This window comes from Coffea eugenioides, chromosome 1, assembly GCF_003713205.1.
Source record: "Coffea eugenioides isolate CCC68of chromosome 1, Ceug_1.0, whole genome shotgun sequence".
NCBI lineage: Eukaryota > Viridiplantae > Streptophyta > Magnoliopsida > Gentianales > Rubiaceae > Coffea > Coffea eugenioides.
Window position 1 is genome coordinate 19,832,735 of NC_040035.1, and position 72,089 is coordinate 19,904,823.

Sequence of the window (72,089 nt, forward strand, 5' to 3'; positions counted from 1 at the left end):
AACGAACCACGGTAGTCTGTTCGGGGATTTTGGGTATTGAGACCCTTGATTCCGGGTATACTCGAGTATTACCATTTCTGTTCGTTTGCGGTGAGCGGGCCCGGTAAAGGGGTGTTTGGTGAACGGGATTCGGTGTAAAGAGGGGTCTACGGACGTTGGTTCTATATACGTTGGCGGAGTGTCAACTTCGATCAAGCTTCGGTGACGCAAATGGGAATTTGGCTCCTGAGAGCCACCTGTATCCTTCCTATGTGAATCATTAGTTACTGTACTTTACATCTAGCATGGGTATCTGATTTGTTAAATGTGAAATGCCATGATTTTTCTGCTATATGTCTGGTACCTCATTGAGCGCAAGCTCACCCCTTTCTGTTCCTTTTGATTTCCTTACAGGAACCTCTTTTGGAAATCATGATTTTGAAAAGCGAGTTGAGCTAGTTAGATAATCTTTTGTTCTTTTGTATAGCTCCTCGAGGGGAAGCAAACTCTAAATGTACTTCGTTTCACTGGTTTCATCTGAATTGTAAATCTAGCGACATGTATATATGAAAATGTTTTTTTTCCATGTGATTTTGGTAAGTTACTGTTAAGCTTGGCGTTATTCAATCATTCAATTCTTTTGGGTCCTATCTCGCATAATATCGGATTTGTGTGTTTCGACTCCGTAGTCCTGGCGAGAGCTGGGCAGGCGGTCCGCCGAACCCTTTGGTTCGCCTTAGGGTAAGGTGGGGCTGTCACAACAATCAACACCAAAACTTATAGCAGTTCTACCTCAATAGCAACCACAATTTATAAGCTATTACATGCACTTAATTAGGGCCACAATACCCTTCAAATACAACCAATTGGTAGCTCCAAAACTAACCCAAATCATGCTCAAATTAGAAACCCTAAAGCAGAAATTTAGGCATACAAGCTGAAATTTTCTTTAGGCAAGTCCATCTAGCACATAATACTCTAATTTTTCACATAACAAAACTATCAAACCATGGCCAATCACTAATCATCACATGAGGGCAGAAAATTCACCATAAAAACTGAAATTTACCATAACCCTACCCCAAACCATGAACTTTCTCACAAAACCACAAATTTACCAACTCTAATCCACAAATTTGCAATTATTAAGAGCAAAGAGGAATTTCTAGGTAAGTTACCTTGGAACCTTAAGAAGGATGGTAGCTTAGGGTTTCTTCTTCCAAAATCACTCCACCAAAACCTCTAAACCTTCTTAGTGAGTAACTTCTATGGAGTAGTTTGCAATTTAATCGGTTGGAACTCAAGATTTGGACAAGAAATTGAAGAACAAGATGAAGTTTCTCTCTTGGTTTTTCTCTCACAAGGGCCGGCCAAGCTAGAAGAAAAATGAAGGAAATTTTAGTCAAAATTTGATTTTTAGTAAAGGTAAAGAAAGGTTAGTCAAAGTCCATGTCCATTGATTTCATGACACTTGGCTTTCCTATGTTTATTGTAACAGCCCCACTTTCCCCTAAGGCGAACCAAAGGGGTTAGCGGACTGCCTGCCCAGCTCTCGCCAGGACTAACGGATCAGTTTACGTCGATCTATTACATTCCGGAACATACCAATGTGCGTGTAGACACCAAATTTTTGGTGTTTTATTATTTATTTATTTATTTACTATTCGTTTTTATTTGTTCTATTTTTATTTGTATTTACTTTTAGTTTTAGTTATTTTATCCATTTTAGCTAGAATTTCTCAAAGGAAAAAGAAAAGTGTTCCAAAAAATATGTTTTAGTTGTTTAGGATTTAATTTCATTATTTAAAGGAAAAAAAGGAAAAATAAAAAATGAAAAATGGGAAAAAGAAAAATTGCAACTTCGTTCGTTTGTTTTTGTTTGATATTTTTGTTTTACTTAATCATCTTGTTGTTTATATTTTTGTTTTACTTAATTATCTTTTGTTTATTGCTTAATTTTATTACTTAAATTTTAAGTGTTAAAAAAAAAAAAAAAAAAGAGAAAAGTGATACGCGGCAGCAAGCTGCGTTTTTCGCAGCTTGCAAAGAAATGTTCGTGCAGCCCTTGGCTGCAAATATAGGAAAGATGTTTGAGGGTTTTAGGGTTGATAGCTGGATATAAATAGCAAAGGTAAGAGCAGCCGCAAAGGGGAGAGAGGTTTAAAAGGCAAAACAAAACAGAGGGTTGACGGCTGGAGAGGTTGAAGTTCTGAGAGAGGGGCTGAGCGAGGGAGAAAACCAGAGAGTGAGAGGGGAGGAGACGGCTAAAAAACAATAAGGGCTGAGAAAGACCGAAAGAGAGAGAGCCGAGAAAGAATAGAAAGGTTTCTTTTAGGAGGTCGGCTAGAGGAGACTGGGGATAGAGGACCTTCAGCGGAGGAGAGGGGGGTTAACGGGAAGAAAAAACGAAGGAGAGAACGAGAGAGAGAGTTGTGAGGAGGGCTTCGGCTGCAAATCAGAGAAGGAAAAGGAAGGTATCGCCTGCATCAGCGCTGGAGTTTCTCGCAACCCAATTCGTGGATTTCGATTGCCAAAGTTGTGCAATTTCCAGGAGTCTCTACTGTTGCGTTTAGTAGCTTAGGTGCTTTCAAACCTGCGGCTTTGGAGACCTTATTCGCTTCAGTTGCTGTTTGGTTTTCCTTCGTCTGACCGCAAGTCGCGATCTGCTGCACAGCTTCGCCGAAAGGCACCTTTACAGTTCATCTCAACTTCATGGAGTGTTCAAGGTGATGCAATCCATTTTACTCTTGCCATTTAAGTTTTGGTTTTGACCAAACTTGTTCGAATCTGGCTCGCCGTAATTCATTTCCTTCGCTGTATTGTTCCTACTCATCTTCGCCGTAATTCAGCTTTATGACATGAATCTAATTTTACATGTGCCAAGATAGAATCTTGATGCTTGGACCCTATGCTCTCGTTATTTTGGTAGAAAGACTTGATGTTTTGCTGTGATTTGGTTGTTTGAGCTTAGATGATGTCTGACTGAGATTCATAAAAATAAACTGCTGCAACAAGATGATAGGTTTGGTTTATTGCTGTCCGCATACTCAATCTTGTGTTAATGATGGTTGTAGAAGAATTAACTGTTGTAATCTTGCTGGGTTGCTAAGGAAAATCACAGCTAGCTTGATTGTTAAAAGGTTTCAGTTGTTGAAATTCTGCTGTTGCATGGAACTTCCATTTAACTTGACATGAAAAGCTGCCTCTCGGTCTACACGTTTTGCTGTTTTTTCCTTGTCCCATAACAACCCACGAAGCTGGTTTCCTCACTTTGCTTGCATGATCACCTTGAGCTTTGTTTGTAACTTTGGCCATTTTTCTAGGTAGCTAACAAGCTGCGAATTTGCAGCAGAAAAATGCAGCCGTCTTGTTGATTTTATTGCAGAAATGTTTTCCCTATCCTCTCGTTGTTTTCGTTTCTTTCTTTGCACATTTTGCTCCAGAATTTCTGTTTAACAAATACCAGTTGACTGAGTTGATGTTGGCAAGTTATGCTAGAAGATTGGAATAATTTGGCTTGTTAGAGTCATAAATTATGAGGAAGTGCAGCTGGTTTGGCATTGCAGAAATTGTTTGTTGCAGAAATTCTTCTTCTACGTAGGTTGCATGCATGAAAACCTTTCAAATTTTACATTTGGCCCCCCAAGTCTTTCCTTGTTCCACTAGGACCCCATTAATTAAATAATTTCATCAATTTGGTCCTTGGTAATTTTTATTTGTGCAATTTCATTGTTTGGTTGCTTTAATTAACTACCATGCTTTGTCTCAAGTACACTCAAGTCATGACTTTAGGGGCTTTATGATCAAGTGAGCTTGTGTTTGCCATTTCTTTTAATTTTTTCTGAATAAAATGGTACCTTGACCTTTTTATTGTTTTGAAGCTAATATCTCATTTACTCGATTCCCAATTGCAAGGGAGGTACACTCTATCCCTCGTTTGCATTTCATTTGACCCTACGTGCTCCTACGTGTTATGTGAATATGCATGTCTATTTCGCTTTCCTTGCCTTTCTTTAATTCCTTTCATTTATTTCATTTACTTTAGCCTTTTATTTAAGTTATTCATTATGGGGTATGTGTACACCTCTTGGCTTGTAATAGATAGGGCTTGGCGAGCAATTTGGTCCATTTCCCCTTCCCCTTTTGTTGCCTTTCTTTAATTCCTTGCATCTATTTCATTTACTTTTGATTTATTTAAGTTATTCATTATGGGGTATGTGTACACCTCTTGGCTTGTAATAGATAGGGCTTGGCGAGCTTTCTTGTCCATTTTCCCTTCCCCCCTTTGTTTAAGGTATTCATTATGGGGTATGTGTACACCTCTTGGCTTGTAATAGATAGGGCTTGGAGGAGCATTCAATGAAGACCTATCGAAGACGTGTGCCTAGCTAGCAAATGTAATAGTTAGGGCTTTAATTGCCTTATGTGTCTTGCATGCTTAGTTGCTACGTGTTAATTTGCTTTGTTAGGGCCTTGCATCTAGTCGAGCATGCTAAATGGTATGTGCTATGTGTTTACGAGTGTTTGGCATGTCTACTCGCTTTCCATAACCATGAATGAATGTGATGGATGAATGTACGTTTCCGCTAGTCCAACGCTAGTCGGAATTCATATATGGGCTAGTCCAACGCTAGACCCTTAGGATTTCCCTTTCGATAGTGCATACTTGCATGATCACTGCATGTCATGCATTTTTCTTAGTTTTATCATTTGGCATGCTCCTCGATTCCCCTTTCCCCTCACCTTAGGTCTTGCATCTCATGCTAGTTAGGGTACATTTGCCTGAAGAGTCCCCTTCTGATAAGGGAAACGAGCGAGTGTGGCTACTCGATAGCCTTAGCACGCTAGTTTTGCTTTCTAATCAAAGGGAAAATCGAAGTCGAAAAGTTAGGAGTCATTCCCATACCCGACCTGATGCATTCCCTTAGGTTCATTCATTCTCATTTACCACTTACTCATTCTTTTCAATTCACATTTTCCTTTCCTTATTGTTCATTTTGATTTCTACTTCACAAAATTGCACTGAATTACACCTATATGCACTTATCACTATATTTCATACACTTGCACACAAACACTTGGATTTTTCATACAATTTCACACGTGCACTTTTTCATACACTTGCACACAAACACTTGGATTTTTCATACAATTTCACACATGCACCTTTTTATACAATCGCACACTTGCACTTTAGCCATCATTTGCATTAATCGACCTCTATAAGGTTTTCCTTTATTGGCCGCCACAACTCATGTGGTTGGGACCAAAAACCTTACAAGAGACATTTTAGAATTTAGGTTCGCATTTTTGCATTCATCTAGTCAAATCCAACATGCGATACATACCTTGGGTAGAAAAATTAGGAAAATTGGTTTAAGTCACGCAACTAGCCTTGGCTAGGTCGAAGGGGTGCCTTGGATTTTTATCCTTGCCTTCCCCTTCGTCAAATGTGACCCCCGATCCCTCTTTTGGTTACGTAGACCAAAAAGTTCTCTAAAAGGGTTTATTTACTTTTTTCATTCAAAAACAAAAATCATTTTTGGGTGACTTGGTACACCCTAACTCTATACCAAGTGGCGACTCCATTTTTTATACAAAAACCCTTTTCAACTTTATATGGCCAAACCGTCGCATTATCAAGTCCCATGGCCTTTATTTTCATTTTGCACACGTTCACACACACACTACACACTCACATCTCACACCACACTACACACACATCACTCATCATTCAAAAAGTGGGGCGCGACAGTTGGCGACTCCACTGGGGACTTCCTAAGTGGGTCCAAGCATTTGATTTGGCCATTCTTTTCCCTTTTCTACCCTTTTTATGCATTGCATTTGGATATTAGGGTTGCATTTTCTATTTTAGGACTTTTCGCCTCGCGCGCGTATCAAACTATTCCCTCACTCACGTATGTATGATTGGTTATTTGGATGTATGTTTTATTCCGCGCTTTGCATTGCATTTGGGTGGGGGATGTACCCTAGAGCCTCGCGTTGGTTCTTGATCCTTCCCCTCCAAACGAGCACTAGCATACGAGCATATGCTTTACTTCTTTTATCCCTTTTATTTTTCTTTAGTGGCTTGTCACGCCACTCCACCCTATTAGGATTAGGTGACTCACTTGGACATGTGATCACGACACGATGTGTGTGTAGCATGTTCCAATGGGTCACTCAATCTTCCGCTTAAAGCTATTGGTTGATAGCCTTTAGCTTTTGGTCGAAGATTGAGGTTTTGATAGATTCACTCAAACACGTAGCCGCGACACGATGTGTGCGTAGCGGTGTTTGGGGAATCGCTCGAGCCACCGACAAAGAATCTTGGGATTGCCGACAAAGAATCTTGGGATTGATGACCCTTGATTTCTAAGTCTGAAGGCTCGGGGACCTGAGCTTATCGAGTCTAGATGCATTAGCGAATCCCAACCTCATGCATCCATATTAGATTTGCCTAGGGTAGAGTCGACCTTATCCTGAGCTAGGGACACTATTCACGAGGGGAGGGGTCCAACCCCTTTTTCCTTTTTATTGTTTTGTTTCTTTGATTGCTTTATCTTGTTGTTACAATGTGTTATGTGTACTATCAATTGCACTAACCATTTTTTTTGTTTTCTTGGCCTGCATTCATATGCCATAGCAATAAGGGGCCTCTTTGGCACTCTTTTAGTGACTTGCCCACTAGATAACTTACATGTTTAAATTTCAGTCATTATGCTTAATTTTTAATAAGTACATTTCATTTTAGACCTCTTCCCTCCGATGCATTATTTATGCCCTTTCGGCCATATTTTTGCATATTTACATTGCTTTAATAAATGGCATCATGCATAAACCATGGAAAGGGAATGCCACATAGGGAATCCCGTGGTTAGGAATAAGCCACCTTGTGTCTCGGATACTTAATCCAGTGAGACTTGCACGTTTACATTTTTGTACCGTCCAAAGGGGTAGTGCACAAGGTAAGGTAGGATCCGATCATTTTCATAGTGATCTTTGGAATATGAGCATCTAATAATCACTTTTTGGCCATTTTATCAAAAATTGGTAAAAATCCCTTGCGTGAAGGACATTAATTTGAAGAAATTCACAAATGATTCCTCCTATTGAGATGATAAATAAATTGAGGCCAAAATTTGATTTTTAGAAGGTCATAGACTAATGCACCTCAATAATTTTGAAATGACCAATGGCCGGACAATTCAACCAATCCATTTTGCCAATTCATTCAATAAATCGTCAATTCATTAGACCAATTTACCCTTTTTAGGGTCACCTGGTCGATTTTTGAATAAATCGTCAATTCATTTGACCAATTTTCCCCTTTTTATGGTCACCTGGTCGATTCTGAATAAGTCGTCAATTCATTTGACCGATTTACCCTTTTTAGGGTCATTCGGCCGATTTTTGAATAAATCACTAAATCAATCTCATTCATTTGGCCAATTTACCCATTTTTAGGGCAACCGAGTCGATTTTGAATAAATCAAGTTTCGTTCAATCTATTTGATCGATTTTTTAGGGTGATCTGATTAATTTTGGATAAATTAAATTTCATTCAATTCATTTGACCTGTTTCCCTTTTTAGGGTCATCCGGTCGATTTTTAATAAGTTGTCAATTTCATTTGACCAATTAGGGTTTCAATGTCAATTTCAAAATGGAAAACCTAGTCGATTTTGAGAAAAATATCCATTGCATCCAGCCATTTGATCAGTTGGAGTTTTGCCCGTGCTTCACTGAGAAAAGTTGTCAAAACGAATTCCAGTCTCTTCGATAGGGAGTTCGTCAAGGTCAAACCCGTGCGTTGTTGCAAATTCTTGTATCGATCAAAAGCGATCAATCCCTTCGGACGAGGTTCTCATTTTGACAAACGTCTCTTCTCATTCCAATGGGCCAAATTTTTCAAATCATTTTTCACTCAATCAACTGATCGGATTCATCAGGTAGGGTATAGTGCCTACCCTAGAGGATTGCATTTTCATGCTAGGCCTACCCTTGGCACAAAAAGGGTTCCCCCATAGGACATGCATCCGAATTTTCTGGATATCTACTAACTCTTGCCTTTTTCTTTTCCTTTTCTTTATTTTCTTTGAAATAAATTAAGCGAGGGTTGAATCTAAAGGCAATTCCTTTTAAAATTCTCAGGTAATATTTAAACAAAGCTTCTCGTCGAAGCCCCATCATAACGCGATCCCGTAGTCAAGTCCAGAGGAGTCGTGTAAACATGAGTTCACAACCGGAACAATCGGATAGGTCTGCTACTACTGCCCAACCTGAGACTGCAAGTTTGGGGGTCCAACTGACCGAGATGCTTACGAAGTTTGGTGCGATGGCAACTGAAATGGCCGCCCAAAAGAAATTAATCGATGAGCTTATCAGTAGCGGAGTTCAACCCGAGCCTGTACTCGTCAGTCAATCGGGGCCAGAATCATTGGTCATGCCCACGACCCAAACCACTTTTACTCCACCCTTCATCATTCCACCCGAAGGAACTTTCACCTATCCTACCATACATTTGCCATACACTTACCCTCCTAACCCTTCGTTCTTTCCTACTCACATGCAAGGTCCCCAACCGCAAATCACCTCAAACATACCACCCGAGCCACATACCTTTTATCACACTACTGCTGAGCCATTCCTACCAGACCATACTGTTCAAACCAAGCCAGAAATGGGGGAATCTTCTGCTCCCATTGATATAAAGTTGCTCAAACGCCTTGACCGTTTTGACGAGTTTATGAGAAAGAGTCAGGGGTTGAACAAGCAAGGAGTTCTGGATTATGATGAGCTTTGTCTCTTTCCAAATGTGCATTTGCCTGAGGGGTTCAAGACTCCTAAGTTTAACAAATACGATGGAACTGGCAATCCCAAGACGCACCTCCGTCTGTTTGCTAACAAATTGGGAAGGCCCATAGATCACGAGAATCTACCTTTACGGTTGTTCCCAGAAAGTCTGGAGGGGGACGCACTCGACTGGTATTCCAACCTAAAGCTCGAGGAAGTGAAAACCTGGATTGATTTGTCCAAGGCTTTTGTGAGGCAATACGAGTATAACTGCGAGCTGGCTCCGACACGAACCACGTTGGAAGGAACAAAAAGAAAACCTTCTGAGGACCATAAGACTTATGCTAAGAGATGGAGGAAAATAGCTGCAAAAGTCGAGCCACCAATGACTGAGGACGAAATCATACGCACCTTCATTAAGGCACATGATCCGCCATATTTTGAAGAAATCTTCCGCATGACTGGATGCTCATTTGCTGCTATTGTCAATAAGCTCGAAGAATATGATGATTTTGTGAAGGTTGGAAAGATTATTAATGTCTCTGCTCTCAAATCGCAGTTGGATGCTTTGCAAGACCAAGGTAGTAATGGGAAGAAGCAACAATTCAAAAAGCAAGAGGGGGAAACTGCTTTTGTCTGGAATCGAAACTCTATCCCAAAATTCGAATTTCGACAATACCCTACCTATTCCAACCCTTACCCTTACTATTCAAACCATCATCCTATTTATCACACCAATACCATTCATCCTCGACCTCGCCCTAATTACACCAACCCGCCTATAGCCCCTTTCCAAATATCTCAACCCAATTTCCAACAAGTTCGACCTCGGCCTCCCTACAATCAACAATTTCCTCCACCAAATAGACCCACCTATAATCATCCCCAACCCATTGAACCCCAAAATCAAAATCGTTATCGCACTTTTACTAATCTTGGCAGGCCTTTGGACCAATTGTACGAACAATTAAAAGCCGCCGGTAAAATCGGCGAAATTCCCCCTCCAACTTATCCTCATGGCGTCCGTACCGGATACAATCCACAGTACACTTGTGCCTATCATTCAGGAGCACCTGGCCACCCAACTACTAGTTGCAGAGCACTTAAACAGAAAGTCCAAGAAATGATCGAGGCGGGGGAAATAGTGATTAGAAGAAATGCAGAACAAGGACCGAGCATAAATACAAACCCCTTTCCCGAACACAAAGGCGCCTTTGAGGCATTCACCTCCAAAGACGAAATTTGAAAATTCTGAAGGAGCTTTGCACAATTTGGATGACCGAGTGTTTTCCCTCTTGAAGGGAATTTCGGTAAATTTGGGGATTGTCATTTGCTAAAAATTCATGAAAGTTTTCACTGTTTTTGTGTAAATAGTTTTGTCAGGTTCAAGTTTTGCTAAAACAGTTTTTATCAAGCTCCTGTGTTGTAAATAGCATGCATAATTACATCTTTTCATCGTTTTGTTTGTTCAATACCATTTTGTTTATATTGGTTGATTATCATTTTCAATTTCATTCTAACTTCTTTCGATGGCCAAAATAAAATTATTTGACCCTTTGAATATCATTGTTCTGGAATCCGATAAAGCCTTCATTAAGAAATCCCTTCATTAAAAATTCCTTCATCGAGAAAGCTCTTCATTAAAAATCCCTTCATTGAAAATCCCTTCATTGAGAAAAGCCTTCACTAAGAAATTTCTTCATTGAGAAAATCCCTTTCCTGCCAGTTTGGAAGCTGATTGGTTAAAGCAATGTCATTAATGTTTGAGTTTGATTAATGAAAAGCAGTTGAATGCTATGTGCCATGGCCGATGTTGCCAAGACACGTGGCTTTTATTCATCACAAAAAGGTCCACCGGCGATCCTTTGAAGAAGGGAGTAAAGTGCTAAAGTGTTTTTGCTGATGGAAGATGAAGTCAAAGGCGAATTTGTTTCAAATTGACAAGGGCCATCCATTTGTTCAAAAGGTATTACCTGGCGGAGCACTTATTTTGGCAGAAATGGATAGGCGAACATTCCCTCAACCTGTCAACTCAGACGTGTGTAAGAAGTTCTTTATTTGATTATGCAAATTTCTTTTAGGAAATCATGCAAGAGACGAGGCAAAAGTCAGGCCATCTTCCTTTCCAATCAAAATATTTCATCCCTAGTCATCCCCTTTGAGCTATCAGAACAATAATTTTCGTTTGGCAACCCCTGAGAATTGCAAACCCCACACTGGGGCAAATTCATTTTGAAAATGATCAGAAAGGAAAGAAAAACCCCACACTGGGGCAAATTTATCTTTGAAAGAAATCTGAGGAAAAGAAAGAACCCCACACTGGGGCAAATTTATTTTGAAAGAGAGATGAAAAGGAAGAAAAAAGAACCCCACACTGGGGCAAATCTAGTTTTTGAAGAAAAATGCAAAAGTAAGAAGAATGCAATGAAGAAAATGCAAAGAAAGAAAATCCAATCAAACTGGGGCAAAATTTTCCTCAGTTTCGTTCAAAATTGGAAATAATTTCAAAATGATGCAATCTCAGGCTATTTCACACCCCTCTCATCAAAATTTGCTTTCAAGCCTCAACTTTTCTTGAAAAACACCCCACCTGACTTCATTTCAAAAGCCCAAAGTCCTGGTTTTCGTCATTTGCCGTATTTTCTATTGGGAAATTTGCTAATCAACTGGCAAGTGATGTCCATAATGCCTTCGCCTAATCTTACAAGGGAAGCGCATTTTACTGATGTCAGCAATCTTCAGTTCATACTCCTGAGTCGATTATGGTTGAGTTTTTCCATTGTTCCTTAGGTGAAAACCCGAAAGGGCACCTCAAAAGAAAAGGAGAAAAAGAAAAGAAAAAGAGAAAAACAAAAACAAAACAAAAGAAAAGGAGTGGGGGCAACCTTGGTGAAAACCCGAAAGGGCGCCAAGGTAGGATTTCTGCAATGAGCAAGCACAAGGAGGAACAACTGGTGGTTTGGTCCATTTGGATTTCTCCTCATTTTTGTCATACCCCTGCCAATATTGAATTCCAGAACAAGGATATTCAGAGATTCGAATACGCATCCTTTGGCCAAAGCTGTGTCATTTTGTAAAACATTCTTTGGCAAATACATTCTTAGGAAACTCATTTTTTACCAAATTTCTTGCATTCATGGCATTATTGTAGAATTTAAGCACAAATAGTTGTGAGTGCATTCTTGTGCATATTCATTTTTACATGACATGTGAATTTTTCTTGCATACCTCATTCTTTATCATTGAATTGTGGTAAATGACAACCCCCGTGGTTTACTCGAAGCATACTTGGGTTCAGTCATCTCTTAAAAAGGGCTAAGGTGCAGCCAAGCCAATTACGAAGGCTTTGCAATATGGCAAAATGCTTATCCGGTCAGTCTGGAAAAGCAGAGACATTTGAAGTGATAAATCCAACCAAGTCAGATGCCGCGGCCAACTTTGACGAAGGCATCAAAAGGGCTTATGTTTACACGATTCTCAAAAGGCAAACGGATCAAATGATGGTGGCAATTCTTTTGTTTTTTCTCTTTTGCAGAAAAATTCCATGCATGGACGGAAACAATCACACCTCGCACTGGAATCGGTGTTGGAAGGAGTCCTCTGGTGAACAAAGGCAAATCGAAAATATTGCAAGCAAATTTGATCAAAAGGTGCAACAACATGGCGATACAGAATCAACTATGGACTCAAGTTGCAAAAATCCATCATACTGGGGCAAATTAATTTTTTGGAAAGATTCTCAAAAGTCGAAAAGAAAAGCGGAAAGAAAAATCACCAAACAAAAATCAAAAATCAAATCAAGTTCATCACGGCAGGCTCGGGTTTGATCCCACTGTCCGATTGTCAAGAGCATTTCATTTACTTAGCCGCTAGCCGTGGGTTAGTCCCACTAGTGTGCCTTGCATTTTTCATCGCCACTAGCCGTGGGTCAGTCCCACTAGTGAGCATTTTCATTTAGCTTAGCCACTAGCCGCCGTGGGTCAGTCCCACTAGTGTGCATTTCATTTTACATTGCCGCTAGCCGTGGGTCAGTCCCACTAGTGTGCATTTCCTTTTCATCGCCGCTAGCCGTGGGTCAGTCCCACTAGCGTGCATTGCATTTTCATTGCCGCTAGCCGTGGGTTAGTCCCACTAGTGTGCATTTCATTTTCATAGCCACTAGCCGTGGGTCAGTCCCACTAGTGTGCATTTCATTTTACATTGCCGCTAGCCGTGGGTCAGTCCCACTAGTGTGCATTGCATTTTCATTGCCGCTAGCCGTGGGTTAGTCCCACTAGTGTGCATTGCATTTTCATTGCCGCTAGCCGTGGGTCAGTCCCACTAGTGTGCATTTCATTTTACATTGCCGCTAGCCGTGGGTCAGTCCCACTAGTGTGCATTTCATTTTCATTGCCGCTAGCCGTGGGTTAGTCCCACTAGTGTGCATTTCATTTTCATGCCGCTAGCCGTGGGTCAGTCCCACTAGTGTGCATTTCATTTTCATAGCCGCTAGCCGTGGGTTAGTCCCACTAGTGTGCATTGCATTTTTCATCGCCACTAGCCGTGGGTCAGTCCCACTAGTGAGCATTTTCATTTACTTAGCCACTAGCCGTGGGTTAGTCCCACTAGTGTGCATTTCATTTGCATCGCCACTAGCCGTGGGTCAGTCCCACTAGTGAGCATTTTCGTTTACTTAGCCACTAGCCGTGGGTTAGTCCCACTAGTGTGCATTGCATTTTCATCGCCACTAGCCGTGGGTCAGTCCCACTAGTGAGCATTTGCATTTACCCTGCCGCTAGCCGTGGGTCAGTCCCACTAGCGCGATTCCATGATTTTCATTTTATTCAGGTCAGTCCCATTTACATTTCAGTCCGGGTCTATCCCGTGGGTCTATCCCATTTACTTTTCAGTCCGGGTCTATCCCGTGGGTCTATCCCATTACATTCCCATTCGGGTCAGTCCCGTTTAAATTCTGTTCGGGTCAGTCCCGTTTAAACTCCGTTCGGGTCAGTCCCGTTTAATTCCTGCTCGGGTCAGTCCCGTTCAAATTCTGTTCGGGTCAGTCCCGTTTAAATTTCTATCTCGGGTCAGTCCCGATTTTAAAATTTCCTGTCAGGGGTCAGTCCCCATCGTTTGAGTAATTCGCAGCCGAATAACACAGGTAAGTATTTGGTGTCTACTTCTTTGTCTCAAGTTTTTTCAAAACTCAGACAAAGAGGGGCAAACTGTAGACACCAAATTTTTGGTGTTTTATTATTTATTCATTTATTTACTATTCATTTTTATTTGTTCTATTTTTATTTGTATTTACTTTTAGTTTTAGTTATTTTATCCATTTTAGCTAGAATTTCTCAAAGGAAAAAGAAAAGTGTTCCAAAAAATATGTTTTAGTTGTTTAGGATTTAATTTCATTATTTAAAGGAAAAAAAGGAAAAATAAAAAATGAAAAATGGGAAAAAGAAAAATTGCAACTTCGTTCGTTTGTTTTTGTTTGATATTTTTGTTTTACTTAATCATCTTGTTGTTTATATTTTTGTTTTACTTAATTATCTTTTGTTTATTGCTTAATTTTATTACTTAAATTTTAAGTGTTAAAAAAAAAAAAAAAAAAAAAAAAAAAAAAAAAAGAGAAAAGTGATACGCGGCAGCAAGCTGCGTTTTTCGCAGCTTGCAAAGAAATGTTCGTGCAGCCCTTGGCTGCAAATATAGGAAAGATGTTTGAGGGTTTTAGGGTTGATAGCTGGATATAAATAGCAAAGGTAAGAGCAGCCGCAAAGGGGAGAGAGGTTTAAAAGGCAAAACAAAACAGAGGGTTGACGGCTGGAGAGGTTGAAGTTCTGAGAGAGGGGCTGAGCGAGGGAGAAAACCAGAGAGTGAGAGGGGAGGAGACGGCTAAAAAACAATAAGGGCTGAGAAAGACCGAAAGAGAGAGAGCCGAGAAAGAATAGAAAGGTTTCTTTTAGGAGGTCGGCTAGAGGAGACTGGGGATAGAGGACCTTCAGCGGAGGAGAGGGGGGTTAACGGGAAGAAAAAACGAAGGAGAGAACGAGAGAGAGAGTTGTGAGGAGGGCTTCGGCTGCAAATCAGAGAAGGAAAAGGAAGGTATCGCCTGCATCAGCGCTGGAGTTTCTCGCAACCCAATTCGTGGATTTCGATTGCCAAAGTTGTGCAATTTCCAGGAGTCTCTACTGTTGCGTTTAGTAGCTTAGGTGCTTTCAAACCTGCGGCTTTGGAGACCTTATTCGCTTCAGTTGCTGTTTGGTTTTCCTTCGTCTGACCGCAAGTCGCGATCTGCTGCACAGCTTCGCCGAAAGGCACCTTTACAGTTCATCTCAACTTCATGGAGTGTTCAAGGTGATGCAATCCATTTTACTCTTGCCATTTAAGTTTTGGTTTTGACCAAACTTGTTCGAATCTGGCTCGCCGTAATTCATTTCCTTCGCTGTATTGTTCCTACTCATCTTCGCCGTAATTCAGCTTTATGACATGAATCTAATTTTACATGTGCCAAGATAGAATCTTGATGCTTGGATCCTATGCTCTCGTTATTTTGGTAGAAAGACTTGATGTTTTGCTGTGATTTGGTTGTTTGAGCTTAGATGATGTCTTACTGAGATTCATAAAAATAAACTGCTGCAACAAGATGATAGGTTTGGTTTATTGCTGTCCGCATACTCAATCTTGTGTTAATGATGGTTGTAGAAGAATTAACTGTTGTAATCTTGCTGGGTTGCTAAGGAAAATCACAGCTAGCTTGATTGTTAAAAGGTTTCAGTTGTTGAAATTCTGCTGTTGCATGGAACTTCCATTTAACTTGACATGAAAAGCTGCCTCTCGGTCTACACGTTTTGCTGTTTTTTCCTTGTCCCATAACAACCCACGAAGCTGGTTTCCTCACTTTGCTTGCATGATCACCTTGAGCTTTGTTTGTAACTTTGGCCATTTTTCTAGGTAGCTAACAAGCTGCGAATTTGCAGCAGAAAAATGCAGCCGTCTTGTTGATTTTATTGCAGAAATGTTTTCCCTATCCTCTCGTTGTTTTCGTTTCTTTCTTTGCACATTTTGCTCCAGAATTTCTGTTTAACAAATACCAGTTGACTGAGTTGATGTTGGCAAGTTATGCTAGAAGATTGGAATAATTTGGCTTGTTAGAGTCATAAATTATGAGGAAGTGCAGCTGGTTTGGCATTGCAGAAATTGTTTGTTGCAGAAATTCTTCTTCTACGTAGGTTGCATGCATGAAAACCTTTCAAATTTTACATTTGGCCCCCCAAGTCTTTCCTTGTTCCACTAGGACCCCATTAATTAAATAATTTCATCAATTTGGTCCTTGGTAATTTTTATTTGTGCAATTTCATTGTTTGGTTGCTTTAATTAACTACCATGCTTTGTCTCAAGTACACTCAAGTCATGACTTTAGGGGCTTTATGATCAAGTGAGCTTGTGTTTGCCATTTCTTTTAATTTTTTCTGAATAAAATGGTACCTTGACCTTTTTATTGTTTTGAAGCTAATATCTCATTTACTCGATTCCCAATTGCAAGGGAGGTACACTCTATCCCTCGTTTGCATTTCATTTGACCCTACGTGCTCCTACGTGTTATGTGAATATGCATGTCTATTTCGCTTTCCTTGCCTTTCTTTAATTCCTTTCATTTATTTCATTTACTTTAGCCTTTTATTTAAGTTATTCATTATGGGGTATGTGTACACCTCTTGGCTTGTAATAGATAGGGCTTGGCGAGCAATTTGGTCCATTTCCCCTTCCCCTTTTGTTGCCTTTCTTTAATTCCTTGCATCTATTTCATTTACTTTTGATTTATTTAAGTTATTCATTATGGGGTATGTGTACACCTCTTGGCTTGTAATAGATAGGGCTTGGCGAGCTTTCTTGTCCATTTTCCCTTCCCCCCTTTGTTTAAGGTATTCATTATGGGGTATGTGTACACCTCTTGGCTTGTAATAGATAGGGCTTGGAGGAGCATTCAATGAAGACCTATCGAAGACGTGTGCCTAGCTAGCAAATGTAATAGTTAGGGCTTTAATTGCCTTATGTGTCTTGCATGCTTAGTTGCTACGTGTTAATTTGCTTTGTTAGGGCCTTGCATCTAGTCGAGCATGCTAAATGCTATGTGCTATGTGTTTACGAGTGTTTGGCATGTCTACTCGCTTTCCATAACTATGAATGAATGTGATGGATGAATGTACGTTTCCGCTAGTCCAACGCTAGTCGGAATTCATAGATGGGCTAGTCCAACGCTAGACCCTTAGGATTTCCCTTTCGATAGTGCATACTTGCATGATCACTGCATGTCATGCATTTTTCTTAGTTTTATCATTTGGCATGCTCCTCGATTCCCCTTTCCCCTCACCTTAGGTCTTGCATCTCATGCTAGTTAGGGTACATTTGCCTGAAGAGTCCCCTTCTGATAAGGGAAACGAGCGAGTGTGGCTACTCGATAGCCTTAGCACGCTAGTTTTGCTTTCTAATCAAAGGGAAAATCGAAGTCGAAAAGTTAGGAGTCATTCCCATACCCGACCTGATGCATTCCCTTAGGTTCATTCATTCTCATTTACCACTTACTCATTCTTTTCAATTCACATTTTCCTTTCCTTATTGTTCATTTTGATTTCTACTTCACAAAATTGCACTGAATTACACCTATATGCACTTATCACTATATTTCATACACTTGCACACAAACACTTGGATTTTTCATACAATTTCACACGTGCACTTTTTCATACACTTGCACACAAACACTTGGATTTTTCATACAATTTCACACATGCACCTTTTTATACAATCGCACACTTGCACTTTAGCCATCATTTGCATTAATCGACCTCTATAAGGTTTTCCTTTATTGGCCGCCACAACTCATGTGGTTGGGACCAAAAACCTTACAAGAGACATTTTAGAATTTAGGTTCGCATTTTTGCATTCATCTAGTCAAATCCAACATGCGATACATACCTTGGGTAGAAAAATTAGGAAAATTGGTTTAAGTCACGCAACTAGCCTTGGCTAGGTCGAAGGGGTGCCTTGGATTTTTATCCTTGCCTTCCCCTTCGTCAAATGTGACCCCCGATCCCTCTTTTGGTTACATAGACCAAAAAGTTCTCTAAAAGGGTTTATTTACTTTTTTCATTCAAAAACAAAAATCATTTTTGGGTGACTTGGTACACCCTAACTCTATACCAAGTGGCGACTCCATTTTTGATACAAAAACCCTTTTGAACTTTATATGGCCAAACCGTCGCATTATCAAGTCCCATGGCCTTTATTTTCATTTTGCACACGTTCACACACACACTACACACTCACATCTCACACCACACTACACACACATCACTCATCATTCAAAAAGTGGGGCGCGACAGTGCGCAAATATGTCAAAATCACAAAATAAATAAAAACGAAATTCGAAGCCGAAGATGAATAGTGCTGGACACGTCAGAATCCAGATACTAGGCCGAGAGTAGCCAAAATTTTTCTTTCGCCGTTTGAAATACGAGTTGATCCAAAATTCAACCAAATATCAACCAAACATACACACATTGAAATGTAACATTTTCAAGCCAAAACGGCATATCAAAAATCATTCACTACGAATATACTTGTTCGGTTTGCCAATCAAAAGAACGTGAACCCAATACACATTAGGGTTTCATTCGAAGAGCTATCCAAAAGATGCATTTACATGAGCTCAACTTGACAACCAACAAATATAACCTTTCCAAAAGTGGTCATTTTCCTGTAAGGAAAACAAATGGAACGGAATGAGCTTAAGCCCAGTGAGTTACTACCACATAAGCACAAGGATCATATAAGCATAATCTTTCATTTCGAGTACACAATTAAGAATTAAAACAAGTCGGTAAAAGGATACGAATGGCTCTCAAGAGCCCATTTCCACGCTTACATTCTTGATCCAATCTCATTGACCCTCCGTCAATGTTTAAGAATACCCGACTGTAGACCTCACTTCACTCCATTCCTTCCACCAAACATACCCCAACCGGGCCCGCACTCCAATCAGTCATTTTGGTAATACTCGAGTTTACCGGAATCAAGAGTCTCATTACTACAAGATTCCCCAGTACAGTCCCCGTGGCATGTCAATTTTCACGACCAAGCCCTCGCCGGCTCGATTCAATTGACTACCAACGGGGTTGAGCTCAGCAGTACAGTAAGGCCGTTGGATACTCGTCCAAACGACACCAAATTAGTTTTCCATGAATGGAATTCAATATCTCATATAGCAAGTGCAGTATTTCAGTAAAACGGTAATCAGTCATTAACGGTATCACAAGGGGTGAGGGCGGTCAAGTACACCCTCACCTCAATCAATTCCAATAGCCAAATAAGCCTTCACGGCATCAAAATCACATATAGCAAAGCCACATTGTAACATTTAAGTGAGTAGTATACTCACACTCAAGTAGGTGATGTTTCAAACACCGTCGTTAAACGAACGTCGTGCACCACCGTTTCCTCCTAGAACAAGTAAACAATTACCATAAGACTCGATAACGAGTCATGAATCAACACTAATCCCAACCCAATAGGGTTTCATATACATAAACAAGCATCATAAGCAAACCAGAAATTAGAAGTAGCACTAGCCTTGGCCCCGAATAGAAAAACTGTTTTGCCCTTATTATGCGGTAATGGCGTCAAATTCACTACGGTTATCGGATGGGGGTGTAAGACCCACCGTTTCGAAGCTATGAAACAGGGCTACAACAATGAAGAAGGCCTCTCAGTCCAAATCCTAGCACAACTAGGTCAAAAATGCAGAAAACCAAGCCAGAACCGTAATTGCAGGTTCCCAAATCACACAAAACTGTAATCAGTCTATCTCAGCCTACACAGGTCCAAATGCATTGATTCCAAAGGCATATGAAAGCTAAGACATCAAGATACATTTCATCAGAAGACACCAACAACAAAATACAAAACAATTCCAGTCAAAACAGGCAATCACTATCGCAGTTCGGACATTCTGTTCACCAAAAACAGCAACAGTAAAAACGGCATAACTCACTCTATACTACTCCAAATGCCCTGAAATTTTGCAGGCACTTCATACTCATCAATACCTACAACTTTCATGTTTTGATCAAAGTCCAATTCGGCCTCTATCTATGACCTAAAATTTCGGACAGATTAGGGGTTCATGAACCCTAACTTTTCACAATTCACTTCAAATCCAAAATTGGTTGCATTTATCCACAATTCACACCTACTAGAATCATTATAGTCAATTGCCAATCATCAAAGATGGCTACAACATCCATTTCATATTAAACCAGAAAATTCATCATAAAATTAAAAACTTCACCAAATCAAGCCAAACCAAGAAATAAATCAAATAATCCATCACTTTAGCCACTTCTAAGCCAAACATAAGCATCATTAGATGTAGTAGGGTGTTCAAGCATCACTTACCAAGAAATCAAGAGAGATAGGGATTGTGGACACCTTAGCTCTTCAAATCAACTTCACTAATACACTTATTAGCACTAGAAGAAAGGTTTTTATGGAGTGAAATCTAGTCTAAGCTCTTGTTTGTGGAAGATTGAGTGAGATGGAAGCTTGAAATTTGATGAACTTTCTTCCTTCTTGCAAGAGAGAGGGCCGGCCAACACAAGGTAAGAAAATGGTGAATTTTGTGAATTTTTGGAGATATTAACTAATTTGGGTCAAAAGTCAAAAATGTGAATAGTAAACCATAAAGTCCAACCAATCATATTGTGACACTTGTCACACTCACTAATGCATTCTTATCTTTCTTTTTCCCTCTCACATCAATCACTTCACACATTCTACTTATCTCTTAACACCCGATAAATTTTACACAGTATCCGAAACTTAACCTTATTGGCCGAATTTTTCCGAACTTTTCACACTAGTGGGTCCCACGTCCACTATTTACTCTTAATTTTCTAAAAACTCTCCAATACTAGAAAAATCATCTTAAAACTATAATTACGCATAAAATCTACCAGAAAATATTTCTAAGCCCGAAAATGCAAAAATATATGCAATTAAGGGGTAATAAACCCTAGGAAAAACATTAGGGGAAATACGGGTTCTCACATTTATTATCATCCTTTTCTCTTCCAAGACTAACCTATATAGCTAACCTCTAATTATCTCCTAACACCTTGTAAAATGATATCCCTTTATGTAAAACTTCACCTAGTCGTCAAAATTTATCGCACTTTACGCACTAGCGGGTCCCACGTCCAATATGCACTACTAACGTCACATAAACTAACTTGTACTAGGAAAATGATTTTAAAACTATACTCACTTATAAAAATATCTAGGAAATTAGTTTAATAAAGGAAAAAAATAGAAAATGTATGTAAGGAAATAAAATAATGACTAGAAAATTAAAAAATTTTTGGGTCCTCACAGAAACAACTCACTTTGAACTTTAATTCTCTATAAATAAGGCCCTTGTTGAGCTTATTTGCATAACTTTAGAAGCAAGAAACTACTACAAAAATGTAGTCTTCACTAGTTTTCTTAGTTCATTAGTTTAGTAGTGTAGATTAGTATAGTTTGTTTCATTCAAGTCTTGTATGCAACTTAGCATAAATGAAGTTGAGGATGAAGATGAAGATTTTGAACCTCATGTGACAAGGGTGACATTTATCCTATCACTTTATTTCTTGTATTGATTCTAATGTTTGGTTATAATACAAGTTTGGTTCTTGTTTTCATGTCCTTCATGTTTTGCTAGTTTTTGTACCTAGGGAATGGATGAACTTCTATGATTGTTAAGTGAAGTTTTCATGGCTATTTAAACTTATTTCTTGAGCATGCTATTTAACAATTTTGGTGTTTAAATCATGATTAACTTGGATCCATTAGTATGATTATCTAAAGGTACTATTTCATTAATAATCATTAAAATCTAACACTAGTTAATGGAAGTGTTAAATCTAGGGAGTTAGCTTACTAATATAAGGGTATATCTTTGTAGTTTTGGTGGCTTGTTCCATGTAATTTCATAGAATTTAATGAATTTCACATCACCATAGTAAGTGTGAAGTACTAATAGATATGGTTGATATATCGGCGAAAACGTGTATCACGTATATTTAGAAATTATGTCATAACTAGCCAAGATGATGAACTTATATAACCAGTTATTTCATTTGCTTGAGTAGATAGGAATTCCATAACCCTAGGAACTTTTTCTTGTTGATTTTACTACTTTATTTGTATGTAGTAGTGCAGATTTATTTGCTTTATTTATGATAGTTTAAATAATAAAGGAGTTCGGAAACCACTGGTAGTTGACAATTTTCCTTGTGGGATCGGCACCAATTATCACTATAGTTATTTGACCCGTATACTTGCGAAAAAACAAGGTAATCGGGCTTAATTGACTTGATAATTAGGAATTTATAACTTGAAAATCTAAGCTACATCAAGATCAAACATCCTTAATCTGGTGGCTTTATTTCTAACTACAACAACTCAAGAACTTAACTAATAAATGACTTAACCAACATGACCAAAAGACTTGCACTGAGTTAGAAGTGGGCAGGCCCGATTTGAATCCACACTTGAAAGACCGCGAGCATCAAAACCCTAGGGATTGAATAGCTTCATTCATGCCTGAATCCTAGCAACATGATCAACTCTTGGACAGCTTTCGTGCTCACATCAAGGGATCTTTCAGGATAAAATCTAATGCATTATATAAGTAATGTTGTGACAGCCCCACCTCCCCCTAAGGCGTACCAAAGGGTTCGGCGGATCACCTGCCCAACTCTCGCCAAGACTCACTCACTCGGATCTCCCGAATACATCCGTAAACAATAAATAACATCGCAATTCAAACTTATAATATACATCGATGCACAAATCCAGATGCAAAGTTTCTACACACCAAAATACTTCCTTTCTTCGTTCACCTTCCGTACTCGTCCGAAATCCAACCAAATGCAAGTAAACTTTATCTACTCCTAAGGCACGTATATATCAAGGAATACACACCACATAGACGTGAGAAACACCCTTATAAACTCACGTTTACAAACTTTACAAATCAAAATGAACACCCGAAATCAAAATACAGTTAAGGTTTCCAACTACCGAGGAGCTATACAAAAGAACAAGGGAATGTTTCACTCGCTCAACTCGCTTCTCAAAACATGATTTCAAAAGTTACTCCTGCAAGGAAAATCAAGTAACGGGAACGGGGTGAGCTAGAAGCTCAGTGAGGCACCAGAAATACACATAGTCAAATATACATGCCAGATAAAAGAATTGAAACAAGACATCGAACAGAAAGGATACAGGTGGCTCTCAAGAGCCAATTCCGCTTTTCTTTACCAATGCTTGATCAAAGTAGTTGACACTCTGTCAACTTTCAAATAACGGAACCAATCCAGTAGAGCACCACTTTAACGCCAACTCCGTCCACCAAACTTACCCCTCACCAGGCCCGAACGCCTCACAAAAACTGAGATGGTAATACTCGAGTATACCGAAAATTCAGGGTCTCCAATACCCAAAGATTTCCTAGAAATGGATTACCGTGGTTCGTTATCTAATCGACCAGGCCCTTGCCGGCTCGACTCAAATAACTAGCCATCGGTTTTGAGCTCATAGGTCATAGAATGGTCGTTGGACGCAACCTCCAAACGACATCAACACATACAGAAAATAGGTACAGATAACAAGTATAGATTTATACCATATACAGGAACCAAGATAAACAGATTGGAGAAACGAGTGTGATAAAGTACACCCTCGTTTCATATAAAATACACAAAAGTCAAAGATAAACATGACTTAAGGGAGTGGCACACTCACCAGTTCAAACAAACACTTCAAATGTTTCCTCCCGAAGTACTTGGATCACCAGTACGTCCTAAATCATCAAGGTAAAACAATTGAGACTCGATTACGAGTCATATGTCTAACCAAGTAAATTATCAATGCACACAAAGGTATAGTTTGAAGTGAAAAGGTAGTAGTTTGTCCTAAAGACATGAACGATCCAAAACTCTTCGCTTCTACCCAAAACCATACCAAAAATCATTTACTAACTCCAAACTTAAAGTGAGAAAGGAAAGGAATAACAATTTGAGGGAAAACAGGATTTTCCAGTTTTGCGCACTATCATTTGAAAAATCATATCTCAAGATTCAAAGGTCCAAAATTGACAAATTTATACCGTTGAAAAATACATTCAAAGAGCTACAACTTTCCAGAAGACACCATTATAGGATTCAGAACACAAGTTAGTCAAATTCGAGCCTCAAGTTGCTGCTTCACCCAGCATAAGACAGAACAAATATGAAATTTTGGACAATTTAGAAAAATCACCATAAATTGTACAGACCGAACTAGGGTCTGAAATTTTACAAACAACTATAAAACATCATTTCCTACAACTTTCATGTTTTAACCTAAGGCCGATTCAGCCTCTAACATGCTCAAATAAAGCCGGACAGAACAGGGCAAATTGGAACCCTAAAACTGAAATTTCCGTACAAAAACTGAAATTTTCCAACCAATTATATCCAACATATACCAACTCCATTTTACACTATAAAAAACCATTAATCCATGACTAAACAATAATTACTATATAAAAACAGAAAAATCAATAATAAATAAAAAATCCATCAAAACTCCACTTCCAACCATCAAACCTACTACAAATCAACATATTTAGCCACTAAAGCCACTAATTTAACATTATTAAGAACAAACGATGAATTTGTACACACCATACCTTGATACCTCAAGAAAGGTAGTAGCTTAGGGTTTCTTCTACAAGAGTCACTCCACCAAGACCTTGAAACTCCCTTAACTAGCACTTCTATGGAAGGTTTTGAAATTTAATCGGTTAGAACTTGAGATTGAGGCAAATTTGAAGTTGGAATTTGAGGTTTTCTTCCTTGGTGTTCTTCTCAAGAGGGCCAGCCAAGAGCAAGGGAAAATGAAGCTAATTTTGGTCAATTTTTAGTATTTAGTAAAGGTGATGAATAGTGGTCAAAGTCCATCCTCCAATGGTTTCATGACACTTGTCCTTTCCTATGCTTACTCTTATCCTTTTATCTACCAAAGGTTAATCTATCTAGATAACCTCTAATTACCTCTTAACACCTAGTAAATTAATCCCTGTATACAAAACTTAACCTCATTGGCCGAATTTTATCGCACTTATCGCACTAGCGGGTCCCACGCCCGGTATACACTCTTAATATCTCATGAACTAACTTATACTAGAAAAATGATTTAAAAACTCTATTCAGTTATAAAATATCTGGAAAAATCGAAATAGTAGGGTATAATGAAGAAAATGCAGGCGAGGAAAATAAAATAATATAATATAAAATAAGGAAAATTTACGGGTCCTCACACTCTCTCCCCCTTAAAAGAATTTCGTCCTCGAAATTTTCCTATTAACGGGACCTATCAAAACCTAAGGTAACCAATGGCTTGTACCTTCTATGTCCTCAGAAGAAACGAGGATCTTCATTCCAATCCCTTCTCCATGTGACGGTCCAGGATTGGTCTTGGTTGATTGCTGGGTTCCTTTCTTTTCACGCAATTGAACCGGACAATTAGCAATCCGATGCTTGGTGCTCCCATAACGCAGACATCTTCCCCTCTTTTTCCAACAACCCACCTCAATATGGTTGGCTTTTCTACAATAGCCACAAAATGGGAAAGGGATTGAGGTTTGATCCCCTTGTGAGATACCTCTCAGTGGTTCTTTTCCACTTGGATTTCCTCCCGGAGTATCTTCCCTAAGTGTCTCCAAAATTTTCACACCACCAGCTCCTCGACCCATCTTAGCGAATGGCCTACCTCGCTTACCTTGTTCTGGCCTTTGACTTTCACGAGATACACCCCTTTTCTTTGCATGGAAGGTCTTCACTTGTGCCTTTGAAATTTCTATCCTTTGAGCTTTCTCCAGAGCCTCCATAGAAGTAGTACTTTGTGCCATTGCTAAGGCCTCTTCAGAAATCCCTTCGTATTTCCTTTTAGCTCTATGTTCTTGTGCAAGAGCTCAATTTTCTCCGAATATTCGTGCTTCCATCGCCCTTCCCAGTACTCGGCCAGTCTCCTTTGGACCTCTATTTCGTCTCGAAGAACCTCGATTTCCTTATACATGTCAACCCAATGTGCCATCTCACGGAGTCGCTGGAACTCAAGTGATAGCCTGCCAGGCAAATCAATGGGTCATAATAAGTTCCTAAGTACAAGTGGCACTCTAATCATTTCATTGTTAAGTCCTTCGATCCCAATCCAACCACAAAAGCTCAAACTAAAATATTCGCAAATAAACTAAACAGAAAATAGAGTATGGTTAAAGTTATAGCTTAAGATACTATGCCACGTATCACTTATATGCACGACGAAACCCTAAAGCATACTTCGTATATCAAAAGCTTCAAACTCTATACCACCTCCTTGTTTCCAAAATCTCCATAGTTACTCTTAATCTTGGCACGTCAATAATCAAGTCAAATTCACATGTTGACATTAGTGGCATCAAGGAAGTATAGACAGAGGTAGTCCATCGGGAAGCAAGCTACCGGTATCCAATGTCATAGAAAGGGTAAAAGTATCCTTATAAGTGCAACTAAACATTTATCAAGTCCACACAGTCAGAAGTGAAAGAAACAAGTCTTTGGTGTGAATTTCATAACATATGCTACAACCTAATCATTCTCTATAAAACCCTTAGCTAGACTAGTACTCGATTCATCCATGATAACACTCCTAGATCCAACCCCCTCTATCAAGTCCACTTACTACGTCAAATATAGAATCTTCCGTGCCTTCACCTTTGCCATCAAAACTCAACTCAAGTACAATCAAGATACATGCCTTTATCCTAGCATTCTCGCCATTTGGTACTCAAGTACAAGAATCCATAATAAGACAATTCACATCTCGAGCCGGCCGGTCCCAAGAGTAAATCACCCATATTAGAGATTTCCACCTGACGTACATATCTATTGTCCACAGGTGCCATGATAAGGGATTTATAATTATAACAGACACGATTCAAAATCTTACGTCCAAGAAAAGCACTTAACCCTTAAACATAATCACATAATCAAAACCATGTCAACCCTCGGCCCAAGCTCACTTCGCGCAGAGACCACGCGAAGCAGGCTCTGATACCAACTGTGATAGCCCCACCTCCCCCTAAGGCGTACCAAAGGGTTCGGCGGACCGCCTGCCCAACTCTCGCCAGGACTCACTCACTCGGATCTCCCGCATACATCCATAAACAATAAATAACATCGTAATTCAAACTTATAATATACATCGATGCACAAATCCAGATGCAAAGTTTCTACACACCAAAATACTTCCTTTCTTCGTTCACCTTCCGTACTCGTCCGAAATCCAACCAAATGCAAGTAAACTTTATCTACTCCTAAGGCATGTATATATCAAGGAATACACACCACATAGACGTGAGAAACACCCTTACAAACTCATGTTTACAAACTTTACAAATCAAAAGGAACACTCGAAATCAAAATACAGTTAGGGTTTCCAACTACCGAGGAGCTATACAAAAGAACAAGGGAATGTTTCACTCGCTCAACTCGCTTCTCAAAACATGATTTCAAAAATTGTTCCTGCAAGGAAAACAATGTAACGGGAACGGGGTGAGTTAGAAGCTCAGTGAGGCACCAGAAATACACATAGTCAAATATACATGCCAGATAAAAGAATTGAAACAAGACATCGAACAGAAAGGATACAGGTGGCTCTCAAGAGCCAACTCCCCTTTTCTTTACCAATGATTGATCAAAGTAGTTGATACTCCGTCAACTTTCAAATAACGGAACCAATCCAGTAGAGCACCACTTTAACGCCAACTCCGTCCACCAAACTTACCCCTCACCAGGCCCGAACGCCTCACAAAAACTGAGATGGTAATACTCGAGTATACCGAAAATTCAGGGTCTCCAATACCCAAAGATTTCCTAGAAATGGATTACCGTGGTTCGTTATCTAATCGACCAGGCCCTTGCCGGCTCGACTCAAATAACTAGCCATCGGTTTTGAGCTCATAGGTCATAGAATGGTCATTGGACGCAACCTCCAAACGACATCAACACATACAGAAAATAGGTACAGATAACAAGTACAGATTTATACCATATGCAGGAACCAAGATAAACAGATTGGAGAAACGAGTGTGATAAAGTACACCCTTGTTTCATATAAAACACACAAAAGTCACAGATAAACACGACTTAAGGGAGTGGCACACTCACCAGCTCAAACAAACACTTCAAATGTTTCCTCCCGAAGTACTTGGATCACCAATACGTCCTAAATCATCAAGGTAAAACAATTGAGACTCGATTACGAGTCATATGTCTAACCAAGTAAATTATCAATGCACACGAAGGTATAGTTTGGAGTGAAAAGGTAGTAGTTAGTCCTAAAGACATGAACGATCCAAAACTCTTCGCTTCTACCCAAAAATCATTTACTAACTCCAAACTTAAGGTGAGAAAGGAAAGGAATAACAATTTGAGGGAAAACAGGATTTTCCAGTTTTGCGTACTATCATTTGAAAAATCATATCTCAAGATTCATAGGTCCAAAATTGACAAAATTTATGCTGTTGGAAAATACATTCAAAGAGATACAACTTTCCAGAAGACACCATTATAGGATTCAGAACACAAGTTAGTCAAATTCAAGTCTCAATTTGCTGCTTTACCCAGCATAAGACAGAACAAATATGAAATTTTGGCCAAATTTGAAACATCACCATAAATCGCACAGACCGAACTAGGGTTTAAAATTTTACAGGCAACTGTAAAACATCATTTCCTACAACTTTTATGTTTTATCCTAAGGCCGATTCGGCCTCTAACATGCTCAAATAAAGCCGGACAGAACAGGGCAAATTGAAACCCTAAAGCTGAAATTTCCGCACAAAAACTGAAATTTTCCGCAACCAATCATATCCAACATATACCAACTCCATTTTATGCTATAACAAACCATCAATCCATGACTAAACAATAATTACTATATAAAAACAGAAAAATCAATAATAAATAAAAAAATCCATCAAAACTCCACTTCCAACCATCAAACCTACTACAAATCAACATATTTAGCCACTAAAGCCACTAATTTAACATTATTAAGAACAAACTATGAATTTGTACACACCATACCTTGATACCTCAAGAAAGGTAGTAGTTTAGGGTTTCTTCTACAAGAATCACTCCACCAAGACCTTGAAACTCCCTTAACTAGCACTTCTATGGAAGGTTTTGAAATTTAATCGGTTAGAACTTGAGATTGAGGCAAATTTGAAGTTGGAATTTGAGGTTTTCTTCCTTGGTTTTCTTCTCAAGAGGGCCGGCCAAGAGCAAGGGAAAATGAAGCTAATTTTGGTCAATTTTTGGTATTTAGTAAAGGTGATGAATAGTGGTCAAAGTCCATCCTCCATGGTTTCATGACACTTGTACTTTCCTATGCTTACTCTTATCCTTTTATCTACCAAAGGTTAATCTATCTAGATAACCTCTAATTACCTCTTAATACCTAGTAAATTAATCCCTGTATACAAAACTTAACCTCATTGGCCGAATTTTATCGCACTTATCGCACTAGCGGGTCCCACGCCCGGTATACACTTTTAATATCTCATGAACTAACTTATACTAGAAAAATAATTTAAAAACTCTATTCACTTATAAAATCTCTGAAAAAATCGAAATAGTAGGGTATAATGAAGAAAATGCAGGCGAGGAAAATAATATAAAATAAGGAAAATTTACGGGTCCTCACAAATGTCATTATAACTTTTTATGATTTCATGAACTATTTGTGAATTTTAAAAGTAGATAAACATTCAAAATCAAAATGTGAAAGATTGCCATATAACAAAATTCATAAATACAAAATGACACGAGAAAACTTGCTTTTTCGATTGATCTTTAGGGCATAACATTAATAGAATAAAAATATCTCATGGATTTTTCTAAATAATAATTGTAATGTAAATGAGTATATTTTAATTAAAAAAAATTAGAGACAGAACATTGTTACTTGAGAAAACATCCATATTCCTTAAAAAGAACAATTTTTTTTCAATTTTTCTTAACATAGAAGAAAGGTAATGTTTGGTAGGAGAATACATTTTATGTCTCCAGATGTGGACTTTCTTCCCTCTTAAACATTGGCTACTACATAATCATAGCTGCTATTCGAAGTTTTTGTTGGTCACAGTTTGGAACCGAGATAGTAATTTTAAAAATAATTGCATATGCAATACCAGGTGTAGACACCAAATTTTTGATTTTTTAACTTTATTGGTTTAATTAATTTAATTTTGCTTTCTTTGTTGCAATTCTAGGGTTTTATTTTATTTTATTTTGTTCTAGTTCATTTTATTTTATTATCTATTTATTTTTTTTCTTCATACCAAATTTCAAAAAAAAAAACAAACAAACAAACAGAAGCATGAGACGGAAAAAGGACAAAAAAAATTGCAACGGCCTCTTGGGAATATTCCAGGAAATAGAACAGAAAACGCAGGCTTTGGGGGAGGAACCGGTTGGCGGCTGAGTGAAAGAAAGGCTGAGGGAGCAAAAGAAAGAAACCAGAGAGGGGGTGACGGCGAGGTTTTAGGAAAGGCAACAAAAGAAAAAGGCTGAGGGAATAAGGAGGGCATAGAGAGGCGGCTGGAGTTTTGAGGAAGAGGGAGAGATAGAAAAGGACGGCGGCGGTGGCTAGCCGAGTGAGGATCCGAAATGAAGAGAGTTGCAGCAGAGATGGGCGGCTGAGTTGAGCGAAAAAGGCAGGAGAGTTCTTTGGCGGCGGAGGAAAGGAAAAACAGCGAGAGAGGTAGGAGCTGAGAGTTCTTCGACTGAGAGAAAATTTTGCAGCTGAACAAGGAAGAGGGAACCTGGGAAAACTTGGCAGAAAGCTTCGACAAAGAGAGGGAAGAGAAAGAGAGTGGCGGCCGAAACAAAGGCAGCAGAAGAACCCTTACACGATCTTCACCAGAAATTCGCAACTTCGAAATCTGCATCCGAACGCAATCTTGCCAACCAACTCCCTGTTCAGTAGACTCCGCAAGACGTCAAAGGTAATCTCTTTTGCCTTCTACTTCTCATACAAGCCTAGATCTCCTCTAAATATGCCAAAGATCTTGTTGTGTTCTGTTTATGAACATGCTTTGCTGTTTTGCTACCTATGGCAGCCGAATGGGTTGAGTTTCTTTCCTTTTGAAAATCTGTTGTTAAATCTTGTCCTGAGGAAATGAAACCTGATAGTCAATGTTGGGTTGGAAAAGTTTGCTCAAAAAGTTGCGCATTTGTATCTGATGTGTTGCGGGTTGGATGGAAACCCAGAAAGTTGCAGCAGAACGAAGAAGTAGAAAGCTTTTTTCGTATCAGATTGTGTGATCCTTTCGTATGAGTTTCTGGTGCTTAAATATAAAGGTTTTATGTTGAAAAATAGGAGGAATGTTTGATATTCCTGTTGCCTGCTTTCATGTTTGCATTGCGCCTAAGTTTGCGCATAAAAATCTGCTGCAACAAGCTAAGCTTGAAGCTCTCGGCTTGTTGCAGCAGCTTGGACAGATCCTTTCTCCTTCCTTGGATTACTGAGGTTTTGTTTCGTTTAAAATGTTTGATTTGTTTGCTGTTTGGTTGAGATGTCATGGGAATGTTTGAGAGCTTAGTGGTAAAGGCCATCCATACTCATTATCTTGTGTTGGGTTTGTTTCTTTTTGTTTCTTGGAAGTCTGATTCGAATCCTCAGCAAATGATCATAGCATTCTGTTCCGTTGTTATCTTTCCTCTCCCCTTCGCCCCAAGTTATTGTATTTGAGTTGAGTTATCAAATCCGTTGGGAATTTCTTGGGTTGCTTTGCATGGATGTGTCTCAGCTAAGTGAAACAAAAAAAATGCAGCAGTTTGCTTGTTTTGTTGTTGCAAAAACTCTTGCTGCATTTTTCTTTCTTTCTTTTGTTGTCGGTCAAACCAGATGTTCTACCTTAATCCTGCAATGATGGAATGGTTATATGTTTAGATGGAATGGTTTTGATCAAAGCTTGGAAATGAGAAATGCAGCAGGCTTCATTTTTTTTGGGTAGTAGAAGCTTTCTCCGTAGCCTTTTTGCATGAAGTTTGCATGCAAAATAGCTTTCAAAAATTACACTCCGGCCCTCCAAGTCTCCCCTTGTTTCGCTATGGCCCTAAAGTAATTAATTTGACCCCTCAAATTTCCTTTAATTTTTTGCAATCAAGTCACTACTTGTTTTAATTCTTACATGGGTTGTTCACCTTCCTTTAAAGGCTTTGATTATTCAATTTCGTATTTATGTGATTATTTGTGATGCCTTGACCTTTTCTTTTATTTTGGAGGGTAAATAAGTACATTCACTTCATAGGGGCCCCAACTCAAGGGAGGTACACTCTACCCCTTATTTTTTAATTTATTTGACCCTATGTGTACTTATGTGATTTATGTGTTTAATTGCATGCCTTTTGAGTGTTTCCATTCTATTTATTTATTTACTCGCTTTAGTCGTCTTAATTTCGTATATTTATTTTAGTTCATTTTGATCATTTGAAAGGCACTTGAATGCCAAATTTGTAATAATTAGGTATTTATTTTAATCATTTATTTCCCCCCGTTAGATTGTAGTAGGCCCCCCTCAAATGTAATAGCTAGGGTTTTATTCGCTTTCTTTTCGCTTGTGTGATTTGCATGCTTATGTGCTATGTGTTACCGCTTTCTTAGGACGTGCATCTAGATATCATGCCTATGTGTTATGTGCCTTATGTGATCTATGTGTTTATTTGCTTTATTATGCTTTATCTGATTTTCTTAGACTGTAATAAATGCATGTTATCACACTAGTCCAATGCTAGCTGTGATTCCTTTCCCGTCACCACACTAGTCCAACGCTAGTTGTGGCTCTTTGTTCCGATTTCCCACTAGTCCAATGCTAGTGAGGATTCATAGATATGGGCTAGTCCAATGCTAGACTCTTAGGGACCTCCCTCGTTAGATTATGTTTGTATGATTGCATTACACTTCATGCATATTTTTCCATTTTTTAGGATCTTTATCATTTTCACATAATATTTCCCCTAATAAAATATCCCTTACCCCTATGTATATATAACATTTAGATTTGCATCTCATTTAGGAAATTAGGGGGTAGATTAGTGCATTTTGCCTTATTAGACTAGATATAACCCCTTGAATATGGGATATGGACGAGTTTGGCTTTCTAGCCTTAGCACGCTCGTATTCCCTCTATTAAAGGAAAAATTGAGTCACGAACATTAGTCCCCCGTACCCGACATGATGCATTCCTTTAAGACATGTATATTTCTATAATTATTTCATCCCTTTTCTTTTCTTGGAGTCTCATACTTTTTACATTATTCGTGACCTCTCCAAAGAGTCATTATTGGGCGTCACAATTAATGTGATTGGCACCATTCGAGTTTTGAAGAGAAATTTTGCCCCCCGATGCCCCCTAGGTTTAGGGTTTGCATTCATATGGTACATTCAAATGTGATAAATCTTTAGATTAAAATAAGAAAATCTTTGACTAAATCACGCAACTAGCCTTGGTTAGGTTGAAAGGGTGCCTTGGATTCCCATCATTGCCTTCCCTTTCTTCAAATGTGACTCCCGAATCTTTTTCTCTGATTTTTGTAGACTTGGAGTCGTTTAAAAAGGGTTTTCTACTTTTTTTTTCTTTAAAATTCATTTTTAGATGACTTGGTACACCTCAACTCAATACCAAGTGGCGACTCAGATTTTTACTTCAAAACCCTTTTTAAACTATAAATTTGGGCCCAAATCGTCGCATTACGAGTCCCATTTAGGCCCATTTACTTTTTAAATCAAAAATTCATTTTTCAAATCGAAAATTCACTTTGCAAACCATCTATTTATTTTATAAAAAATGAGGCTCGACAGCTGGCGACTCCACTAGGGACTTAGAGAGTCCGAGCAAATTTGATTTAGTCAATCATTTTCTTCTTTTAACCTTTCCATATATCGCATTTGGATGTTTAGGGTTGTATTTTTTTCTTTTTAGGGTTTTTTCATTTCGCGCGTATCAACTCACTCCCTCACACATTTGCGTACGATTGATTTGATGTATGGATGGTTTATGTGATCCCGCGCTTTGCATTGCATTTGGGTGGGGGGTTTTTACCCTAGAGCCTCACGTTGGTTCTTGATCCCTCCTCTCCAAACGAGCACTTGCATACGTGCATACGCTTTTTATTATTCTTTACCCCTCATTTATTTTTCTTTTAGTGGCTTGTCACGCCACTCCACCTTATTAGGATTTTAGGCGACCCGCTTGGACATGTGACCGTGACACGACGTGTGCGTAGCATGGTCCGAGGGGTCACTCAATCTTTCGCTTTAAGCTTTGGGTTAATAGCCTTTAGCTTTTAGTCGAAGGTTGAGGATTTTTGATAGATTCGCTCAGACATGTGGCCGTGACACGACGTGTGCGTAGCAATGTCTGGGGAATCGCTCGAGCCACCGACAAAGAACCTTGGGATTGATGACCCTTGGTTTCCAAGTCTGAAAGCTCGAGGACCTAAAACCTATCGAGTCTAGATGCATTAGTGAGCCAATACCTTATGCATCCATGATAGCTTGCCTAGGGTAGAGTCTGTCTTGCCTTATTAGGGACACTATTCACAAGGGGAGGGATCCAACCCCTTTTTCCCTTTTATTGCTTTATTTCTTTGTATTGATTTTATTGCTTTATCTCGTTGCTACAATGTGTTATGTGTTATACCTGATTAAACTAACTCTCTTTGGTTTTGTCTCCACTTGCATTCATAAACCCTAGGAAATAAGAGTCCTGGCATGGTACTCTCTAGGAGCCTACCCCGTTTGATGTGACACGTTTAAATTCAATGCTTCGCACTTGTAACATGAATACATTTCATTTTAGACTCACCCCGGCATACAAAAGGGGATTCCTTTAAGTCACGTTTTCTTTGTGTACCGCATATTTACGCGCTTTGATAAAACGGCATCATGCATAAACCCTAGAAAGGGAATGTCATTTAGGGGATCCCGTGCTAGGAATAAACCACCCTGTGTCTCGAATATATAATCCAACGAGACTTGCACGTTTATATTTCCTGTACCATCCAAAGGGGTAGTGCACGAGGTAAGGTAGGATCTGATTTTTTCAAAGATGGCAAAGCGATTTTTACACATTAGAATATGGGCATCTAACAATCATCTTTTGGCCATTTTAAGCAAAATTGGTAAAAATTTCCCTTGCATAAAGGACATTAATTTGAAGAAATTCACAAATGATTCCTCATTGTTGAGACGATAAATATAGAGGCCAGATCTTGATTTTAGAAGGCTCATAGACTAATGCATCGCAATAAATTTTTGAAAACTACCAAAGGGGAGATAATTCCATCGATTTTTGAATAAACCATCAATTCCATTCAATTCATTTGATCAAATTATTTATCAATTTCATTTTGTCAATTCTTTCATTTTAGGACAATTTAGTCAATAAATCATCAATTCTATTCAATCCATTGGACCATTTTATTCATCAGTCTCATCCAGTCCATTTTATCAAGTTTTTCATTTTTAGGGCAATCTAGTCGATTTTGAATAGATCACTAATTTCATTCAATTCATTTGATTAGTTTACCCATTCTTAGGGCAGTCTTATCGATTTCGAATAAATCATCAATTTCGTCCAATCCATTTGACCAATTTGCCTAGTTTTAGGGCAATTCGGTCGATTTTGAATAAATCATCATTTCACTCGATCTGTTTGATCAATTGATTTCATTCAATTCATTTGATTAGTTTAATTCATTTTTAGGGTTATCCATTCAATTTCGAATAAATAATCAAATTTCATTCAATGCATTTGACCATTTTACCCTTTTTAAGGTAATCTAGTCAATTTTGAATAAATTATCAATTTCTTCCTATCCTTTTGATCCGCTTATTCCTTTTTAGGGTTTAAGTCTAAAATTCACTGAATAAATTAGTCGAGGCATTGCAATCCTTTCAAGAGTAAGCTCTCTTCCACATATCATGTGTGGATCAAAATAAGCAATCCATTCGGACTTTGTCCTTTTTTTATAGGACGAATGTTTCTTCTCACTCCAAATTGGCCAAATTTTTCAAATCATTTTTCACTCAATCAGTTGATCGGATTCATCAGGTATTGTATGGTGCTTACCCTAGAGGATTGCATTTTCATGCTAGGCCTACCCTTGGCATAAAAGGGTTCCCCCATAGGACATGCATACCGATTTTATAGTCTTGATTACTAACTCAGGGTATTTTTCTTTTGTTTTTTCCCCTTCCCCCTGCATTCATAAAAATGTTTCAATAAGGTGGAAATATTTTTTCTATATCTGATAACAATTTTGATCCGATAAAGTTTGAAAGGTAATACTTGATTCTTGGGCAGACCCTGCAATGAAAACATGAAGGATCCATCTGAAAGCTCTAGGCTAAAGTCTCTGAGAGACTTTATAATTGTTTTTCATAGGAAAATTCTGTTTATTTGATTTGTTAATACATTTTGTTCCAAAACAAATGGAGACAAAAGTGTATATATGTGGAGCTTTTATAGAAGTTTTTCTCTTCTCATTTGTATTATAATTGAATGAGAATTTTTGTTTTAAACTTTTTCAGCAATAAAGCTTTGGACAATTATTGTTTTGTATAGTCATGTACATTTCATTGTTTATTTTTGCTTATTCGAGATTTCATGATGAATTTTAAGAAAAAAGACTAAATTGGGATTTTTTCAACCCCCAGCCTGGAAAATTCGCAAGTATATGCTTTCTAAAATCCTTGTGTACACTAGATTGGTGATCCGAGCTACACAATAAGAGTGCTCAAAATTAAAAGAGGTTATTCAGAAGGCCCTATGAGATACCTTTTCTTCTTCACTTAACCCCAAAATAAAATCAGTTACATTGATTGATAAATTACAAATTGGGGCGATCTTTGCTTGAGAAATGTCCACTGTGTCTAATTATATTCAATTCACATCTAAGTGAAAGTAAAAATGTGCATTATTCTTGTTTGTTTTGAAAATTTGGAATGATACTTCAAGCGTTCGTTTCTCTATCTATACAGTTTTTATCATTTGCTCTCCCATTTGAGCCTTTACAAGAATAATTTCGTTTCAAATAAGTGCCTTCATGATCACTACCATACATTGGAAAATTTTCAAATATCAAAAAGGGGAATGGATTATCAATGACCATTTCGTTACTTTGGTTGTCATGAGGTGTAAGAATGATACTTTGGCCATTGTTTCTACAACCTAAACACCATTTATCCCTTGCATCCTTATTTGAGCTAAAATTGGTGGTTCTTTTCAAAAGCACTTACGATCGCAACCCCACATTGGGGAGGGAGATTGGAGAATTTTCCAAAAAGAAGAAAAGCAAAAATGCTAAAATTAAAAGAAAAGAGGGAATCACAAATTGGAGAAATTTGATTCCACTTGGGTTTCAATTTTGGGGAAAAAAAAAGAAGAAGAGAAAAGAAAAGGAAGAGTTTTGTCCGCGCGGATCGCCTATGTTTCACAGATATGGATGAACAAGGGTCTTCCTCAGTCAGTTAATTCAGATATATACAAGAAATTTCGCATTAATGAAAGTTTCCTTTCAGAGTTATTGTAAGGAACGGAATAAAAGTCAGGCCCTCTTCTTTTCCAACCAAACATTCTATCCCTAGTTATCCCTTTTGAACCTTTAGAATAAAATATTTCATTTGGCAACCCCTGAGAATCGCAAACCCCACATTAGGGTAATTGAGTTTTGAAAAAGAAGGAAAAAGAAAAACCCCAAACTGGGACAAATTTAATTTTTGAAGGAAGGCCGAAAGAAAAGAAAATGAAAGAAAAGAAAACCTCGGTGAATGAAACAACCGAAGGCCAGAAAAGAGAAGAAAGAAAAGAAAAGAAAAGGAGGAAAATGAAAGAAAAAGCCTCAATGAAGAATGAACTGGGGCAAGTTTTGATTTAACCCTAAAATAGGGTTGGCGCAACAATGCGATCTCAGATTACTTAAACCATTTTTAAAATCTGCCTTCAAGCCTTAACTTTTCTAAACACCCCACCAGACCCCATTACAAAAGCCGAAAGTCCTGACTTCTGTTCTTTGCAATGGCCCTGTCAAGAAAATTTCTGATGTCGAAAAATTTTAGCTGTATTTCTGAATTGCTTGGGTATGGGGTTGACGCTACTCATCATGCGAAAACCCACCAGGTCGAGGAAAAGAAAAAAAGAAGTAAAAGCAAAGCAAGAAAAGTAAATGCGAGAAAAAAATACAGAAAAATTCGACGCTGAAGTCCCTGGTGAATGATGAGAAAAATACAAACAAAGTCCGAGATCTTTGAGTATGAAATGAGAGCCATTTTGAAAAAACGCGATCTTCAGTGCAATGTCCTTGAAAATTATTTCTTTTAACTATCGTTTTCAAGCCACATTACAAGCTCACAAAGTCCATCGTTGACTTATCCTTCATGACGACTCAAAGTGAGGATTATGCTTATAAGAAATCCATTAATCATTTGTGATCATAAGGCCATAACCATTTCCACATGCTTAGCTATAGTTTCTATCCATTTGTTACAAGCTTATAAAACTCATATGTTGACCAAGTTTTCTTAAGAAATAAGGGTGATAAACTCTTTCCTTTCACTAAGATGTCATGTTGAAGGGATTACATACAATTTTGGGTACAAGAATAAGACAAATCCTGACCTCTCATTTTCCTTAGCCACCTCAAAATCAGAAATAAAGTCACTTGATTGGTCCTGAAAGATGAGCCAACTGGAAATGGTGACCCATTACCCAAAGCATCGGTGCTAAAATGAGGAAGAAATCTTTTATAATTTGGCATTATTTTGAGAAATTCATCATGAAATTTTCTGTATGAGTTTAAGCAAGACGTTCAATTTTCTTCACATTATATAGGAAACACAGTTTCTTACTTTGTTCAAATAAATGGAGAGGTATCCAAATCAATTTTTACAATCAAATGGGCCCACACTGGGGCAAAAAAATTTATTTGCAAGATTTCGCAAAATAAGCCCACACTGGGGCAATTTTTAATACACCTGGGAATTTCGTCAAAGAGTCAAGCAGGACTTTCAAATCAATCACACTACTCTTTCCATGAGTAGTAGTTGCAATATTTTAAAATAAAGTGCATGTTGTACTTTGGCGAGCCCCCTGTGCAGGTATCCATGGCTGAAATCGATGAAGAAGCGTAAGCCAGAATCTTACGAATCAAGGCCTCAAGGAGGAGCAACCATGCCGTAATGCAAATCAATTGAGCGGTTGCACAATAATTGGTGGAAACTGGGGGCCAATTATTTTTGAAAAAATTGTCAAAAATCAAACTTGAATTTAATTTCTTGTTCCTTGACAAATTTCAATTTCTTGTTGAGGAAATTTCAGCACCCGCCGCGCACCCTTCCATTTCCCATTCTTGACAACCACATTTAATTCACTGATTTCTCCACCGTTAGCATCGAGTCTATCTTACTAACGTGTGTGTTTCTTTTCTTCTACCACCGTTAGCATTGAGTTTATCTCATTAACGTGTGTGTTTTAATTCTCAAGGCAGGCTCGGGTTTAATCCCACTGATCCGTTATTAAGGCAGGTTCGGGTGCTATCCCACTGACCGACCAATTCTCAAAACAGGCTCGGGTGATATCCCACTGACCAAGTGAATGATCAAGCGAATGGCAGGCTCGAGTGCTATCCCATTGACCAAGTGATTGATCAAGCGAATGGTAGGCTCGGGTGTCAATCCCACTGACCAAGAAAATGATCAAGTGAGTGGCAGGCTCGGGTGCTATCCCACTGACCGATTATCAAGGCAGGCTCGGGTTCAATCCCACTGACCGATCACCATGGCAGGCTCGGGTTTAATCCCACAGACCCGTTATTAAGGCTGGCTCGGGTTTAATCCCACTGACCAATTCATCACTAGGGCAAATTTTTGGATGATTCTTCAAGTAAATCTTATATAGTTTCTTCATACATACCAGCATTTCATTTTGCATCGCCACTAGCCGTGGGTCAGTCCCACTAGTGAGCATTTTATTTTGCATCGCCACTAGCCGTTGGGTCAGTCCCACTAGTGAGCATTTCTTTTGCACCGCCACTAGCCGTTGGGTCAGTCCCACTAGTGAGTATTTTATTTACACTGCCACTAAACGTGGGTCAGTCCCACTAGTGTGGGTTTCATGATTTAAAGTTTGTTCGGGCCAGTCCCATGATTTAAGTTTTATTCGGGTCAGTCCCTTGATTTAAATTTTGTTCGAGCCAGTCCCATGATTTAAGTTTTCTTCGGGTCAGTCCCATGATTTAAAGTTTGTTCGGGTCAGTCCCATGATTTAAGTTTTGTTCGGGCCAGTCCCATGATTTAAAGCTTGTTCGGGCCAGTCCCATGATTTAAAGTTTGTTCGGGTCAGTCCATGATTTAAATTTTGTTCGGGCCAGTCCCGTTTTAAATTTTGTTCGGGCCAGTCCCATGATTTTAAATTTTGTTCGGGTCAGTCCCATAATTTAAATTTTCTTGTTGGGGTCAGTCCCCTTTTAAATTTCTTGTTCAGGTCAGTCTCGTTTTAAATTTCTCATCTGGGTCAGTCCCATTTTTAAAAACTTTTTAGGGGTCAGTCCTCATTTCAAAGACGGCAGTCGTTCGAATAGTGGCAACCGAATGACACAGGTAAGTATTTGGTGTCTATTTCTTTGTCTCAAGTTTTTCCAAAACTCAGACAAAGAGGGGCAAACTGTAGACACCAAATTTTTCATTTTTTAACTTTATTGGTTTAATTAATTTAATTTTGCTTTATTTGTTGCAATTCTAGGGTTTTATTTTATTTATTTTGTTCTAGTTCATTTTATTTTATTATCTATTTATTTTTTGTCTTCATACAAAATTAAAAAAAAAAAAAAAAACAGACAAACAGAAGCATGAGACGGAAAAAGGACAAAAAAAATTGCAGCGGCCTCTTGGGAATATTCCATAAAAAATCATCATCAGACGGCTCAAAAAGGCCATAAGAAATGCAGCTTCATCCCCCACCCTTGCTGTTGAGGGTTTGAGAGGGTGTCTTTGGTATAAATAGAACAAAAAACGCAGGCTTTGGGGGAGGAATCGGTTGGCGGCTGAGTGAAAGAAAGGCTGAGGGAGCAAAAGAAAGAAACCAGAGAGGGGGTGACGGCGAGGTTTTAGGAAAGGCAACAAAAGAAAAAGGCTGAGGGAATAAGGAGGGCATAGAGAGGCGGCTGGAGTTTTGAGAAAGAGGGAGAGAGAGAAAAGGACGGCGGCGGTGGCTGGCCGAGTGAGGATCCGAAATGAAGAGAGTTTCAGCAGAGATGGGCGGCTGAGTTGAGCGAAAAAGGCAGGAGAGTTCTTTGGCGGCGGAGGAAGGGAAAAACAGCGAGAGAGGTAGGAGCTGAGAGTTCTTCGACCGAGAGAAAATTTTGCAGCTGAACAAGGAAGAGGGAACCTGGGAAAACTTGGCAGAAAGCTTCGACAAAGAGAGGGAAGAGAAAGAGAGTGGCGGCCGAAACAAAGGCAGCAGAAGAACCCTTACACGATCTTCACCAGAAATTCGCAACTTCGAAATCTGCATCCGGACGCAATCTTGCCAACCAACTCCCTGTTCAGTAGACTCCGCAAGACGTCAAAGGTAATCTCTTTTGCCTTCTACTTCTCATACAAGCCTAGATCTCCTCTAAATATGCCAAAGATCTTGTTGTGTTCTTTTTATGAACATGCTTTGCTGTTTTGCTACCTATGGCAGCCGAATGGGTTGAGTTTCTTTCCTTTTGAAAATCTGTTGTTAAATCTTGTCCTGAGGATATGAAACCTGATAGTCAATGTTGGGTTGGAAAAGTTTGCTCAAAAAGTTACGCATTTGTATCTGATGTGTTGCGGGTTGGATGGAAACCTAGAAAGTTGCAGCAGAACGAAGAAGTAGAAAGCTTTTTTCGTATCAGATTGTGTGATCCTTTTGTATGAGTTTCTGGTGCTTAAATATAAAGGTTTTATGTTGAAAAATAGGAGGAATGTTTGATATTCCTGTTGCCTGCTTTCATGTTTGCATTACGCCTAAGTTTGCGCATAAAAATCTGCTGCAACAAGCTAAGCTTGAAGCTCTCGGCTTGTTGCAGCAGCATGGACAGATCCTTTCTCCTTCCTTGGATTGCTGAGGTTTTGTTTCGTTTAAAATGTTTGATTTGTTTGCTGTTTGGTTGAGATGTCATGGGAATGTTTGAGAGCTTAGTGGTAAAGGCCATCCATACTCATTATCTTGTGTTGGGTTTGTTTCTTTTTGTTTCTTGGAAGTCTGATTCGAATCCTCAGCAAATGATCATAGCATTCTGTTCCGTTGTTATCTTTCCTCTCCCCTTCGCCCCAAGTTATTGTATTTGAGTGAGTTATCAAATCCGTTGGGAATTTCTTGGGTTGCTTTGCAAGGATGTGTCTCAGCTAAGTGAAACAAAAAAAATGCAGCAGTTTGCTTGTTTTGTTGTTGCAAAAACTCTTGCTGCATTTTTCTTTCTTTCTTTTGTTGTCGGTCAAACCAGATGTTCTACCTTAATCCTGCAATGATGGAATGGTTATATGTTTAGATGGAATGGTTTTGATAAAAGTTTGGAAATGAGAAATGCAGCAGGCTTCATTTTTTTTGGGTAGTAGAAGCTTTCTCCGTAGCCTTTTTGCATGAAGTTTGCATGCAAAATAGCTTTCAAAAATTACACTCCGGCCCTCCAAGTCTCCCCTTGTTTCGCTATGGCCCTAAAGTAATTAATTTGACCCCTCAAATTTCCTTTAATTTTTTGCAATCAAGTCACTACTTGTTTTAATTCTTACATGGGTTGTTCACCTTCCTTTAAAGGCTTTGATTATTCAATTTCGTATTTATGTGATTATTTGTGATGCCTTGACCTTTTCTTTTATTTTGGAGGGTAAATAAGTACATTCACTTCATAGGGGCCCCAACTCAAGGGAGGTACACTCTACCCCTTATTTTTTAATTTATTTGACCCTATGTGTACTTATGTGATTTATGTGTTTAATTGCATGCCTTTTGAGTGTTTCCATTCTATTTATTTATTTACTCGCTTTAGTCGTCTTAATTTCGTATATTTATTTTAGTTCATTTTGATCATTTGAAAGGCACTTGAATGCCAAATTTGTAATAATTAGGTATTTATTTTAATCATTTATTTCCCCCCGTTAGATTGTAGTAGGCCCCCCTCAAATGTAATAGCTAGGGTTTTATTCGCTTTCTTTTCGCTTGTGTGATTTGCATGCTTACGTGCTATGTGTTACCGCTTTCTTAGGACGTGCATCTAGATATCATGCCTATGTGTTATGTGCCTTATGTGATCTATGTGTTTATTCACTTTATTATGCTTTATCTGATTTTCTTAGACTGTAATAAATGCATGTTATCACACTAGTCCAATGCTAGCTGTGATTCCTTTCCCGTCACCACACTAGTCCAACGCTAGTTGTGGCTCTTTGTTCCGATTTCCCACTAGTCCAATGCTAGTGAGGATTCATAGATATGGGCTAGTCCAATGCTAGACTCTTAGGGACCTCCCTCGTTAGATCATGTTTGTATGATTACATTACACTTCATGCATATTTTTCCATTTTTTAGGATCTTTATCATTTTCACATAATATTTTCCCTAATAAAATATCCCTTACCCCTATGTATATATAACATTTAGATTTGCATCTCATTTAGGAAATTAGGGGGTAGATTAGTGCATTTTGCCTGATTAGACTAGAGATAACCCCTTGAATATGGGATATGGACGAGTTTGGCTTTCTAGCCTTAGCACGCTCGTATTCCCTCTATTAAAGGGAAAATTGAGTCACGAACATTAGTCCCCCGTACCCGACATGATGCACTCCTTTAAGACATGTATATTTCTATAATTATTTCATCCCTTTTCTTTTCTTGGAGTCTCATACTTTTTGCATTATTTGTGACCTCTCCAAAGAGTCATTATTGGGCGTCACAATTAATGTGATTGGCACCATTCGAGCTTTGAAGAGAAATTTTGCCCCCCGATGCCCCCTAGGTTTAGGGTTTGCATTCATATGGTACATTCAAATGTGATAAATCTTTAGGTTAAAATAAGAAAATTTTTGACTAAATCACGCAACTAGCCTTGGTTAGGTTGAAAGGGTGCCTTGGATTCTCATCATTGCCTTCCCTTTCTTCAAATGTGACTTCCGAATCTTTTTCTCTGATTTTTGTAGATTTGAAGTCGTTTAAAAAGGGTTTTCTACTTTTTTTTTTCTTTAAAATTCATTTTTAGGTGACTTGATACACCTCAACTCAATACCAAGTGGCGACTCTGATTTTTACTTCAAAACCCTTTTTAAACTATAAATGTGGGCCCAAATCGTCGCATTACGAGTCCCATTTAGGCCCATTTACTTTTTAAATCAAAAATTCATTTTTCAAATCGAAAATTCACTTTGCAAACCATCTATTTATTTTATAAAAAATGGGGCGCGACACCAGGGAAAAGGGCAGAAATCTCAAGTAAATTATACTGTCCACGTAAACAATTTCTCTGGTCAACAAACCCACATCAGGGGCGGATTTAAAGTGGGGGCACTAGGGGCACGGGCTCCCACTGCCCCCTTAAATTCCTATAATACATCTGCAATTTTGACATAATTTTAAAAGTGCCCCCAGAATTGTTTTTAGAAAAAATGTGAAAAAATAGGTCACAAAATTTATATCATTTACTTTCCTCCTCTAGTTCCCATTTTCCTACCAACAGGGCCAAGTACCAATTATATCAGTCATTCCTTCTGGTCCCCACTCCCCAAGTTCCCTTTACTCCTGTGGTCTCCGATTTCCCTTCACAACCGGCTCCTCTTCTTCCACACCCAAGCCAACTACTTTTTCTTTTTATCACTTCATCCAATTATCATTTACTTCCTTTGTCCCCACTCTCCAATTTCCCTTTCCTCATCTGGCTCTCGGCTGTCCCCACTCCCCAACATACTTACGAGAGCCTTTTTTTTTTCCACAACCAAAGCTTGTTACTCTTTCTTTTGATCACTTCATCCTATTTAGAGATTGCAGCAGAATCAATTGATCTTCTAGGACTTGGGTCTGCCACATTTTGCAGCTCTTTTCACCAACTTTAGGAGACCATCAAAATCAGATTCTAAACAATTATTTCTTATTATTATTATTTTAAATTTGTTTGCAAATATATTTCTAGAGCATGAGACTATTACTGTTTTAAAGAAATTTGAAAATTGATTAGTTAATGTAATAACTAATAAACGGGTCATTTGATAAATATTTTAACTTGTGAAATGGTAATTTTATGCATGATACTTTTTTTTTTGCTTAAAAAATTAGAAAAAGAGTAGATAAAAAATTTTAGTGTTATTTTTGTCCCCACTAAGATTTTTTTCTGGCTCCGCCCCTGACCCACATCATAAACTATTCTAAAAATTGTTAGTTCCGGAAACTCAATTGTAAATTACGTGACAAATCAAAGTACCATGGCTTATAAAGGTCACTTTTCTTCGAAGTATGTGATAAAATAAATTACCATGAAACCTCCATCTAATACTCGATAAATTAATAATCTCTATTAAATAATAATTTTTTAGTCCTGACTTGGACTAGCGAGTTAAGGTAATAATTTTTGATAAAATAATAAGTTAACAATTTTTTTTGAAAATCTTATATAACCCTTTGGTCCCATTTATATCATAAATTAATAATTCACTAAAATTAAATATCACAGTTTCTTAAAATTATATCTTTCAGGAGGGAAGTCATAGTTTAACAAGGAGATATATAAGAAGACTTCCTTGTTATTTATATACATAATATTATTAATTTGACTTATTATATGTATTTAATAAAATGGAAGTGGACATCTATTATTTAGTATTCTTAAATCTTGTTGACATCTTGATAACAGAAAAATGATATTAGTTATGTATGTACATTGAAGACATTAATAAAATTAAATTACACTTGAAAATCAAGTAAATATAGATTGGTTTATATTTCTTATAGACTTTTAGCATCCTGTCATTAATAGAATAATTCATATTTTTATAAAATATACTAAAACTTTAGTTGATTAAGTGAGTGTTTCTTTGAATTGTAAGTACACTCGATAAACTAATAAATTATTAATTTATCAATTAATTAATAATTTTTTTAATTGATAGAAATTGTATGATCCCTAGGTTATTAATTTACAGAGGCTTTACTATACGTGCCAGAGGATAGGAGCAATTGCATATGTTGTTGCACAAGATAAATTGCTTTTGTTGCATACTCAGAAAAGATGTAGTATTAGTCTTCAATATTTCGCACTTGTGTGGCTTTAGTTTTGAAAGTAATGGTTAAAAGAAATTTGATTCCTAGTATTTAGCACTTGTGTAATTTTAGTCCCCAAAGTTTTGACAAGAACAAATCTTGTGCTCAATGCATCCAACTGAAAGCTGATTTAGGATATTTGAAGAATTTTTATCAAGTACTGATAGATTTGTCACATGCAGTCATTTGTATTTTAAACTAAATTTAAAAATAAAGAAGCAAAATTGCAACTAAATTTAAATAACAAGATCAAGACTAATAATTAACATTCTAACTAATTAATCCCTAAAAAATAAAATGAAAATGAAATTTGTTAAACTACAAAATTTGAAAAAACCGAAACACCCAGTTTTTGATACAAAACTCAGTTTCACTCTTAATTGCCACAGCCTCCAAGCAAAAAATCCTAACTGTCAATTTTTTCTACATAGTTTAAAAAATATTCCTTTTTCCATTTCTTAGTTAATTAGTCACTCATGTGCTATCGTGTGAGTTATTCTTAGTATTCAAAGTTAGTTGATGTTTTGCTTCTTTTTAAAAAAAATTAATTTAACGAACATCCAATTGTATGTGACTGATTCCATCAATGATTGAAAAATATGTTAATTTTCCTGAATTTGCTTCGAAATGAAAAATAATTTTCCTAAATTTGCTTCAAATTGGAAACATTAGGGAAAATATTTGGTTTTTTTTTTAACTTTAGGGACTAAAATCGCATTTGATGCCTGAAATTAGGAACCAAATTTATTTTTTTCAAAATGTTAAGGACCAAAACCATACAACTGCCAAACATTGGTGACCAAAACTGTATTTGTTGCTTGCAAAGTATTAGAAACAAACGTTAGTACATCTGAGTATTGCTAGCGGCAATAATAACTGTTGCAATAATACTGTGTGCATGATACAGGAAACTTGACTAACGTGTCTATGCTAGTTTTTTTTTCTTTTTTATAATAACATTTCTATGCTGGTTTTAAAAGTTGAACTTGCATCATTCTCACAAAATTGCTATACTCAACAATACTATAATTGCATTTGTTTGTTACAAGTTACGACTAGCAATCATTTTATACCAGACTTCAAGTATGCTATTGATGTTCATCATAATAGCAATAACAGCTTGAAAAGGAATGGAAACTCACGAAAGAGGGTAGAAGTAAAATGACAAAATTCCACAGAACTCCGTCAAGGTTTTACATCATTATACACAAACTCCTCTATTTAAAAAAAAAAACACATAAACCATCCCTGCAAATATTTATTTTTATTTTTTACAATTTTTTAAATACTAAAAATAGATTTTGATAATATAAAACTCTCAATAAGTGTAATTTTGAAATCCAAAATATATTTCCTAATGACATTACACATGAAAATTTAGATAGTATAATGTAAAACTTGAAAGTTTAATATAGTAAATTTAAAACAAGTTTTACAATGTAAGATGCAATTACATCAAAAGTTAAATTATATCTTTATTCTTTTTCTCAAAACTAAATGAATATCAGTAGTGTTTTCAATTAGAGTAGTCTCCAATCTGGACCCTTTTTTTGTTTTATCCATCATAAGATGCAAGTGTAGTGGTTTGTTGGGAATTCCCAGTCCAGGGAGCCTTCAAGTTAAATACGGATGGGTGCTCGCTTAGCAACCCGGGCGTTAGTGGCGGGGGTGGTGTGCTTAGGGACTCGTCTGGTGCTTTGTTGTTTGGCTTTTCTGTTCCGTTTGGGGAACTTACATGTCTGCAAGCGGAGATAAAGGCTTTGGTGTTTGGGGTGCTACAATGCCGTCTTCGGGGTTTCTCGCGGATTCGGGTGGAGGTGGATTCTCTTGTGTTAGTCAACCTCCTGGTACGACAAGTCAGGTGTCCGTGGTCAGTTCGGTCAGATCTGGAATCGTTACGGGCTGTCCAAGGGTTGGAGTGGACGGTGGGGCATTGTTATCGGGAAATGAATCAAGTGGCGGATGCCTTAGCCAAGGTTGGGGCACATTCTGAGGGTATTATTTTGTATACGACACAGTCTGAGTTGCCAAGGGTGGCAAGGGGGGCCTTAGGTTTAGATAGGTTGCAGATTCCTGCGATTCGTACTCGAGCTATTTCTCACTGAAGCCTGTATATTTTGATTTTCTTGATTCTAATAAAATCGTAGTTTTTTTTTTAAAAAAAAAAAAAAAAAAAAAAGTGTAGTGGGTTCTGCTTTCCTTAATGGCAGCATATGCATATAGAAATTGATGAGCACATATAGGCCGGATCTGTTGCTTTTAGAATCATGACCTGCCTCCTGCAAACGTGCAGCTTAGAGGAGCCTAAAGGTTCCATCATCACATCTACAACAATATCTGTTTAATTTCCATAAAGCATCTCCCACCCAAACCGACCACTACCAAATTGCTGTCCCTGAGATCTTCAAAAGTGGCGAGTCCTTTGAATTTCGCATTTCAAACATACATGAGACTTCCTAACGAGTTAAACTTAACTCATTGAACCTATATTATGTATTATATTCTTCTCATAAGTTCAATTTCAAGACGGAATTTAGTGGCAATCTCGTAGCAAGAGTTCAGCTGATAAAGAAAATGTTCAATCCCACGTTGGATAAATCTTTTGGGGAGCTTTTCAAAATATTACTGTGGTATATTTATTGTTAATTAATGTGATGGTGAAATTAAAGGGTGATTGATTAACATGCTTGTAAAAGTGACTATGAGATGTACAGTGATCAACGTGTTTGGGGTGTATATTTTATTTAATTTACTGGAGTAGTTTTTATTCAATAAAAGTGACTATGAGATGTAAAGGTGATTGAAAACTGTACTTGAAGTTTTTAAAAAGAATATATTTTTTAACTAAATAGATATCTATGCTATATGATATAAGCCTAATGAAACTCAAATTTTATATGGTTTAATTCCGTCCATTCACAATTATCTAAATTTTATTGCTTCCCAAATACAAAGTTCTACATCTATCACTGGCCATCTAGCTTTCAAGAATAGCATGGTGTTATTACTCATATCTATTGAGAATTATACCTTGTTAATTCTGCAAGATTTTAGAGTTAGAGACCTAATTAAATGTGTGAAATTCTATTACTCCCAAAATATGCATAATAAAGAAGATATTTACAAGATATTCGTGGGTCAACTAAATGCAACCTTCTGCTTCCAATATCTACATAATAGCTATGTTTTCAGAACCGGACCGAATAGCGACTCGGCAGAGGTCAGGGGTCAGGGGTCAATGGGTTCGACCGGGGGTCGATAGGGGTCGAACCGGATGACGTCATAAATAAAAATTATTTAAAAATTAAAATATTATATATATAATATCTAATAATATATTGATATTAATAAAGGTATATTCATATATATTTGATGTTTCAAATATATTTAACAAGAAAATACAAAGAAATTAGAACAATCAAGTAGCAATTTATATTATTTAATAAATATTAACAAGTTTAGAATTAAAATTATGAACTTAATTGAAAAATAACATCAAATTTTAGGACAATATTTATAAAGTATCAAATATTTGAGGTATATCAATAAGTTTTAACAATTTAGGGGGTCAAAACATAAATTTAAAAGTTTGAATTTTTTTTTAAAAAAAATTACTGTTGAACCGGAAAAACCGGTTTTTGCCCGGTCAAATCCGGTTTTTAACCGGCTTTGACCGGGTTTTAAATTTCCGGTTTTTAAATATGACTCGGACCGGCTACCTGACCGGTTCTCGGTTCGACCGGTTCGACCGGCCGATCCGGTCCGAGTTTCAAAACAGAGCATAATAGTACCAAGAACTCCTTTTTCCCCCGCTCAATGCATTATTGAAGGAGCCTTCAAATAAGCCAAATGAAGTATGAGGGAAGAGTCATTGCCTACGACCTATACCTGTTGTAGACGTTATTTTCTACGTTAGCACTAAAATGCATATTAATCTGGAGGCAAAAGACAAAGCATCCACTAATATCTGCGATATTCTCATCTAACTTTTGTCTGTTACCATGATCAACATTCAACATACAAATATGGTCCCTATCTTACAAGATGTAGCAATATTTTAATCCTTGTGGGACTATTTTGTATTTATATGGGAAATAATGCGCTTAATATTCAATTGCATTATATGAAAGACAATATATGCATAAATTGGCCTTGTTCTCATGAAACACCACAAGAGAAATTAAGGGTCAAGGACCATTTAATTACGATTTTAAGTTTAACAAGTAAGTTATTATTAACAAATGAACTGGAATACAATTTGGTTCTTGAAGTCCAACTCAACAAGTCCGGATATAAGGTACGTTATTGTAATGTCTAAAGTTGGACTATTAAACTTTCTGTTTTCTTCTTCTCCCCAGTAAATTTTGGAGTCTCCCTCGAGCAAGGAAAAAAAAATCAACTGCTTTCTGTATTACTGTTGGCACTCCTGATATTGTTACTTGAATTCTTATTACTTATACTTTTCCTAAAGCGACTGGGCAAATTACTCTTGTTAGTAAATTTCATGCCCGTGATCCATCTATCTCAGTAATGGTTAATGATGTCAGATTAATGGGCAAAGGTTATTTTTACCTCTAGGTGTAAAATAAAACATAGTGACGAATAAATTTAAAAGTACTAATGTATTTTTCCTTTAATCTTTGACGAGTAGCACAAAATGTTTCTAGTGCAATAGTGCTACTATTACCGGGATCTTTTTTTTTTTTTGTTAATCGAACTTATATTTATAACTTTCTATTTTTATTCTGAAGGCACCAAAAAGAAATGGGAAAGAATTTTTAATTAAATGTTTCCAGAATAATAGTACCTCTGGTTTCTGTTATCTGGACAAGTTCTTTCTCGAATGGTAACACGTGACCACCGAATACATGTTCAACGTTACTTTGGTATCAAGCAGCACTTTGTACAAAATATTTTTTTTTGCTTCAAAAGTTTAATTATTAATAGGTACAAATTCTAACAATCTGTTTGCAGCAATATGTATTTGTTTATTTATTTCACTTTTTTTTTTGCATTTTAATTATCTCAAATTTGTGTTTGAAGATGTGGAAAGAGTTTCGTAAAGCTTCGAGTCTTGTTGACAAAGTGTTCAAAGTGCCAACTCCTGATCAACAATATAATATAGTACCGTGGAAGCTAGCCTTTCTAAAAGACAATGATTATGCTTTACAGTTTTGTTTTATACCGTGCAATTCAAAAATGAGTAATTAATTCAACTATTTAACGTTAAGTCTAGAGACTCTGTGCTCCCTTTACTTATCCGTAAACAAATTATTGTGTATATTATAAAAGTTATTGAGGAGGTTTTAATCAAATAGTTAAGATTGAGATCTCAACAAATAAAGATCCTGAATTCAAATTTCCTATTCTCTCTTCACTTTTTAAATTTCACCTATTCTTTACTAAAACAATATTAAAAAGAAAGACAACTTTAAGAAAGGAAAAATTTAAGATACCTCTCTTGAGATTTTTCATAATATCACTTGACTCCTCTGAAAATTTTAAAATCTCACTTACCTCATTTAGATTGGCATTTTTTTGTGAAATTTTAGCCCCTTTAGAGGAAATACAACCAAGATAAAACTTTTATTTCAATACTATCCTTATGTTATCTTACTTATAAAGTTACAACAACAATAAAAAATAAAATAAAGTTAAATTTTTATAAGGTATAAATTTCTTGACTTGAACTATTTATTTTTGTTGTGTTTGAATAAAAGCAAAATTTGCAGCTTAAAAATTCACACGTATAAATAGATTATTTTAGCTTTTAGTACCACTTAAACTACATCATGTATTAAAATATATTCCCTAAAAAAATTTCTTGACTTCTTTATAAATGTCCACGAAATTTTTTAAGGTGTCAATTATTCACCAAATCCTTCTAAGTGATTGATTTTGACTAGATTTAATTTACCCACATTCTTTACTATTCCACCATGACTTTAATATAAGAAACATGGATCATTATTAGATATCAACCTCACCAGAGGTTTCTGAAATTATCCCTTAAAAAATTATGTATATTATAAAAGTCCTCAAGATATTGGTGAAATCATGGCCGACAAGACATCATCAAAGTGTTCATAACTTTTCTTTCCAAAAGTTGTATGAGTCTCTAACTTTGACATGAGTGGAGGAATATAAAATGACTAGTATTATTCTTGCCTTTCACTTTGAACTTAGGTGGAACTTACATTTCCTTTCAACCAAGTTATGGCCGACAAGAAAGCAATTTGTGAAACTTGAAAAGTGTATCTAGGGTTTAAAATTATTAATGGTAGGGCAATGTGTCGAACATGAGCTCAAAAGAGAGACAAAAATAAAATGCTTTTCAAGATTTTGTGCTGCTGAAAGTGAGGAAAATATAGGATTTTAAGGGAAAGGATCCTTTTTCCAAAGAAGTCCTAATATGTGGAGATGATAACTTCAGCAACACTTGGTTCTTCACCCTCAATAGTCTACAGTAGTTGAGCTTTTTCCATTTATTTTTGGGTAAGCAGTTGAACTAATTATTTTATTTAATGCCTGTCATGCGCTGAAATTGAAGGATATATGTACGAAAAAATATTTGTGTCACTTAGTTTTAAAAGAAAATTATAATATTGAAATTTGAAAGTCATGATTTAACCTACAACATGACTACCACTAAGAACTTATTATGGCTAAAGTTTAGTTACGCAAAAATAATTTTAGGGCTGTATCATTTTGTTTATAATTTTCTCCATCTATGAGCTTAAATGAACGCACAAAACTGTCAACGCATACATAAAATACGAGATGGTACATCGATCTGATTCCTTATTTTTTTTTATGGATGTATATGAATCCGATTTTTGTACATTATTATTAGTCCTCCATGAAAGATATAGCATTTGTAATTTTTTTTTTGGGAAATATATGTAAGCTGTTCCTCTATACACTGAAAATTTGACTATTCCCGTCCCCATAATCAACCTCATAAGGAGTTATTTATCAGAAAATAAATAACTGATTCTAAGATTCTACAGAAGTGGATTGATAATTTTGATTCTTTTCTTCGAACATGAGTTCTTAATTGAGGTTATTGAGGCCGTATTTTGTCTATTACCTCTTTAATAAATTTGAGTTTGTTACATTGATACAACAGAAGCAACGGTTGGCATACAATTTATTGGCTAAATGCATACATATATATTTATTGTCTCGTTTTACTTCTAATACTTTTTCGATTTGGTTTCACCTTTCCATTATATCCAAAAACTAACATTTGGGACTTCTTTTAATGAACTTCGATTCAACACCAGTTAAAACAATCATGAAATATTTTTCAATCTCAGAATTAATTGGTCTCCAATTTGAATAATATATCATTTGCATTACAATGAACAAATTAATTGTAAATTCTTTTTTGAAGAGTACACTTCTCTCTGCCTCTTTTTTTCTCCAACTTCTCTCTATTTCCTCTTCTCTTTTCAAAGACCTTTCTTTAGGGAGGGAGACCACGGTTCTTTAGGGAGGAAGATCCCACCATGGTCTCCCTCCCCTGATTTTTATTTCATTTTGTTTATTTTTCTAATAAAATCTCTTCTAATTTTTTTTTATGAGAGTTTTCTGTTTCTTCTAAGGATTTCTTGTGAGAATTTTCTATTCTCCTAGGGATTAATATGGAGATTTTTGTGTTTTTCTTTTTCTTTTGGTCATTAAATTTGAATTTATTCCAATTCCAATTGTTAGATCTGAAATATTTTTAGATCTTCGATCTATTTCGACAGATTTTATCATTACTATTGGAGTTTAAAACCGTTGATTATTAGATCTGACAATTGCAACATATACAGAAGGGAGCTGTGACGGTCTATCTATTAGAAGACAACTTGAAATATTTTGTATTTTTCAGATTTGTTCATAATTTTTCAAATTTATTGTATTTGTTAAATTACATATTTGTAATTTTTAGTGCATGTTTAACCTGCCATTATGACAGTGATGTAGATCAAATCTTGCTAGATGATTTTCAGCAATTTGTTAATGAAATTTGCTTTTTATTGAAAAAAAGATTAATCTCAACTTTTGCCTTGTTTGCCGAGTTTAGGCACTGATGATTAAAGCGCATGCAACTATTGCTACTAAAAATAATAAAAGCTTTTGTATCGGCTACAATTTGGCATTAACAAAGTTAGATTAGGAATGTGAGTACATTACTCTGAATAAATAAATGAAGAACTTGTGAAGATGGTTAGCTATCTGAAGCGTAGCTAGCGATAGTCATGGATACCTGCAAATAGGATATATATATATATATATATATATATTTGAGTAAAAGGTAAAATGAATGAGATTAAAGCCACATTAAACTAATGAAGTGAAGCAAACAAGTTGCTGCAATTTCAATGCAAATTCCTGAATTATATGCGGCAAAGATCCAATTAAGACGCGGGCCCAACCAAGACATGTTATATTGTGTATATGGATATGCCAGTCACCTTTCTTTTTATTCGATCAACAAAGCATTGTACTCCCATCTTCCCAAAACTTTTGTCCTAGTTTTGATTTTGAAATAACTCAAAATGATTTTCTATTTAGAAAATCAAAACTCTTTTTGATCTATTTCTTTAATATTGTCCCTATTTTTAATCAAATGCATGTTACACTCAAATTCAAAATTTGAATTTAGATGGGTAAGATTGGAAAGAAAAATCCAAACATTACAGTCAAATCGCTATTAATAAAACGATCTGTAAATATATTTCAAGTGTTATATTTTTTAAAATATAAAATTAATTAGAAAAAGTGAATAAATACAAAGGAGAGTAGGCAAGATTAAATAGGAAAAGTATATAAATGTCTGGGAGGATAACATGTGATAGGTTAGGTAAATGTTAGGTGTGTTAAAGTGTGTCCTAAAGGCACCTGTTAGAAAATCATTTAATAAAAAGTTGGATTCCCAAGTGTGATGAAAATTTTGGAATGGAGGGAGTACATATTTTTCAGTTGTATTAGATGGAAGCGTAAACTTGGATTACCGTACGTACATACGTACATAGACGTACACATATACGTACATACATGCGCACACATATATACATGCATGTGTGTGTGTGCGTATATAGACATGTAATTCATTTATAAGAAGCGATTTAAAATCACGATATTCCTAAACGATAGACACAAATATGAAATTCCTAAAATTAAAGAGGTGGACCATCTCTTAGTTCATGAGCATTGCTTAAGTTGTATTGTTGCTTACTATTGGATTTCCCATATATATATATATATGTGTGTGTGTGTGTGTGTGTGTGTGTGTGTGTGTTTAAAACCTTATCCTATGAACTATTTACTCTTTTTTTTTTTGTAAGTTAAAGGTTTTGAACTCGGGCCTTCTACTTAAAATCTTTTTTGCCTTACCACTCAACCAGCCCTCTCCTATGAACTGTTTACTTGTTAACTTTATAAGATAAAAATATGTTTAGCACAGTAGGTTTACGAAGGTGACAAGATATGTATTTTTCATGAGAGTTCATCAAATATAAAGTGGGAAAGTGTAAAATGTCATCCTGATAGGCTTATTAATTTCTGATGATCTGTGGTAACGTGCATTTTACTTTTTTACCTGCCAATCAAGTAGCTACTTTGAAAATTCTGAAGAATCTACATACTTAACCAACATCATTAGCCAATCAGTAACAATTTTTAAATAGAATTGAGCATAAAGCATAATATTCACTGGCATCATTTTTCTTTTCTTTCATTTTTTTTTGGTTAGGGTAAGTCTACCATGCTAGACTTCACGAAAATAGTATATAATTTTCAAAATCTGCAGCTGCAAATTTTCACCATTTTCATTGTGTGGGGTACCTAAGTTAGAATCAAGTAAGGTGCTTTAATTCTTACTTTCTCACTATTTTGGAGGTCAAGGGTAGTTGTATGTACTAATTCACATGCACTTAGTTTCTTACACCATGTCATCCTTCTAAGAAAATTCAAAAGAATAGAAATTAAGCATCTGTCAAAGCATTATGAGATGACTCATGAGAAAATTTTTGAAATTTTTTCATGATTGAAGAATCAAATGGGATAGTCTCTCACTATGAGAGCCCCTTTCTCTCTATTCTAGAGAGAGAAATCTCCCTCCTATGGGAGTCGTGCTTCCTCTAACAACTTTTCAAAAATTTCGAATCCCAAAATAACAGATCCTCTTCATCAAATCTTCTTTCCTATTTTAGCATTCTTTCCAAATTAGTCGTTTCAGCTAAGTACATCAATCTACTTTAGATTAGCCTAAACATTTACAGTTGATAGCCATATAATTCATCAATTAGTTCGCGGGAGGTGTTGCTTCGTGATCGCCGTTGAGTTTTCTTTCTTTTCTTTTGTTGTTTTGTGTCTTCTGTTTGTCTGGTGCCTTTCAGGTTACTCAGCTAGATCGTTGATCTAGGGGGAAGGCTAGAAAACGGTGACGATTTCTGGAGCTGAACTGGTTCTGCAACAATCTGGAACTGGCGGTAGCTTGGACTGTGGGATCTTCGAAGATGGAGCACATTGAAGAGGTAATGAGGAAATTCGCCTTATCTGAGAATGAGAGGGAGGGAGTTTGTTTAGGGAGTGAGGATTTGGAAAAAGGTGTGAAAGAGTGCAGATTGAGTCTAATAGGGAGAGTTTGGGGGAAAAACAGCTAACATAACTGGTATGAGGAGTTTTGCTACTAATGTGTGGCCTCAGTTGAGAAACGTAAAAATTACTGAGATCAAGGTCAATATGTTTCAATTTGTTTTTGAGTCTAGAAAGGATATTGAATTAGTGCTTAGCAAAAGACCTTGGATCTATGATGGCCAGCCTCTGGTTTTACTGGAATGGCAGGCAGATTTAGAGGAGAAGGAGCAGGCGTTTAGTAGGACTTTAGTGTGGGTTCAGATCTGGAATTTACCCCTCCACTGGGTTACTAAGGAGGCTGGGCGTAAAATAGGTGGAATATTTGCAGGGGTAAGAGAGGTCATTATTCCTCAGGGAGGGGGCAAGGAAGGTAAACATCTTAAAATCTTAGCTGAAGTGAATCTTAAAGAGCCTCTGCCTAGAGGTACTATGGTGAAAAGTAATGGAGGAACTAGATGGATTAAGTTTAAGTATGAAAAATGCCCTGATTTTTGCTTCTGTTGTGGACTGATAGGACATGATGAGCGAATCTGCAATAGGAAAGGGGTAAATATGGATAGGGAGAATCAGTATGGTAACTGGCTTCGAGCCAGTTTCCCTAGGAGCCCAAGGAAGAAAGGCAGGAATGATGGGGAACATGAAACATCAGGGAAAGGGGGGTATCGGGATCAAAGCTCAGATGGGGAAACTGGGAGCCAACTGTATCCTCTACTTACCTACACTAAAGAATTCCATAGGGGAAACGGGAAGACAGATATTCAATCCAATGAGAAGGGGAACTGGGGAACAGCAGCTGGGGGGGCCAAGGAGAAGAGTGGAATGGGAGGCAGGAGGGTGAGGGGATTGGTAAGAATGTGGTAGGGGGCAAGAGAGTATGCATGGAGGGCAGGTTTTAGAGGAGGTAAAGGAGGTAGCAGAAGTAGATAAGGGAGGAGACTCGCTGATGCTCAAGGCTGTGGATGTAGGGAGTGCAGTGGGGGGAGGGAGTGGTAAGGATAAGATGTGGGTTGATGGTGAGAACAACCACTGTTTGCACAAGGGTAGGAGTATGAAGGAGGGGGAAAAGGGAGGGAGGGAAGATCAGCAGGAAGACCAGGGTAATAAAACTAGCATGGGGAAATATAGGGTCAGTAAGACATGGAAAAGACTGGTGCAGGAGGTGAGTAAGAGGAAGCCTCTGTCTGAGATTGAAACTGTACAGAATGGCACGAAAATAGGAAAGAGAAGACAGGGAGCAGGTGGGGGTGAGCTGGAAAGGAACCTGAGGGAGGTTGGTTGTAAGAAGAAAGCCAGGCTGTTTGAAGGGGTTGAGGATGTGGTGATGCTGACTGAGGTGGTGGAGCCCTCCCTTAATGGGGCTCCCACCGCTCAATGAGAGCTCTGGTGTGGAACTGCCGAGGTGTGGGGAGCCCCTTGATAGTTCCCCAACTTAAGGAACTTGTACAAGCCCACTCTCCATCTCTGATATTCTTATCAGAGACAAAAAAGAAAAAGACCTTCATAAATAGTGTTAAGCAATGGGTAAAGTTTGATGATCTGTTTGTAGTAGACCCTATGGGGATTGCAGGTGGTTTAGCTGTGATCTGGAAGAGGCATATACAGGTGAAAAGTATCTTATTTACTAGTTTTACTATAGAGTTACTTATTGGGGATCAGGGAGGTAGTAGAGATTGGTGGTGTGTGTGTGCCTATGCCAGTTCAGATGATAAGATTAGGGAGCAGCAATGGAGGGTGCTAGAGAGGAGAACACAGATTTGGGGTGATTGTTGGGCTTTAATGGGAGATTTGAATGATATCACGTCTAATGGGGAGAAGTGGGGGGGTAGCATCAGGCCTGCTAGCAGTTTTGAAAGTTTCACTGGCTTCATTAATAGGACTGGCCTGATAGATATTGGCTTTGAGGGAGTGCCTTGGACCTGGTGTAATAACTGGGACAATGAAGGAGTGATTAAGGAAAGGATTGATAGAGTGATGGGTACTAAGCAGTGGTGTGGAAATTTTGGAAAGGCTAAAGTTACTCATGCCGAAACAGAAGCTTCTGATCACTGTGCCTTGGTACTAGATCTGACCCCTGTAGAAATACCAAGGAAGAGGAGATTTGCCTTTGATAAGAGATGGATTATGCAGGAGGGGGTTGGGGAGGTGATCAAGGAGGCATGGGGGAAGGAGCAACAGGGGTCAAGGTTGTATAGAGTGCAGAGCAAAATTAAACAAGTTCGTATGAATCTGCTGCATTGGAGCAAAAAATTGAATCTGAACTCAAAAAAGCAGATAGAACAGATTAAAAAGGAAATTAAAGAGATGAGGGAAAGTCAGGGCAGAGAGGATAGAACAAAAATTATAGGACTAAAGAGGAAGCTGGTGGAGGCTTACAAGAGAGAGGAGGTATACTGGAGCCAGAAGGCAAGAATTAAATGGCTCCAGGAGGGAGACAAAAACACTAGCTTCTTCCATGCTAGTGTTATGAGTAGGAGGAAGCAGAATAGGATTAATGGGCTGAAAAGGAGAAGTGGGGAGTGGTGTAGGAATGAGGAGGAGGTTAGGGAGGAAATTGTGGACTATTTCCAGCATTTGTTCACGTCTGATGATCCAACTGATTTCAGTGCTATTTTGGAGGAGATCCCACAGACTATAACTGCTGACATGAACAGAAAGTTGACAAGGCCAGTCTCTGAACAAGAAATCAGTCATGCTGTAAATTCCATGCATCCAAACAAGTCTCCTGGACCAGATGGTATGTCCCCTATCTTTTTTCAAAAATTCTGGCATGTTGTCAAATGTGATGTTATTAGTGCAGTTCAAAGTTTTTTTCACTCTGGTCATATCCTAAAATCCATAAATGAGACCTTGATCAGCCTTATCCCTAAAATTGATTCACCTAATCTGATTACTGAGTTTAGACCTATCAGCTTGTATAATGTCACTTACAAGATCATCTCAAAAGTTCTAGTCAACAGATTTAAAACTGTGCTAGACTGTTGCATTAGTTCCTCTCAGTCTACTTTTGTGCCTGGTAGGCAGATTCTGGACAATGTCCTAGTGGCACATGAGAGTATTCATTTTCTTAATAATAAGAGAACTGGAAAAGATGGTTATATGGCTATCAAGCTTGATATGTCTAAGGCTTATGATAGGGTCGAATGGGTGTTTTTGGCAAAGATGATGCAAAAAATGGGGGTTCTGTCCAATTTGAATTCAGTGGATTTTAGAGTGTATTACTAGTGTCACCTATTCTGTGAATGTTAATGGGGAAAAAAGGGGGTTTATCAAGCCTTCTAGAGGTTTAAGGCAGGGGGATCCCCTATCCCCCTACTTATTTCTGATTTGTGCAGAAGGTTTCTCTGTTCTGCTCAGAAGAGCTAATAGCCAGGCAGTATGTCAGGAATGAAGATTGCTAATGAAGCTCCTAGCTTGTCTCATCTCTTCTTTGCAGATGATTCACTAATTTCTGCAGAGCCAAGGTTGGGGAGGCTGTGCAGCTTATGCAGGTGTTGGAAGAATATGGATGAGCATTTGGCCAGTTGATCAACAAAGAAAAGTCCTCCATCTCTTTCAGCAAAAATGTCAAAGAAAGGAGAAAGGAAGAGGTGCTTAAGGAGCTGGAAGGCATGAGAGAGGTCCATCAGAGCAAATATCTTAGGCTTCATATGGTTATAGGAAGGTCAAAGAGACAGGTATTTGAGTTCATTAGACAGAAAGCAGTTAAAAGACTTGGGGGTTGAAAGGAAAAACTTCTAAGCCAAGCAGGAAAGGAGACTTTATTGAAGTCTGTCATTCTAGCCTACCCTGCATATGTGATGTCTTGCTGTAGGCCGCCAAAGGCATTGTGTCAGAATGTATGTTCAGAAATGGCTAAATTTTGGTGGGGGCAGAGGGAGGATGAAAAGAAAATTCACTGGATAAAATGGAGTAGAATGACAGATATCAAATCTGAAGAGGGCCTGGGATTTAGGGATTTACAGGACTTCAACTTGGCATTATTGGGTAAACAGTTATGGTATGAGGACTCCTAATTTGTCTTTATTTTATATTATTTTATTTTCTCGTGTGCATTTTCCCTCAATATACTCAATTATTTTGATTTTTCCAGAGATTTTATAAGTGAGAAGAGTTTGTAAAACGTTTTCCTAGTTTAAGTTAGTTCGTGACAAGTTTGAAGTGCAGTGTAGACGTTGGACCCGCTAGTACGGTAAGTGCGATATATTTTTGACCACTAGTTGGAAATTTTTATTAAGTGATATTAATTTTCCAAGGTGCTAGGAGATAATTAGAGGTTACTTAGATGTATTAACCATGGAGGGACAAAGGGATAGGTTTGAACTTAAAAGGGTGCTAGGTGTTGCAATATGGTTGGATGTTGGACTTTGACCATTTTATTTTACCATTACCAAATATCAAAATTGACTCAAAAATCATCTTCATTTGCTCCTTCTTGGCCGTGAGTCTTGAGAGGAAAAGAAAGCAAAACCTCAACTTATTTCTTCCAAATCTTGCTCAAATCTTGTCATCCAACCGCTAAAATTTTAAATTTCTCCATAAAAACCCTTTGCTAAGTAAGATTAGAGAAGGTGGTGGAGTGGTTTTGGAAGAGAAGGTGCTAAGTTGCTTCTTTTCTTGAGTTTACAAGGTGAGTTGCTAAGAATTTCATTCTTTAGTCTTGATAATGTTAAATTAGTGGCTTTAGTGGTTGAACATGTTGATTTATGGTGTGTTTATGGTTGGAAGTGAAGTTTTGATGGATTTTGATTTATTATTGCTATTTTTCTGTTTTATATGATAATCATGGTTTAGTCATGGATTGAGGGCTTGTTATAGTGTAAAATGGAGATAGTATATGTTGGATATGATTGGTTGCGAAAAATTTCTGGTTGGTGCTGAAATTCCAGTTTAGGGATTGTAATTAACCCTGTTCTTCCTGGTAATTTTTGACCTAGATAGAGGCTGAATTGGCCTTAGCATAAAACATAAAAGTTGTATAGAATGATGTTTTATAGTTGCCTACAAAATTTCAGCTCAATTGGAGCATTGTACCATGTGAAATGACTGAAATACCCTTGACTGCCACAACTCCTGATTCGCTGACAGTTTTCTGTTTTCTTAGAGATTCTGATTTTTGACCATGAAAATGCATTATTTGGTTTTGGAGGTCTTCATAAGGAATGTAGGTCTCTGTCTTAGTTTCGAAATGCCATAAGATTCATCTTAATTCAATAAGCGTAGCTTAAGTTGCGATCGAAACATCGAGAGACATCAAACCTGCTGTTAGGCCTATTGTCTTTCAAATTGGTTTTCGGTTGCATTATTAAACTTGTGTTGTAATTGACTATATATGAAGGGTATTGTGACCCTAATGAGATTTTTTTAATAGCTTGTGAATTATGTTTGAGGTTGTGGTTGATTTGGGTTGAATTTGGTGATGAATTGTAGGGTGAAAAGTAAGAAAAACAAGGGGAAATGCTGTTAAAATTTTCGCAGGAATTCCGGAGCAGTTCTGGGAAATCTGTAATATCTGGATGTCGAAATATCGGAATTGAGTTTCGTTTGTTGTGTTTTAAACTAGATTCATAGGGTTATGAACCGTGTAAATTTCAGTCTCTGGTTTGATCTGTGGGATTTATGGTGATTTTTCAAAGTTAACCGAAATCGTATACCTGCTCTGCCTTTTTCTGGTTAAGACAGCAATTGGAGGCTCGAATTTGATTGGCTTGTGATCTGAATCTTCTAAATGTGTCTTCTGAGAAATTTTACCCCTTTGAGTCTATTTTCCAACGATGTAAATTTTACCAATTTCGTACTTAAGAATCCTAAGATACGATTTTTCAATCAGGGGTGTGCAAAACTGGAAAAATTCTGTTTTCTTGGAATTATTCTCACTTTCAATTTCACCTTGAGATATGAGCTAGTACAACATTGTAAGTATGATTTTGAGAGGAGTGAGGGGTTTTGGGGTCATGTATGTCCTTAGAATCAATCGTTTTCTTTTATTCTTAAGCCATCTTTTATTTTTTCTTACTAGTATATAACTTGGAGAGGTACTTGACTAGTAATCGATCCTCATTTGTGCATCCTATTTACTCGGTTTTGGATGAGGAAATTTCAACTGTTTTACCTTTGTTATTCTTAGGGTTTCACGGTGATTAGGCCACTTTGGGTGGAAATTTTTGGAAGTACCTGTACTTGAACTGGTGAGTGTACCACTTCCGTAATTTGTTGCTTATCTGAGCTATCTGTGATTTCTGTATACTCTGTATGAAACGAGGGTGTACTTTATCTCTCTCGTTTCTCTCACCTGGTTACTTTGTTTCCTGCATACTGTATAAGTTTGTATTCGTTCTCTGTATCTATTATCTGTATCTGTTCTTTGCATAAGTCTGTGACCTCTGAGCTCAAATCATGTGGTTAGTTACTCGAGTCGAGCCGGCAAGGCTAGGTCGATTAGATAACGAACCACGGTAGTCTGTTTCTGGGAATCTTTGGGTATTGAGACTCTTGATTCCGGTATATTCGAGTATTACCACTTCTGTTTCTGTTGAGGTGTTCGGGCCCGGTAAGGGGTATGTTTGGTGGACGGAAGTTGGTGTAACGGACATGGTTGTTCTTTATATGTTGACGGAGAGTCAATGAGTTGGGATCAAGTACTGCTGCCAGAAATCTGGCTCCTGAGAGCCACCTGTATCCTTTCTATTTTAGACCAATGTATCTAACTGCTTTACTTTATACCTGGCATATATTGTTGATTAGTTAAGCGTGAATTGCCATGCTTTTAACTGCTTACATGTTTGGTACCTCATTGAGCGTAAGCTCAGCCCGTTCTGTTATCCTTGTTTTCCTTACAGGGTTCCATGTTTTGAAATCAAGGTTTTGAAGGAAGAGTTGAGCTAGTATAGTTATTTTCTTTTGTATAGCTCCTCTGTGGTTGCAACCTGATAGTATTATGATCCAATGTTACTTTTGATTTGTAAAACCTTCCAAATATGTATATATATAAGGTGTTCCTTCATGTCTATGTGGTGTGTGGTTGGGATTGAATGACTGTACTTGTACGGTTCAAATTTGAGAACCTTTGTTCTATTTAGGCTTGTATTATTTTGAGATTTGAATATATGTACGTATACGTGCTAGGCTTGGGAAAATGTTATTTCGTTTATTATTGAGGTTGTACCCTGTGTTATGGGATGTATTTGATTCGAGGACTGTGGTGAGCGAGTGAGTCCTGGCGAGAGTTGGGCAGGCGGTCCGCTAAACCCTTTGGTTCGCCTTTGGGGAAAGTGGAGCTGTCACAGTTGGTATCAGAGCTGTTTCGTGTGGTCTCTGCCCGGAGTGAGCTTGGGCCAGTGGTGTTATGGTCCTAATTTCGTGAATGTGTTTAAAGGATTAAGTGCTCTTCTTGGGCGTAAGCTATGAACCGTGCTTCTTATAGGTGTAAGAATCTTTATGATAAGATATGAGACTTGAGGAAGATAGGTATGTGTGTCGGGTAGGATCTTTACTATAGGTGATTTACTCTTGGGACCGGTCGGCTCGAGTCGTGAATTACCTTAGTTGGGATTCTTGTACCCGGATGCGAAAGAGATGAGAACCTGGTTAGAAATGACTTGGGTGAATTAGAAATTGGACTCTACGGAACTTCATGCGATGTGTTAGGGTATCACTAAGGATGTTCAACCCTGCCTAAGATCGTGGACGTGGATCGTGGACGGAGCCCTAGAGGGGAAACGTTTTCGTTCGTTGTTTTGTACGTTTAGCCTAGTTGGTATATAGTACCTTTGATGACCCCGCTACTTTCATGGAAATTCCTTTTGCTTGTATCTAACTGATACCGTGTGATTTGTTTGATAAAGTCGTGTTAGATATATACCTGTCTTTTGATCTGTGTGTACCTTTTGTTATCTATTCATGCATATATCTATCTTTAATATTATTTTCACGCTTCGACCATAGATCGGTTAGACCAATGGAGGGTACTCGTAGTGGACGAGGTCGAGGGCGTGGATGTAAGCAACCCTCGAATGAAAGGGGTAATCGGGAACCAATACCTGAACCAAATCCTGAACCTAGGGTTGACCCAATGCTCAAGTAGCCGCTGCTATTCAGCGCATGACCGATCTGCTAGCCCATGTAGTAGAACACCAGGGTTAAAACCCTAATCCTCAACCTGAAAACCCTGGTAATAATGTAGAGGGCGAGGATAGAGTCCTTGAAAGATTTCAAAAGTTCTCTCCACCAAAATTTTCCGGAGGCCCTGATCCTGACGTGGCTGAGAGGTGGCTAGAAAAGATGATCGATATTTTTGCTGCATTACACTACACTGAGGAGAGACATGTGACATTTGCTGTCTTTCAACTAGAAGGAGCCGCCCATTCTTGGTGGAACGTAATTCGAATGAAATGGGAAATGGAACAAACCCCGAGGACGTGGACGAATTTCATGAGAGAATTTAACTCCAAGTTTTTCCCTCCTCTAATCCAAAAAAAGAAGGAAGATGAATGCATTCGGTTTCGCCAAGGAACTCAGACAGTAGCCGAGTATGAGAGTCAATTTACTCGGTTATCTAAGTTTGCGCCCGAACTAATTGTAACCGAAGAAAGGCGGATAAGGCGTTTTATCTAGGGATTAAATGTTGAGATTCAAAAGAACCTGGTTGTAGCCCAACTTAGTACCTTTAGTGATGCTGTGGAGAAGGCCCAGCGAGTTGAAAATGCGAGATTACAGGTGCGAAATTTCCAAGCCAAGAAAAGGGGCTTTCTTGGGAGTAGCTCCGAGTAAGAAGATAAGAGTACACCCCCTAAGATTGGAAAGGGAAAGGAGGGGGTACGACAACCGGGGGTGTCGCTTGATGTTTCTCAGGGGAGATCGGTCTTTGCTACTCGTGGTCCCTGTGGATATTGCGGAGGGCCAAATCATACGGAGGCAAATTGCTGGAAGAAAGAAGGAAAATGCTTGCGCTGTGGAAGTGCCGAACATCGGATTGCTAATTGTCCAGCCCGACTGCGCGAAGGGAGAGGGACTCCGCAACCAACCAAGACCAATTCTCAGCCACCAACCAAGATCAATTCTCAGCAACCAACCAAGACCAACCCTGGACAGTCAAAAGGAGAAGGGACTGGATCGAAGGTACCGGCTCGGGTATATTCCCTGGAACATTCTCAGGTCCCTGACTCGTCTGAAGACGTAGAAGGTATGATCCATTGGTTATCTTAGATTTTGATAGATCCCAGTGATAAGAAAATTTCGAGGACGAAATTTCTTTAAGGAGGAGAGAGTGTGAGGACCCGTAATTTGTTTTAATATTATATTATATTATTTTATTTTCTCGTGTGCATTTTCCCTCAATATACTCAATTATTTTGATTTTTCCAGAGATTTTATAAGTGAGGAGAGTTTGTAAATCGTTTTCCTAGTTTAAGTTAGTTCGTGACAAGTTTGAAGTGCAGTGTAGACGTGGGACCCGCTAGTACGGTAAGTGCGATATATTTTTGACCACTAGTTAAAATTTTTTATTAAGTGATATTAATTTTCCAAAGTGCTAGGAGATAATTAGAGGTTACTTAGATGTATTAACCATGGAGGGACAAAGGGATAGGTTTGAACTTAAAAGGGTGTTAGGTGTTGCAATATGGTTGGATGTTGGACTTTGACCATTTTACTTTACCATTACCAAATATCAAAATTGACTCAAAAATCATCTTCATTTGCTCCTTCTTGGCCGTGAGTCTTGAGAGAAAAAGAAAGCAAAACCTTCAACTTATTTCTTCCAAATCTTGCTCAAATCTTGTGATCCAACCGCTAGAATTTCAAATTTCTTCATAAAAACCCTTTGCTAAGTAAGATTAGAGAAGGTGGTGGAGTGGTTTTGGAAGAGGAGGTGCTAAGTTGCTTCTTTTCTTGAGTTTACAAGGTGAGTTGCTAAGAACTTCTTTCTTTAGTCTTGATAATGTTAAATTAGTGGTTTTAGTGGTTGAACATGTTGATTTATGGTGTGTTTATGGTTGGAAGTGAAGTTTTGATGGATTTTGATTTATTATTGCTATTTTTCTGTTTTATATGATAATCATGGTTTAGTCATGGATTGAGGGCTTGTTATAGTGTAAAATGGAGATAGTATATGTTGGATATGATTGGTTGCGGAAAATTTCTGGTTGGTGCTGAAATTCCAGTTTAGGGATTGTAATTAACCCTGTTCTGCCTGGTACTGTTTGACCTAGATAGAGGCCGAATTGGCCTTAGTATAAAACATGAAAATTGTAGAGAATGATGTTTTATAGGTGTCTGCAAAATTTCAGCTCAATCGGAGCACTGTACCATGTGAAATGACCGAAATACCCATGACTGCCACAACTCCTGATTCGCTGACAGTTTTCTGTTTTCTTAGAGATTCTGATTTTTGACCATGAAAATGCATTATTTGGTTTTGGAGGTCTTCATAAGGAATGTAGGTCTCTGTCTTAGCTTTGAAATGCTATAAGATTTGTCTTAATTCGATAAGCGTAGCTTAAGTTACGATCGAAACATCGAGAGACGTCAAACCTGCTGTTAGGCCTATTGTCTTTCAAATTGGTTTTCGGTTGCATTATTAAACTTGTGTTGTAATTGACTATATATGAAGGGTATTGTGACCCTAATGAGATGTTTTTAATAGCTTGTGAATTATGTTTGAGGTTGTGGTTGATTTGGGTTGAATTTGGTGATGAATTGTAGGGTGAAAAGTAAGAAAAACAAGGGGAAATGCTGTTAAAATTTTCGCAGGAATTCCGGAGCAGTTCTGGGAAATCTGTAATATCTGGATGTCGAAATATCGGAATTGAGTTTCGTTTGTTGTGTTTTAAACTAGATTCATAGGGTTATGAACCGTGTAAATTTCAGTCTCTGGTTTGATCTGTGGGATTTATGGTGATTTTTCAAAGTTAACCGAAATCGTATACCTGCTCTGCCTTTTTCTGGTTAAGACAGCAATTGGAGGCTCGAATTTGATTGGCTTGTGATCTGAATCTTCTAAATGTGTCTTCTGAGAAATTTTACCCCTTTGAGTCTATTTTCCAACGATGTAAATTTTACCAATTTCGTACTTAAGAATCCTAAGATACGATTTTTCAATCAGGGGTGTGCAAAACTGGAAAAATTCTGTTTTCTTGGAATTATTCTCACTTTCAATTTCACCTTGAGATATGAGCTAGTACAACATTGTAAGTATGATTTTGAGAGGAGTGAGGGGTTTTGGGGTCATGTATGTCCTTAGAATCAATCGTTTTCTTTTATTCTTAAGCCATCTTTTATTTTTTCTTACTAGTATATAACTTGGAGAGGTACTTGACTAGTAATCGATCCTCATTTGTGCATCCTATTTACTCGGTTTTGGATGAGGAAATTTCAACTGTTTTACCTTTGTTATTCTTAGGGTTTCACGGTGATTAGGCCACTTTGGGTGGAAATTTTTGGAAGTACCTGTACTTGAACTGGTGAGTGTACCACTTCCGTAATTTGTTGCTTATCTGAGCTATCTGTGATTTCTGTATACTCTGTATGAAACGAGGGTGTACTTTATCTCTCTCGTTTCTCTCACCTGGTTACTTTGTTTCCTGCATACTGTATAAGTTTGTATTCGTTCTCTGTATCTATTATCTGTATCTGTTCTTTGCATAAGTCTGTGACCTCTGAGCTCAAATCATGTGGTTAGTTACTCGAGTCGAGCCGGCAAGGCTAGGTCGATTAGATAACGAACCACGGTAGTCTGTTTCTGGGAATCTTTGGGTATTGAGACTCTTGATTCCGGTATATTCGAGTATTACCACTTCTGTTTCTGTTGAGGTGTTCGGGCCCGGTAAGGGGTATGTTTGGTGGACGGAAGTTGGTGTAACGGACATGGTTGTTCTTTATATGTTGACGGAGAGTCAATGAGTTGGGATCAAGTACTGCTGCCAGAAATCTGGCTCCTGAGAGCCACCTGTATCCTTTCTATTTTAGACCAATGTATCTAACTGCTTTACTTTATACCTGGCATATATTGTTGATTAGTTAAGCGTGAATTGCCATGCTTTTAACTGCTTACATGTTTGGTACCTCATTGAGCGTAAGCTCAGCCCGTTCTGTTATCCTTGTTTTCCTTACAGGGTTCCATGTTTTGAAATCAAGGTTTTGAAGGAAGAGTTGAGCTAGTATAGTTATTTTCTTTTGTATAGCTCCTCTGTGGTTGCAACCTGATAGTATTATGATCCAATGTTACTTTTGATTTGTAAAACCTTCCAAATATGTATATATATAAGGTGTTCCTTCATGTCTATGTGGTGTGTGGTTGGGATTGAATGACTGTACTTGTACGGTTCAAATTTGAGAACCTTTGTTCTATTTAGGCATGTATTATTTTGAGATTTGAATATATGTACGTATACGTGCTAGGCTTGGGAAAATGTTATTTCGTTTATTATTGAGGTTGTACCCTGTGTTATGGGATGTATTTGATTCGAGGACTGTGGTGAGCGAGTGAGTCCTGGCGAGAGTTGGGCAGGCGGTCCGCTAAACCCTTTGGTTCGCCTTAGGGAAAAGTTGGGCTGTCACATATGGAGAATTTTGATGCAGCCTAATTTGCTGATGAGTAGAGTTATGAAAGCGAAGTACTTTGGTGGGAAATCCATATGGGATGTACAACCAAAAGGCTCAGATTCATGGTGCTGGAAGAGTCTACTGAGTGCCAGAGAAGTGCTGGAGGAAGGACTAAGAAGGAGGGTGGGAGATGGGGAATCTATTAAAATCTGGGAAGATAGGTGATTGCCAGGGGTAGAGGATGGGAAGATAAGATCTCAGAGGAAGGTTGATAGCAAGATTCAGAGGGTTAATGAGTTGATCAAGGATGGCAAGTGGGATGGAGAATTGCTGAGGCAGGAATTTGAGGAGAAGGACAGGCTGCAGATACTAAAGATACCATTGAGCTTGGGGAAGGTAATGGATAGGATCTATTGGGCAAAATCAAGTTCTGGTGTGTATTCCATCAAGACTGGTTATAAACTAATCAAGGAAATGAAGAGAAGACAGTGTCAGCATGGAGGAACTTCAGAACCAAGTAATAGTAGGATGATCAAGTCTCAAAACTGGAGTTTTCTGTAGGGCTTGAGCATGCCAAATAAACTCAAACACTTCATCTGGAAATGTTTGCAAGGAATATTGCCAACTAATACAGTGGTGAAGGGAAAGTGTGGTAAGGGGGATCATGTGTGCAAGTGCTATGGAGACAGCTCTGAGACATTAGAGCATATGTTTTTTCTGTGCTGTAATGCTAGAGCAATCTGGAAGGTGGCACCATTGAGGTGGGATGGATTGGAGGAGTTTAGGAATAATTTTTGGCATTGGTGGGAAGAACTTAGGGGGGCTGTGGCTCGAGAGAGAGGAAGGGAACACATAACTCTCACGATAAACATCTTGTGGCAGATTTGGAAATCCAGGAATAATAAGCAGTTCAACAACAGGAGCAGTGAGCCTATGGTGGTGACTAACAAGGCACTAATGGAATGGAATGAGTTTCAACTGGCATAAGGGGGGGAGCAAAACATGACAATCTGGCAGTTGGAGAGCAGGAGATGGGATGCACCGCAAGCTGGCTGGATCAAGCTCAACACTGATGCAGCTTTGGACCAAAAGCGTAACAAGGCAGGGTGGGCTGTAGTGGCCAGGAACAACTTAGGGGAATTGGTAGGTTCATGCGCGAGGCCAAATGAAGGCTGTGCTGAGGCACAGGTGGAGGAAGCTCTGGCAATAAGAGAAGCTATGGTAATAGCTAAACGAATGGGATGGAGAAAAGTGGAGCTGGAATCGGATTGTAAGCTAGTAGTGGACAAAATCAATGCAAGGGAGGAGGAAGTCAGCATAGCCACAATTCAGTTGGATATTTGGAGGCTGATGAAAGATTTTGATAAATGTTGCTGTTCCTATACTAGAAGGAGCAACAACTATGTAAGTCACTATTTAGCAAAGTTTGCTATAACACTGATTGATGTAGCTGAATGGAAGCTTAGCTTCCCAGCGTGGTTGCTTGAGTTAGCTCAGGCTGATTTACAGGAGCAGTTGCTCTGACTTTGTATCCGGTTATGTTTAATGCAATGTTATCGTTTGGAAAAAAAAAAAAAGAAGAAGAATCAAATGAACCATCTAAGAAATGCCATGCAACCTTTCCTTTTCTTGGATTGACCTGATCGAGTAAATGGAATCATTTAATGGACAAAGCAGACGAAGAAAAAGCCATAAGCCATAAAATATTCGGGGTAGACTAACTTTGGAATGACCTTAGGCTTATAGGTCTAGATTTATAGGTTAGGAACCTTCCAAAGTTCTTTTTCCCAACTAGCCAACTTTTCATAAATCCCACTTCATTTCCTTTCCTTTCACCAAGGAGCAAGAGAAGGGCTAATTTGGATCTCTGCCTTCGCTACTTTTTTTTTTAATCATTTTTTTAACATTGATTTCAAGCGGAATGATGAAAAAAACTGAAAAAGATATACATGAGATCTGTAAATATGCATGTTCAAAAAAAAAAAAAACTATCTAAGCATTCATACACACCTGTTCTGTTTCACTCCATTCGGTACGCATGATATTTAATGCCTTTAAATGTCTTTATGATTTTCTTTTCAATTACACATCATCCACAAAAGAGTAGTCTTTTCCACTGCTAAATATATTTGCTATGTCTAGAATTTACCTTTCTCTTCATTTTTAATAATTTTTGGAAAAGGGAAAGGACCAAAAAAAAAAGGAACAGGAAAATGAATATTTAGACATACAATCATTCAGACAAAGCAATTTCCAGAGGCCTTGACATAGCAGTATACTCAAATTTCACATTGATAATGTCATTCTTCTGAAAGTAGATTAAATAACAGAATTTTCAATGCGCTTTGAAACTGATTTTTTGTTTAACATTACCCCACGTTTTACCTTTAAGTGAAAACCATGATTTTGCCATTCCAAACTTTCAGGACTAGATCAGATATTCCTTTTTGCATTTTGGATAATATGTGGTTAGATCATTATTGCAGTACAAGTAATTGTTTTGGAGTACCAGTAATTGTTGAACCTGGAGAAGTTCAAAGAATTTAACGTCCAAGTCTAGCATTTTATGCGTCCATAGAAGTCTAACACAACCAATCACTGAAAAGTGAGGCTTTTTTTAAAAATAATTCAAATTAAGGAATTAAATGGAGGAATATAAGAGCTAAATATCGCTAAGATATGACAAGAAATATGGATTGTAGGGAG

At 37.8% G+C, this 72,089-nt stretch overlaps 1 protein-coding gene across 1 annotated transcript; it reads left to right on the forward strand.

Moving 5' to 3' along the window:
• Positions 1-70,385: 70,385 nt before the first annotated feature.
• On the forward strand, positions 70,386-70,907 carry LOC113768789. Its single transcript, XM_027313277.1, has one exon. It carries the CDS (start codon positions 70,386-70,388, stop codon positions 70,905-70,907), a length of 522 nt encoding a protein of 173 aa, XP_027169078.1.
• The last annotated feature ends 1,182 nt before the right edge of the window (positions 70,908-72,089 follow it).

Excerpts from the sequence above, each read along its gene's own strand:
- LOC113768789 (XM_027313277.1), top strand. The coding sequence starts at position 70,386 with ATGACAATCTGGCAGTTGGAGAGCAGGAGATGGGATGCACCGCAAGCT.